This window comes from Aegilops tauschii, chromosome 7 (assembly GCF_002575655.3).
Source record: "Aegilops tauschii subsp. strangulata cultivar AL8/78 chromosome 7, Aet v6.0, whole genome shotgun sequence".
NCBI classification, from domain to species: Eukaryota; Viridiplantae; Streptophyta; class Magnoliopsida; order Poales; family Poaceae; genus Aegilops; species Aegilops tauschii.
Genome location: NC_053041.3, coordinates 498,536,271 through 498,601,392, shown reverse-complemented (window position 1 = coordinate 498,601,392; position 65,122 = coordinate 498,536,271). Strand labels below are relative to the sequence as shown.

At 46.6% G+C, this 65,122-nt stretch overlaps 2 protein-coding genes and 1 pseudogene across 6 annotated transcripts; 2 read left to right on the top strand and 1 right to left on the bottom strand.

Moving 5' to 3' along the window:
* Positions 1-6,620: 6,620 nt before the first annotated feature.
* Positions 6,621-61,233, bottom strand: LOC120967988 (sucrose transport protein SUT5). 5 transcript variants are annotated; one of them, XM_045230743.2, is made up of 9 exons: positions 60,514-61,232; positions 54,732-54,757; positions 53,942-53,988; positions 52,972-53,136; positions 34,933-37,052; positions 34,708-34,773; positions 7,434-7,532; positions 7,292-7,356; positions 6,621-6,866 (listed from the first exon to the last, which is right to left on the bottom strand). In XM_045230743.2, exons 5-9 carry the CDS (start codon positions 35,083-35,085, stop codon positions 6,677-6,679), a joined length of 573 nt encoding a protein of 190 aa, XP_045086678.1. In that variant the 5' UTR covers positions 35,086-37,052; positions 52,972-53,136; positions 53,942-53,988; positions 54,732-54,757; positions 60,514-61,232; the 3' UTR covers positions 6,621-6,676. The 5 variants fall into 5 exon arrangements, with proteins under 5 accessions (XP_045086678.1, XP_040250258.2, XP_045086676.1 ...); XM_040394324.3 differs by having other exon boundaries at positions 52,967-53,136; positions 54,711-54,757; positions 60,514-61,230; XM_045230741.2 differs by having other exon boundaries at positions 54,711-54,757; positions 60,514-61,229.
* LOC109776282 (G-type lectin S-receptor-like serine/threonine-protein kinase At2g19130) lies at positions 37,046-45,474 on the top strand (annotated as a pseudogene).
* On the top strand, positions 48,179-52,412 carry LOC109756189 (G-type lectin S-receptor-like serine/threonine-protein kinase At2g19130). Its single transcript, XM_020315054.4, has one exon. The coding sequence runs from the start codon at positions 49,806-49,808 to the stop codon at positions 52,260-52,262; it is 2,457 nt and encodes an 818-aa protein (XP_020170643.1). The 5' UTR covers positions 48,179-49,805; the 3' UTR covers positions 52,263-52,412.
* Positions 61,234-65,122: the final 3,889 nt, after the last annotated feature.

Sequence of the window (65,122 nt, the reverse complement as noted above, 5' to 3'; positions counted from 1 at the left end):
AAACGGTACGCAACGACGACAAGTGTTATTTTTTCATAATTAAGCACGACTTCAACTATTTCAACGTGTACTTTCATCTTTTACAATTCGACTAGCTTATCCCATGCCATAAGACGCTACGTCTTGGAGAGGATGGGTTTTGAAGACCATGAAAGTATGGAAACAAAGAAAATTCACCTAGGGACCCATCATGATATAGATTTTGAATTAAATATGTATAATTCTGAGAGCGTAACCCATTTTGGTTGCAAAAATTGGGAAGCATTTTGCAAGATGTATGTTTTTGATGAGGGTGTGCTTGTCACCATGGATCTTGGTGATCCTGACATCGAGCAAGACAATATGGACATTTGGGTCCTTGTTGATACGCCCCCAATTCTACCTCTATGTGAGTTTCTCAAACATAGTTATTAGCTAATTTATATTGTTCATTTCAAAATAGTTGACAGCTTATTTTGATTGTTCAAACAATGTGCGGAACATGGTAGACAGAACCTACTACACCGATGGCTCTGAGTTAACTTATAAGGAGAAAACTCATCTGGTCGGATTTTGTACTGATCTTGAGAATTACAATATCTATTGTAAAACTCCTCCACATTATGGTCAATACGTGCCACTAGTGCACGTGTTGAACTACGGTAACTACTATGGAGATAGGTAAGATTTCTTACTATTACGACATCCGTGCATATTTTGCATACTTCTAAAACTAGTACATCATTGCTAACTATGAAGTTATTACTATGTTTTTCAACAGATAATCCCAGAGGATTGTGTGCCTCATTTGATGTATCAGAATGGTAGCCTTGATGTTTTGAACATACAACCAGGTCATCCTATGAATCTCAACTGTCCATACTGAATTTCTAAAAGAAGTGGAGACATGAAAATCAAAGAATGGAAAAAATGTATGGACAGTCGCAAGGAGGTTCTTGGAAGCAAAAGGAAGCGAAGCGCAAAAATTGGAGACAGGATGATCTCCATTCTCCATAATGGAGAGTCGGGGTCTATATTATTTTATGCTATTTTACCTTAAAGAGGGTATTTAGGTCCTACCTAATACTGATGATCATGTGCTAAGAACAATTAAGTAGGGTTGGTTCGATGACTATGAGGATGGTGATCGTATGACTTGTTATTAATAACGAGTAGAAGTTGTATGATGATGATTAGTAGGACTTGTTATTATGATGATGCATGATGCGGGCATGAAGAGTTATTATATATCTGTGTTAGCTAGCTTACACACCCTAAATTACCCCCTAAACCCTCCCCCTTTCAAAAAAAACCCCAGCCACTGAAATGCTGACGCGTGGATGCCTTTTGGTCCCGGTTGGTGTCACCAACCGGGACCAAAGGCCCTCCTGCTTGGGCTGGCCGCAGCGGCCACGTGAAGGCCCATCTGTCCTGGTTCGTGTAAGAACCGGGACTAAAGGGCTAGGGCATTAGTAACGACCCTTTAGTCCCGGTTCAACAACCGGGACAAAAGGCCCTTACCAACTGGGACAGATGACCCTTTTTCTACTAGTGCATGGGTGCCTCTGCACCGAGGAGGCGCCGGAGTTGACACGCGGTGGCACGCCATGGACAGCGGCGCTGTTGAGATATGTATTTAGCACATGTATTCTTGTACTCCAAGTCTCCTCCTTGTGTATAGTTGAGGATATGACTTGCCCTATGTACTATATATACTTGTGCATATGCACCCATCAATACATTGAGAGTTGCATCCTATTCCTCTACATGGTATCAGCCTAACCCTCGGTCCCCAGCCCTAGCCGCGCTGCCGTCACCTCCCCAGGCCGCCGCCGCTCCCGCTGTCCCGCGCCGCCGCCTCCCCTGCCGCCGCGCCGCCTCTCTCCCTCCCCCACAACCCTACCCCGCCGCGCCTCCACCCTCCCTGCCACACCACGCCGCTCCCCCCCGAGCCGCCTCCCTCCCGAAAACCCTAAACCCCTCCCCGATCCCATCCCGCGCCGCCACCCCCTCCTTCTGCCATGTCAGCCCTCGGCACCTCCTACTCCTCCAACGCCCCTCCTAGCAACCCGTTCGACTCCTCCTACGGGTCCGAGCCCGATGAGCCCAAAGCCGCCGACATCCGCAACATCCACCTCTCCGATCATGTCCCCATTATCCTCTCCCACGCCTCCGCAAACTACTATGCTTGGAAAACCTACTTCAATCTCCTTTTCCGTGAGTACAACCTTCGTGATCATGTGGACGGTCTCGCCAATTTCTTTGCCGGCGCCCACGACGCCAACTGGCTCGCCATTGACGCTACCCTCATCCGGTGGTTCTTCCTCACCGTCTCTCCGGACATCTTCCACACCGTCGTTTGCGATGGGGACGATGCCTACACGGTGTGGACCAAGATCAATGGCCTCTTCACCGACAACAAGCTCCAACGGATTGTTTTCTTGCAGCAGGAATTTTTTGGGTGCCACCAGAACGACTCCACCATCGACGCTTTCTGTCTCCGGCTCAAGACCCTCTCCGACGAGCTCAACGATGTCGGGTTCAAGGTGGGCGACGAGCTTCTCCTCTCGACGCTCACCGCCGGCCTCAACGAGGACTTCGGCAACGCCGCCTCCAACCTCACCCTCATGGCCAACCCTACTTACGAGCGGGCGGTGGCCTATCTTCGCCTTGAGGAGCGGCGGATGAAGCACCTCCGCACCCGCGCCGTCCACACCGCGCTCGCCGCCGGCTTCTCCACCGGCGCCTCTACACCACCCTCGGCGCCCCGTCCTCCGGCTGTCCCGCACCCTACGCCGGTGCCGCAGCTGCCCCAACCTCCGCGCACCGGTGGGAACGGCGGCAACCGTCGCCGCGGTCGCGGCGGCCAACGCCAAGGCGGCGGCAGTGGCGGTCAGGCTCCCCAGCAGCAGCCCCCGCCACCCTGGGCCGGTGGCTATAACCCCTGGACGGGGGTCGTGCACGCATATAGCATGCCCGTGCCGCGGCCCCCCGCCCCGGGCATCCTCGGCCCCCGCCCTAGCGCTCACCAGGCGCTCCTGGCTGCGCCTGCCGGCGCATATGGCGCGTACGGCGCCCCTCCTGTCGCGCCCCCCTTCGGCGCTCCCGACGCGTATGGCGCCCCCTACTACGACCCGGCCCTTCTAGCGGCACTGCAGCAGCCGCCGCCATACTCAGGTGGTGGCGGCGATTGGATTATGGACTCCGGCGCCACCTCCCATATGTCCGCTCATCCGGGTAACCTCTCCTCCGTCCATCCCACTTCCACTCCATCTCGCATCATCATCGGTAACGGTGTTGGTCTTCCCATCTCTCATGTCGGTTCTGCACCCTTTCCCTCTAACTCTCGACCTCTCTCTCTTAATAATGTCATTGTTTCTCCTCATCTTATTCAGAACTTAGTTTCCGTTCGTAATCTTTCTCGTGACAATTTTGTAACTGTGGAATTTGACGAAGTTGGCTTTTCTGTTAAGGACGCTCGCACCAGGATGATTCTTCACCGCTGTGAGAGTCCCGGCGACCTCTACCCAGTTCAGTCGCCGTCATCTCCGGGTGGTCCTCGCGCTTTTTCCGCAGGCGTCGATCTTTGGCATGCTCGTCTCGGGCATCCTAGCACTTCTTCACTTCGTCAAATAATGAGAGGATTTTCTTTTTCCTGTAATAAAACGGCCGCTCACTCCTGTGAAGCCTGCCGGTTAGGCAAACATGTTCGCCTTCCTTTTAGTTCCTCTTCCACAGTTGCATCTTTTCCGTTTGAGTTGATTCACAGCGATGTATGGACCTCTCCAGTACTTAGTAATTCTGGTTATCTTTATTATCTCGTTTTACTGGATGATTACTCTCACTTTGTGTGGACATTTCCTCTTCGTAGGAAATCCGATGTTGCCGCCACCCTCATTGCATTCTATGCTTATGTCTCCACACAGTTTGGGCGACCCATACTCGCACTTCAGACCGACAACGGGAAAGAATTCGACAATCTCACCATCCGCCACCTTCTTTCCTCCCACGGCACCGTGTTTCGTCTCACGTGTCCATACACCTCCCAGCAGAATGGTCGTGCCGAGCGCATCCTACGCACCCTCAATGAGTGTGTGCGTACCCTTCTCTTCCATGCCTACATGCCCTCTCGGTTTTGGCCAGATGCCCTCGCCACCGCCACCCTCCTCCTTAACCTCCGGCCATGCCGTCCGCGCTGGAACTATGCACCTCACCATCTCCTATATGGCGCTCCTCCCTCCTACGATGGTCTCCGAATTTTCGGCTGCCGTTGCTACCCCAACACCACCGCCACCACACCTCATAAACTCGCTCCTCGTTCCGTTCCATGTGTCTTTCTTGGTTACCCGGCCAACACTAAGGGTTATCGCTGCTATGACCCCGTGTCATCACCTCCCGGCACGTGTACTTTGATGAGCTTGTGTTTCCCTTTGCACAGGAACAGGTGGTGCCGCCTTCCTCTCCCGCGGCAGGTTCTCCTCCGCGCCGCCGCCCGCTGCTGGCCTTGGGTGCTCCGGCCACCCCGCCCGCCGCGCTCTCCTCCGGATCGGGGCCATCCGTGGCTCCCTCCTCCGGTTCGGCGCCTTCGTCGCCTGCAGCCGCGTCGACGTCGCCTACGTCGCCCCGCTCCTCTGCCATGCATGCTGGGCCGCATGCTGGGCCAACGGCTGGGCCGGCCCCCACTGGCGCGGCCTCTCCTGGCGCCGCGTCGACCCCGCCTCGGTCGCCCGCCCCGACCCCGCCTCGGTCGCCCGCTGGCGCGATCGCGGCCCCGGTGTCGCCTGGCTCTCCCGACGCCGTGGCCTCGTCCTCCGCCCGGCCCGCTTCTCCTGACGACACCGTGGAGGCCACGACCTCTCCCGTGGACACCGTGGTTGCCACGGCCTCGCCGCCACCCGCAGCTGCCCCGACGGCCGGCCCCGTCACACGCTCGCGCACCGGTGTCTTTCGCCCGAGCTCCCGCTATGCGGATGACTACGTCTGCACTGCCTCGACGTCCGCTCCTTCCCCGTTGCCGTCCTCGGTCCGGGCCGCTCTCCGCGACCCTTTGTGGATGGCCGCCATGCAGGAGGAGTTTGACGCTTTGCAGCGGAACCGGACCTGGCAGCTTGTTCCTCGTCCCCGGCACGCTAATGTGATCACCGGGAAGTGGGTCTTCAAACACAAGCTTCGTCCCGACGGCACTCTTGATCGCTACAAGGCGCGTTGGGTTGTTCGCGGATTTCGGCAACGCGCCGGTGTGGACTTCACTGACACCTTCGCTCTGGTTGTTAAGCCCGGGACGATCCGCACTGTATTACAGTTGGCGGTCTCTCATGCCTGGCCGGTTCATCAGATGGACGTCTCCAACGCGTTCCTCCACGGTCATCTTGAGGAGCAGGTTTTCTGTCAACAGCCCACGGGGTTTGTTGATCCGGCATGTCCTGATCATGTGTGTCTGCTTTCACGCTCATTATATGGGCTCAAGCAGGCTCCTCGAGCTTGGTACCAGCGCATCGCAGCGTTTCTTCATCAACTCGGCTTCCGCTCTACACGCTCCGATGCTTCGATGTTTGTTTATCACCAGGGCACCGACACGGCATATTTGCTGCTCTATGTTGACGACATCATCCTGACAGCATGCACTTCTGAGCTCCTTCGCCGGTTTACTGATCGTCTCCGTGCTGAGTTTGCCATCAAGGACTTGGGTCCGTTGCACTACTTCCTTGGTGTTGAGGTGGTGCGTCGTCCTGATGGTTTCTTCCTTCATCAACGGACGTACGCTCATGAGCTCCTCGACCGTGCTAGTATGCTTAACTGCAAACCGGCCGCCACTCCTGTCGACACGAAGGCCAAGCTCTCTGCTACTGATGGTACTCCTGCTCCAGATGCTGGCTTCTACCGGTCCATTGTTGGTGCTCTCCAGTACCTCACTCTCACTCGACCGAAGCTTCAGTACGCGGTTCAGCAGGTCTGCCTGCATATGCATGCTCCTCGAGATGTTCACTGGACTGCCGTTAAGCGGATTCTCCGCTACATCCGCGGTGCTATGGATCTTGGTCTTACTCTGCGCGCCTCCACTGCCACTGATCTGGTCGCCTACTCCGACGCTGACTGGGCTGGTTGCCCGGACACCCGTCGCTCTACTTCGGGTTACTGCATCTTCCTTGGACCATCCCTGATGTCGTGGTCGTCCAAGCGGCAGCCCACCGTCTCGCGGTCTAGCGCCGAGGCTGAGTACCGCGTTGTGGCTAACGTTGTTGCTGAGTGCTCCTGGCTTCGTCAGCTTCTTCACGAGCTCTCGTGTCCTGTTGAGAAGGCCACGGTCATCTACTGCGACAACGTCTCCGCCGTCTACCTCTCCGCCAACCCGGTTCATCATCGTCGCACCAAGCACATTGAGCTTGATATCCATTTTGTTCGGGATCAGGTGGCTCTTGGCCATGTCCGTGTTCTGCACGTTCCCACCTCCCAACAATTTGCCGACATCATGACCAAAGGCTTGCCCACGATGTCTTTCGAGGAATTCTGGTCCAGTCTCTGCGTCAGCAACGGTGTCGCTTCGACTGTGGGGGGTGTTGAGATATGTATTTAGCACATGTATTCTTGTACTCCAAGTCTCCTCCTTGTGTATAGTTGAGGATATGACCTGCCCTATGTACTATATATACTTGTGCATATGCACCCATCAATACATTGAGAGTTGCATCCTATTCCTCTACAGGCACGGCATGGCGGCTAGGTACTGGGGGAGGGGAAGAGGATAGGAGGAGTAGGATATGCGCTTACATGATAGATCTATCATCATAGCCCGCAGGGTGCCTTGCGCCATGTGCACAACACAATCCAGCATGAGGAAGCCAACGACGAAAACCGCAACCGCTGCCCATTGAGTGCTGGTATATGTGCTGCAGGCAGAAAAAAAAGGCACATGTATAGATATCAATAGTTTAATACTAAGAAGGCCAAGGTTCGTTGGGCTCCTATAAGATCTTTCAACCAAAAAAAACCAAAATTTCAATTTCTTAATGAGTGACCCTCTCGGTGGGCCTTTATCCATGGCTTAGCTTGGCCCTCTCCAAGAAAAAATGCACGAGAGGGCTTCTTTCATATACTAGGTTTTTGCTTGGAAAAGATGCATATTATCAGTGGCGGAGCTTGACAGGAATCTCAGGGGGGGCCAAAGCGAAAATATGAACAATTAGGAGGACAAATGATTGATATCTTCCAAATCTAAGCCATGCATAGTAATTTTTCTTCATTGTTTTGCCTTGGGCTAGGGGGGCCATAGCCCCCTCAGCCTTGTACTAAGCTCCGCCACTGCATATTATACCTGCACTTCTGCTTCGTGTGGCCCAGGTGGATTCCAAGGTCCGCGGCATAGCCCATCAACATAAGCTGTTAACAACGATTAACAACCGCAGATTTGTAGTTTCAGAAAACAAGTAATTGAGATTAGCTTTGATAAGGCTTACCGAGAGGCAGATCACACAACATTCGCCTATGAGGAAAGGCCTGCGGCGACCGAGCTTGACAGTGCAGCGGTCGCTGTAGTAGCCAACCACGAGCTGAACCTGCATAGGCAAAGCAAACAGAAGGAAAGGAATTTACAAGATAAAACTGTAAACACAAATCATTAAACATGCGAAAATAGATTCTCACCAACAAGAGGCTTGCTCCGGTGCACCCCCCTAACTCAATTTCCTAGGGGTATTCTTGATCCCCGCCATCTATTTTTTCTCCGGCCCGCCGCTGCCCATATCCAAGCCCCGTAGCCCATATCCAAGCCCTGTATAACCCGTATGACCCATACGTATGTATACGGTGACATCCCAAAAAAAAAGGATGACACGACCCCACGACCAGGTAAGACCTGCCGACGGCCGATCCATCAATCACGCAGCTCAATCAATCACGCAGATCCATCATTCACGCAGCTCCTCCATCATTCTGGTGAGGTTCTCTAGGAATATCGGCGGCAGCGATCTTATCGCCGGCGATCTCGTCCGAGAGCGCGCGCGGCACCGTCGTCAACCTCCAGTGCTCGCAGGTACCGCATCCCGTTTCCCCATGTTTGTCTCGCTCGCGGCAGCATCAAACGAACTGCCGTTGTTTTCCTCGTAGTGGTTAACCTAGCGGGGCGGGCAACCTAGCTTTCTGGCGGTCCAGGCCATCGCAGATCTTGTTCTGGTAGTGCTGCTCGTCGTGATATACACAGTGATCACGCGGGCTAAAGTGGGTTTCTTCTTTCTAGGGTTAACCTAGCGACGGTTGCCGTCGGTTGTGTGCACGACGACTCCGTTATTTGATGCGGCGGCTTACCTAGGTATCCGGTGATCCAAAGTAATCACGACTGGTGCCGTGGGCTAGGAATCTAGCGGCGCATGTTATCACGGGTAACGCTGCTTCTCGCGATCCAAAGTGATCACGTACTGGATTCGTGGGACGTACCTTAACGCCGCTCGGTGTGGAGAGGGGGGAGGATCCATGGGCGATCAGAGGTCGTTGGCGTCGGTTGTGTGCACGATCTGAACGCCTTCGGTTGGGGCGCTCTCCGGTTGGTGTAGTTTATTTAACATCCGTGATCGTGCGCTAGGTGTTGTATATGTCAGCATTGATAATGTTTGCACATGTGACGATACATATTAATTGTTGTAGGAAATGGCGGACGATGAGTTAACTGATATGATGTATGACATGGAGTTTGGAGAACTGATGAAAGACTGGATAGAAGATTGGTCAGATGATGAAAATTCAGATCGTGGAGATAGTTCAGAGAATGGGAACGTATTGGAAGATCTTAATGTGAGTGGCATTATCATGTTGTAATTTTTTGGTGGCATCCGACAATATTATATTTTGAAAATTTATAGATGGATGAACATGATGATGGTCAGGAAAACAATGAGCATGATGATGGTGAGGAAAACAACTCAGAGATCTCGAATGAAGATTACATTAGTCAGGTATGGAAGTGGAATTTTTTGTTGGCATGCATGCAAATTGAATTAATCCTGGAATATTATATGATAAGTACTTATGTATTTGTGTTATATATTTCAGCTCATTTCCGAATGTCATAATGCGTACGACTATTGCGGTGAATCCGACGCGGAGACAGGCCTTGATGTCGAATCATTAGCTGCATCTGATTCTGGGGAGTCGCAATCGTCGGTCATCATGAGTGAGGTATGTATGTAATCAATGTTGTATGGAAGTAATGTTATACCATAGAAAACTGTTTTCATGGCTATGTTATGATTGTGTAGGTGACAGAAGTTGAGGGTAAAAAGAATGTCCAAGATACTGCTAGTGCAGATGATAAGAGGGATATGTTCATGCAGATAATACAAATGACTTTTACGTCTCACGAGGCTGCGTATGATTTCTACAACAGCTATGCTAGAGATAATGGTTTCAGCATTAGAAAGAATAGGGTCAGGTATAGCAAAACCGAGTCACGTCATATGCGTTATAGGCGGTTTGTTTGTTCCAGACAAGGAAAACGTGACAGCAGGTTGCTAACCGAGGAAGGACACAGCCGTAGGCTCAGACCCGAGACACGCTGCCACTGCGAAGCGCACCTGACCGTGAAGCTTGACCAAAAGCGTGGGGTTTGGTATGTTGATAGTTTTGAGGATAAGCATAGCCATATCTTGGCAGGACCGGACGAGGTGCCTTTTCTTTGGTCCCACAGAAAAATCAAAGAGTACCAGAAGCATGAGATAATGTCCATGGGAGCTGCAGGGATTAGAATTCACGACATGATGGATTGCTTCATCAGCAAACATGTATGGTACGGCGGTGTTGGTTTTACCAGGCGTGAAATATACAACCTTTGCGCCAGGGAGAAGAGGAAGCTGCTTTCAAAAGGTGATGCTGCCACAGTCATAGGCATCATGGTCAGTAGGAAACAAAGGGATCCTAGCTTCTTTTTCGAGTACAAGCTAGACAAGGAAGGACATATGAATAGGATGTTCTTGTGTGACTCCCAGTCTCGTCATGACTATGAGGACTTCGGCGACGTGCTTGTATTTGACAGCACGTACAAGATGAATCGGTATGGTATGCCATTCATACCCTTTGTTGGTCTTAACAATCACCGGAAGACCACTGTTTTTGCTTGTGCCATAGTTTCGGACGAGACCGAAGAGACATATGTGTGGCTGCTGGAGACTTTTTTGAGGTCCATGTGTCAAAAGATGCCTACGAGTGTTATCACGGATGCCGACGCTGCGATGATCAAGGCAATTCGCCAAGTCTTCCGAGACGTGTGGCACCGTATATGTACGTGGCATATAGAAAAAAAATATGAAGATTCACCTCAGTCACAAGTCCTTGAAGGAGTTCCGAACTCTTCTGTACTACAGCACGTCCACGGCCACGTTTGAGGAGAGATGGCACGCGTTTTCCAAAAGATGGCAGTCGGAAAAAACAGTAACATGGTTGAGACGGATGTATAAGAAGAGGAGACTGTGGGCCGCGGCTTATCTGACAGAGGGTTTTTGGCTTGGCATGAAAAGCAACCAGAGGAGTGAAAGTCTAAACTCATGCCTTCACCTCCACCTAGACGGTGAAATGACCCTGGTGGATATGATTTTGCACTATGAGAACGCCGTTGTACGTATCCGTGAGAATGAGGCACGAGATGATTGCACGGCCTCACAGAGTTTACCGGTGCCAGTTACTAGCTCGAGGGAACTTGAGATAGCTGCTTCTCACGTCTTCACTCCAGCAAACTTCTATATGTTGCAAGCTGATCTTAGGAAAATTGGTGGCATGGAGATTGTAGAAATAAAGCTCGGAGATGGATCACAGCAGTACATCGTGGCCTGGAAGAATAACCGGAAGAGCCGTTTTTGGGTGGAGTACACTCCAGTAAATTCCGCAGAAACTATAAGGTGCAGCTGCAGAAGAATGATTCGAAAGGGTCTACCTTGCAAGCACATATTCCATGTACTGAAGTACTTGAATATATCTGAAATACCAAAGTGTTTAGTTCTTGTGCGGTTCACGAAAGACGCAAGGTTGGGACTGCCCGCCAGGCGCACAAGCGATCTGTTGGGATTTGGATGGACTGGAGCAGCTGAAAGAATGAAATATAGCCAGGTCAGTGTGTTGGCTTCAGAAGCTATGCATGCAGCATGCAAACACCCAACTTTGTGGGATCAGTTACAGGAGAGTTTGAAGGCCGTGATAGCTAAGAGCCATGAGTATGATCAGCTAAAGGAAAATTTGAGTAAGAAAACGGCTGATCTTAGTACTTGTGCAATTGAATATGTAGATGATGGTGAAGGCAACATAGTTGAAGTTCATGATCCTATTAAAGTATCAACGAAAGGTGCAACTAAGGTAGATGAGAACCACCCTATGTCGAAAAATGGTAGGCCACTTCCATATGACGAGATCAGAATCAGGTGCGGCGCATGCAAATTGCTAGGGCACACTAAACGCAGCAAGAAATGCAAACTAAATAAGAAGTAAGTTTTTGTATGCATTGTAGGTTATAATTGTTTTTAACTTGTCATTCATTAACTTTTCCTGTTATCGTGTGCAGAAGCGTGGTGGGCGAAGAAGAGTAGAACAGTTGCTAAAGTTATGTTAGGATGAATCCAGTGATCTAATAGTGAGGTGTTTACAATGTATTACTGCATACATGATACATGATATATACTATTGCAAGAGGCCAGTACCTTGAGATAGTGCTTGTAGCATATATGGACTAAACAGGAGGCGGTCACTAGGGACTTTAATCATGGAAAATGGATAGCATTTTAGCCATTATAATGATGGCATCTTTTGTGTTGTCCACTGTAGTTATATTATATTAGAAAACTAGACGATACCCGGCATGTTGTTGCGGGAATGCTCCCTTTGCAATATATTCATAGAGAAATGGTTACGTGTAACATGTATATGTTGTTGCGGGAATATTTTGTTTGCATGTTGTGGTGGACCTTTCTCCGTACATGTTGAATGACGAGGTGGCAAACTTGCATGTTAAGAGAAATAGGTTAGTGGTGGCTAGTTGTTTAGATATAGAAGATGTAATTATGTGTGATAATAATTAAATTTTTTTCACTCCTTTGGTTCACCACCATTTAGATATAGAAGATACCAGCTCACTTTGGTCTATAGTATAGACTTCATACCAAAAACCCACCATTTTCCCCTCATAAAGAAAAGAAAAACCCACCATTTTATGGCTTGTAGTGTAACTCGGGCCGCTTGTCGCGATGACGTGGAGGGGGGGTGACGGATGCCGTAAGACGGCGCGACACACGACCGCTCCCATTGCCGAGCCCATTTAACAATTTTTATTTTGATTACAGCCCGTTTATAATGGGCCGCGCTGGCCACCTGGTCGGGGCGGTTCTTCCCTCGCGATCTCCACGCGCGTTCTATCTATCCACTGCAACCGCCGCCGCCGCTGCCGCCACCGATCCACGTCGTGCCGCCGGTCACGTTACGCCATGGTTTCGTGGAGCGACAGTCGAGCTCTTCTTCGGATGGCGAATCCGTGACTAGCCTGCAGGTACGCTCCTACTATATAATCTCCAAATAGTGCTAGGATTAGGGCTAGAGTTCTTCATTTCCGGTATTTAACGCAGGGCGTTGATTTGTGCATTATCTCTGTTGTTTCGTTTAGCTTCCTACGACTATCCCTTGCTATGAATGGAGTGGGATTGCTCACGATCTGTCTTCTCGTTGTCTGCATCGAGAACCTTGCGTCAGGCTAGTTGCTTTTGATTCCTTGGACACTGGCAGACGTTTTCTTGTCTGTGGTCAGAAGGTATGTTGTTCCGTACTGTAAATATATGTTTAAATTACCTCGTGCTCGATTTACTTCGCGGTAATCCATTGTTCTGCCCAAAATTGCATACATTTCAATTAATTTGTGCATTTACAAAGTCCGTATTTATGTTGTTTTTTTACAATCTAATATTTGTTTTAGCACATAATAGCATATACTTGTAGTTAATTGATCCATATATATATATATATGTATATCATTGCATGCTACATTTTGTGTTTATATGATTGAGACCATATTTTTAGTGCATTGCATGTAATTGTATTGTATTTGTGCATATATGACTGAGACCATATTTTTTATACTGTAGGAAGAAGTGAAATGTAACTATGTGGAATGGGTAGACCCGGAGTGGTCAGTGGCTACGAAGTTCTGCTTGAGAGAATTGTGGAGCATGTATGACGAGAAGCTGAGACAGAATATTAAGAATGCTAAAGAAAAATGCATGTTAATTGGAGAAAACAGGAGGACGGAGGAAGAGCTGAGATTTTTCAAAATGGACTTTGCTAAACTGGTGCCTGATAAGGAGGATCCTCTCACGCAGTTGGGCAATGCAAGATTGTCACTTAGCGATCTCAAAGAGGAGCTGGAGAAGAATAAGATGGCAGATCATGGTTGTGCCAATCTACATCAGGTCCTGAGGGTAAAGGCTGAGAAAGACCGGGACCGGGTGGTGCTAGAGAGAGACCAAGTGATGAGAGAGAGGGACCAGCTGAAGCAAGAGAAGAAAAAACTTGAGTATATTATTGTAGATTTTCTCAAACAGAAACATGGGTACGTTGAGAAGATCAAGAAGCTGAAGGAGATTTGTGATGAATTTTAAGTATGTTTTGTGCTTTATTGTTGAACAGAATGATCAAGTCCTATCTGCATTGTGGCCAGTTCATTTGTGTAAGGTCTAAGTATATTATATTAACCAATAAATTATATCACTTTCGAAATAGTTCTTGGCTAAGCACTGAAATTATTTTGCTTCCACCGGAGCTCTAAATCATACTGATCAAGGGGGCGAAATAGTAGTTGATCATGTGATTGATGGTGCTACTGATCCTGATCTTCATGATGCAGAAAAGGAAAAGGCTAACAAAAATGCAGCAAAAAAACTGTGCAACGAGATTTGAAGCAACACATAACGCCAAGGGAGTCTGGCGCAAGACACGGGGAAGATCCACCTGTGGACGCCGATCCCGAGAGATCCAGCGGCAGTCATGCGCACGGGATCCCAGGCGGATCTGCCTACTCCACCAACCGCAGGATCCACGGGTGGCCCGTCTGCGTCCGACACGCGGGCTGTCTCCACCGAGCGGTCGGGCGGGACCGGACCTGGCGCGTCCCCCCGCGCCAACTGGCGCTCGTCGACTGGGTCGCCCGCGCTGGGACCGGATCTGTCGTTGTCTCGGGCGCGGGATCCCACACCGGATGGCACGACAGCCGAGGTTGATTCTCAGGCAAAAAAAAGGAATTTATCAACTTTTTTTCTTATTGTTGAATAATGCCAAATCAAATAAAAAATATGCAAAAGTAAAAAGGAAATGAATTACTCTTCCATGGAAGAAAAGAATGAACACAGCAGCAAAAAACATTAAGGTAGAACTAATGAAGGGAAGCAAAAATTTATTGGTATGAAACGTATAGTCTGACTGCATTACACATACACAAGTATGTGTGAGCGACCAAAAATCCACACAAAATCCATGGTATCGTGCTTATTACATGAATGATAGAAAATCAAAGTTGTCCATGCCGGGAAACATGCTTCCGGACTTAAAACAAACGACTGAAACTAGAATCTTGAATCATGTATGATGTCTTCACGCCTTGCTTTTCTTTGCGATGTCGCGGATTTTGTTCTTCACACATTCGAGCGTGTTGGTAGGTGAGAGAACCAACTCGGCGATGAGACGCCTTCTCCTTGCATTAACCGTGCCCTGCAATTTTTAGAACAAGGTTTAATGAATAGAAGTTGGTATTATACGACAATTGTACAAGTGTACGAGCAGAGAGGACAAATTACCTGGGTAAAATCGGTGGTCCATCGATCCCCGTCCCAATGCTCCATAACTTCAATCACAAAAAGGCCACAAGAGTTCCTAATATATATGCAAACATTAGTCACCGTGCACATGAACATGTCTTTCGTAAGTAGAAAATGATGAACCATAACTCACCCGTCCTCTTGTGGTGGCATGTCGATCTGAGGTATGATAGGCCACTTAGTGACGTCTGGATATTTGCCAGGTGTAATACGGTTTGCCTCTTCCATATCAATTGCTATTGCTAGTCGCTATTTGAAAGAAAGTAGTAGTGAGAAACCATATGACATTTCATATGAAGAATGCTCAATGTCGGGGAGAGTACCAGTGCTTTCACAGTGTCGAGAGAGAACTCGAGAGGATAGAGCGAATCAAAAACTCGGAATTCTTTCTTGCGGTTGTGCATCACCACGGTGACCCAGTGTGTATTGCCGACGTTCAACGGGATAAATGACTGAAATGTGGAACACATTTGTAATCAGATGCAATTATGCTTGTTGAAATGAGTGTTAATGAACTAGTAAGAACATATCATACCTTATCACGGACGGTATACTCGTCCAGAACCCTACGTACTGCTCCAGCTCTGCTCAGTGCACTATCCATGTTGTATTTCGACGGTTTAGGGTTGTCTCGTGCCTTAGCACGATCAACAAGGTATTTGGACCTCCAGGCTGGACAGAGGTGCCGATCATGACCAACGCGCAGAGCCAAATGTGTCTGATAAGCATCGATAACCTGCGTAAAATAATAGAACATTTTATTTTCATAGGTGACACCTAGATTATGCACTTAAATAGCAGGACATGGTAATAGATCTTACGTCATCCGCCAGCCATGTATGCTCAAGTACCGGTCGTATTCTCTCCACAGTCACAGAGGTGCCACGTTCATTGTAGTAAACTCTTTTTGTCATATTCTTCTCAGACCGAGCAGCTGCCTCCACAAACGCAACAGCAGCATCGATGAGTTCCGGTGTCAAATCGTCCTTAACAGAGCCTTCCATGTCATTGTCACTAAACAGAGCTGCATGATAAATTACGAACGTCACGAACGGTGAGTACATGAAATGGTAGTAAATTAAGCACTAAGATAGCTACTAACGGTACCTCTAGTTGCGGTAGTGTTGCCGGATGGCTTAGTACCGCGAGCGCTTCACTTGCCGGGCTTGTCAAGTTTAAAGGGGGATTCAAATTTCTTGGGAACAGTCCGTCGGCGCTTCCCGGATATAAAATCGTCTTCTTTTGCGGTTGCTGCAGTCTTTTTCCCCTTGCTCTTACCCACCATCCTGTCGATAGAACATGCAGAAATGTCAATGTCGGACGATTCTGCTCGAGGAGAATTACCTACAATCCAAGGGTTCTCCGGTGTTGCGCCGCACTCATCAGTAGGCTTCGTTGTCTTGTCAACATTTAACTTGGCAGGTGTTTTCTAGTTAACAAAAAAATAATGTGATAGGTTCAGTTAACGAAAATGAAGATGCATAATTGAGATAAATGAAGACAAATAAATGAAAACATACTTCCTCATCATCGTTGTTCTGGTTTACAACAGGCTCGTCAGGCTGTGTCAAATCAATCACCGGCTCTAGACCGTCAGAGTCATCCTTGTACACGAATTCTTTTTTTCTGGCGGACCATTCTCAAAGGAATCCACTTCTAGGTCGGCATCGTTGTTGCCGGAAGCCGCAGCAGCCGCTGGCTTGTACATCACACCATTTTGGTTCAACTTCTCTAACAATCTCTGCATTACATAAAAAATATTAATTAATGTCGGCACGGTTTTGCAACTTCAAAAATGTTGTAAACATAGAATTAAGGGTGTGTCACCTCGGCTACTTGTTCTGGTATTTCCTTCATTTCGCTGCGTATGTAATCCATACACCGCTTCATGATGAGGTTCATCATCTCATCCGCGTTTGAGGCTAACTTGGACTTCTTTGCCGCACCAACGGCGGGCTTCATTTTTGGCTTTTCTGGTTCGGGTACTTTGCGCTCTTGCGCCCTATACTCCTTGGTTATGTTGTCTTCAATCTGCATATGAAATACAAGTATATGTGATCAATAAAAATATGAATACAACTAATTATGTTATATAAAAGTTAAGAAGTACCCAACGTAATGAATTACCTTGATGTTACCACGGCCACGGCCTTGGTCATAATCAAACTTGTCTCTCCTTGAGGCTGCAGCTTCAGTCCAATTCCTCATTAGAGGTTCCATGGACAAGCTAGGATTGAATGCGCATTCACCTTCCAGAGGCTGAACCTTCTCCCAGTACAGGTACTGCATGAATATGAAAAAGTACAATTAGTACTATACAGCAGGTAAATTAGCAATCATATTTTTTTTTGCAATGGTACAAGTCTGAAAGGTGTACCTGCAGGAGAGCTAAGTTCCCTCTCGGCCATTGGCGGAGGTGTTTGCCTTTCCTCACGTTGCGAAGGCAGTCCAGCAGAACCCGGAGGGTGAATGCATTCCAATTAATCTTGGATATACGCTTCACATCGTCCACCAATGCGTAATATTGCTTTGGTACAGTCTTGCTCGACATGGGAGCAAGAACTGTTCCAAGCAACACGAGGACAACTCTCCGAAGGAAATCGTCGTCGGCAGATTTATTTTTTGTGATGTCCACAATCAGATCATCGATGACTATTTTACCTATGGTCTTGCTCAGGAATTGAGGCGGCACTCGATCTTTAAGATCCTCACCTTCCTCACCGAGAATACCTTCTGCCGACAGTCCGTGGTTCTCCAAGGCCAAGATGCACTCAACATCCACGGCACCGAAAGACACTTCGCCAACCAAGTCTTGTACAATGAATCTGCCCTTGCTAGGATCAAATATCTCAACCATGTACCGGATCAACAGTGTATGCATCTTCAGCGAAGGTATCTGAAGCATGCTACGGAGTGGTGTTTCGGCAAGTGCGGCCCGTTGACCGGAAGATAGACCGGCAATAAGTTTGCACCATTTTTCTACGGCGCAAACAATTTCTCCGTTGAGTTCATCCATCCTGTTAAAAAATATACTTGGTTATAGTACCATAAATTATGTAATCAACTTTTTTCCTAACATATTGTTGCATAAAACATAATAATGGAATACACTATCCCACAGTAGATAGAAAACTATACAACATAATTTATTCATACAGAAACATTCAGCAGAGACACGTGCAGCACATAAAATGACAGTTTAACAAGTACTTATTTAACCAATTAGTTTCATAATAAAAAGCAACATAATTTATCTAATCATTTATTTTCATATGGTACTGTACAAATAGATATAAGAATCAGTGACAGTGCCTAATTAACAGTAAATTGAAAAGAAAAAAATGAAATTATGCATACTGGAACATGCATCAAACAAGCGTGCATCACATACAATATTAGTCGGCGTCTCATAGTTGCAACATGCATGTCTTAGGGCATTGCTATAACTAACACTGATAAAAAATTGTTGTTTATTCATCAATCCAACCTACAAGTGAAAGACAACAAACAACATGCAGAAACTAATTTGCAATCGTAGGGCTATCTAATCAAATACATGCACAAACAAATCTAGTGTCATAGGCCTATCTAATCAAATACACGCACAAACAAAAAACATCTACTCCAACAGATGTAATGCGAAGATTATGCGTAATCTTAGTCCTATCGAATCTAACAGACGCACAAAGAAAAGCATCATGGATGCGGTACGGTTGCCAACATACTGGATCGCTCGATGAAGATGGAAGTTGTCGGCGTTGTAACGTGGACGCAGTTCGTCCACGACGGCCAGCACGCGCTGACGACCTGGATGTTCTCGACGATCTTGCTGGGGTTGGGCCGATGCTAGGGACGCAGCTGTCGTCGACTCGGCGGTAGGAGCCGTCGTAGACGACATGAAAGACGATGCCGAGACTAAATAGGAGGAGGAGGATCTCCTAGGTCGTCGTAACCACCAGGGATAGAACGCCCGTGATCTTTGCCTTCCTTAGTTGAAACGAGGAGAGGCAGTACGTGCTCCTAAATTAAAGGGATGGGCTTCCCACGCTCGAGTTTTTTTGTAGATTCCGATCCGGGAATTGTGTAACAAATCGCAGCTGCTCCTCTCTTTGAGCGATGAGGGGCTCGTTTCATGTATTTTTTTCTTTTCTTTTTCATATTAGAAAATTTTGATATCAAATAATTATTTTAACTCAACCAAATGGCCCCAAAAAAATTTCACACAATGGGATGACCATGGACATCATGCATGCCAATTCTCATCGATTTCCAACACTCGATGCATTTACTAGGATTTTGCCGGCGAAAAGAACCCGAAACGTTGCCCGGACGTGACGCAAGGTTCGTTCGGTGTCAGGAATGGCTCACATGTTGCATGGGGGCCTACATTGGGCATCCTCACATGGTGCCAAAGTTTGGTGTCATTTCATGCAGGCCAGCACATAGCACATGTGCAATCACCATCATTCGGGTCTGCCGTAGGGGGAGCCCGAAGGACGTTGTTTTTCTGGACTCAACCAAATGGCCCCAAAAAAATTTCACGCAATGCGATGACCATGGACATCATGCATGCCAATTCTCATCGATTTCCGACACTCGATGCATTTACTAGGATTTTGCCGGCGAAAAGAACCCGAAACGCTGCCCGGACGTGACGCAATGTTCGTTCGGTGTCAGGAATGGCTCAGATGTTGCATGGGGGCCTACATTGGGCATCCTCACATGGTGCTAAAGTTTGGTGTCATTTCATGCAGGCCAGCACATAGCACATGTGCAATCACCATCATTTGGGTCTGCCGTAGGGGGAGCCCGAAGGACGTTGTTTTTCTGGACTCAACCAAATGGCCCCAAAAAAATTTCACACAATGGGACGACCATGGACATCATGCATGCCAATTATGATCGATTTCCGACACTCGATGCATTTACTAGGATTTTGCCGGCGAAAAGAACCCGAAACGCTGCCCGGACGTGACGCAAGGTTCGTTCGGTGTCAGGAATGGCTCACATGTTCATGGGGGCCAACATTGGGCATCCTCACATGGTGCCAAAGTTTGGTGTCATTTCATGCAGGCCAGCACATAGCACATGTGCAATCACCATCATTCGGGTCTGCCGTAGGGGGAGCCCGAAGGACGTTGTTTTTCTGGACTCAACCAAATGGCCCCAAATTTTTTTCACGCAATGCGATGACCATGGACATCATGCATGCCAATTCTCATCGATTTCCGACACTCGATGCATTTACTAGGATTTTGCCGGCGAAAAGAACCCGAAACGCTGCCCGGACGTGACGCAATGTTCGTTCGGTGTCAGGAATGGCTCAGATGTTGCATGGGGGCCTACATTGGGCATCCTCACATGGTGCCAAAGTTTGGTGTCATTTCATGCATGCCAGCACATAGCACATGTGCAATCACCATCATTCGGGTCTGCCGTAGGGGGAGCCCGAAGGACGTTGTTTTTCTGGACTCAACCAAATGGCCCCAATTTTTTTTCACACAACGGGATGACCATGGACATCATCCATGCCAATTATCATCGATTTCCGACACTCGATGCATTTACTAGGATTTTGCCGGCGAAAAGAACCCGAAACGCTGCCCGGACGTGACGCAATGTTCGTTCGGTGTCAGGAATGGCTCAGATGTTGCATGGGGGCCTACATTGGGCATCCTCACATGGTGCCAAAGTTTGGTGTCATTTCATGCAGGCCAGCACATAGCACATGTGCAATCACCATCATTCGGGTCTGCCGTAGGGGGAGCCCAAAGGACGTTGTTTTTCTGGACTCAACTAAATGGCCCCAATTTTTTTCACACAACGGGATGACCATGGACATCATGCATGCCAATTCTCATCAATTTCCGACACTCGATGAATTTACTAGGATTTTAAAAAACAATTCAAATGTAAAAAAGATAAGATCTATTAGAATGAAGAAGTGAAATAAAAGATAACATATTATCTTACATTCTGAAAATATTTCAAATATAAAGAAGAGAGCAAATATTAGAATCAAGAAGTGAAATAAAACAGAACATTTTATTTTACAAACATTTCAAATATAATAAAGATAAGAAATATTAGAATGAAGAATTGAAATAAAACACACCATTTTAGTTTATATTTCGTAAATATTATCAATATAAAAACGAGAACGAACAAATGAAATAAAACACAACAAAATTTGGCATATTTTTTTAATTTTAGTAAACACTGTTAGAAATAATATAGAAAAAAGAGATTTGATTTTAAATATTAGAAATATAAACAAGAAAATAAATTTTGGAGTTAAGAAGTGAAAAACAAAGAGAATATAAAACAGATCAATGCGCGGGTAAGGCTGCCCTGGGCCAGCCCGCCCGAATTGGGCCCAAGGCAGAGCCGCGCAAGGCACAGCGCAGCGCACAGCCGTGGGGTGGTGGGAGTTTAGTCCCACCTCGCCAAGCGAGAGAGCGCCGCACCGGTTTATATACCCGGCTGCGACTCCCCTCCCAAGCTCCTATCATATGCAGGCAGTACATTGCCTAACTCTCGGCCCCTCTGCCCCGTGGGGCCTACTAGCAGCAGAGATATTCTGCACCACGAGCCTGCATCCTGGCCCATGAACGGCTGGGTTCCTAGTCGTATGCAGGCCGTGGTGTATGAATTCTCCTGCTCTGGTAGGTGGGCACTTTTTTTTGGCATATTGTTCAGGGTACATGCCACATTGTTCACATTGTCCAATTAACACTTTGTATATATTTTTTGGGTAAAAAATGAACGAAATAATGCAACTAATCTGAACGTAACGTTTGGCATGTATCAAACCAAGTAGCCACTATTCTTAAAAAAACCAGTTAGCCACTAATTGCGCCAAACATATCACGTAATTACCAACGAAAATGGGTTGACAATTATTTCTGGAAATTTTTGGAAGGAATTTATTGCTCTTCCTTTTTTAGAGAACAATAAGTTTCTGGCTCGGGCTTCTGTGATATGTGGTTGGACCCGCGGTCAGTGCACATGTTTTGGAAGCCCCCAAAAGATCGTGCTCGTTAAAAAAAACTTGCATCGAAGCGCATTACTTCGAAATAACTAATTAACCCTACAATCACGGATATATATACCTTCCCATTCTACCGCATATCAACCCTATCCTAACCACCCCATCTACCTTGTTTCTCCTCACATAGCCATCGCCGGGATCGCGCCATCGCTTCTCAAGCGACCATGCCGACGCCGGATTAAAAAGGTCTCCTCCATGGCTCCTCCCATCTTCGATTGCAGTGCTGATTATTTTTTCCATTGATTCGACCAAGAAGTCATTTCCGAAGAGATTAGAAAATACAGCCTTTGCCATAGTTGAGTAGTTCTGGTGTAATTGGAGTACATGATGTCATGCAAGAGCTTTTTGATTGATAGTTTGTAGTAGTTGTTCATACGAACTGGTTATGAATATATTTTCTCGGTGGTATTGTTAGGAATTAGTTGGATGAGGTTGTGGATACAGTTTTCATACTATGGGTATATGTGTTGTTGTAGGGACCATGGTCTCAGAGGCACATAACAAGGTGAGAAGGTTTGAGATGGCACAATCCCCAGTCACTCCACATGAAGGATACATTCCACAAAAGCAGGTAACAACACCGCAATTTTGCTATGCACATAAAAAATTATGTTTGCCCCTTTACTCATTTAATGTATTAACTCTGATGTGAGATACTAGGTGCTGGTCATGGAATTTTTTGTTAGTAGGGATGATGAGATGTCACATGTCCCGAGAGCATACTTTGATGAACACCTGGCAGAAGTCAGAATTTTTGAACCCAACAAAGTGACCTACGATCTCATTATGAGTGAAATGAGAGATACTTTTGGTTGCAAACTGGGAGCAGAACTGTACTACTTCTTACCCGGGTCTGCGTGGAAGCTGCCAGAAGGAATGTTCTTGATTGCAGGACCAGATGATGTAGAAAAAATGCTTTCTGATCTGAATGGCAGCAAGACATGTCACCTGTACATTGTGTACAATAGAACTACGGGTCGTCATCCCGAGCATGACTTTGATCCAGAGGTTCAAATTTTACATGTTACATGCATCTAGTTTATGGCTACGTCATTTTTAAGTTCTTCCTAATACAATTCCTATGGTTTTCTACAGGAAGTGAGAATCCAAGAAATGGAGGGTCTTGCTAGAGAGTTGGCGGAGAAAGAACAACTTCAGTTGTATGGTTACGTTGATGTTAAAGAGAAAAAGATTGAAGCACATGGGTCGTCGCCAAGCCCGACGCAATCTCCAACGTCGCAACGCAAGAGGTCACTGGATTTTGGCAGTGCAGAAGACCATACGGAGTAGGCTCAAATGTTTTTCAACCAGTTTAAGCTTCAAACCAGGATTATTTTGTTGCAAACAAACAATTTTTTTTTCTGTTTCACACTATGTTTGCAATTATGGTACAATTTATTCATGAGACAGTTCTTTGAACAACAATGCATGTGTTTTATGATCAATCATACAGTTGTTTCTGAGTTGTTTGTGAGATGGCATTGCATCTAAAGAAGTTTCCATCTATAAAACTTGTAAAAAATCATTTATGTTGTCTTTGTTGAAACTGTTTTTTCGTGCCTTTCATCTACACGTGTAATCATTATAGCCTACAAAACCACAGAACGTCGCAAAACAATTTCCAGTTGGCATGGATGCTTGTCATGTTGGTACAAGGGTTTCAAAAATTTTTTGGGTCCATTTCAAGCATGCCGAAAAAATCCATCTTCCCAGACGGAACATCCCCTGCTACCCGAACGGCTAAGTTGAATGACACCAATTTTTTCCATCAAGCGCGCAAGCACACCCCCGTGGGCCGCGTGAAATCTGAGCTAACCCCAAAACTTGCTGGTTTTGACGTCAAATAAGATAGAAATATCAAGGGAAGAAGATAGAAATAGCAAGCAAAACACAGATAACCAACAACATATCAAATAGACGGGTAGAAATCATAACATAGTTCGGATAGATAAAGTTCACGGTAGAACCAACAACATGATTTAATAGAAATATTTAAAAGATAAAAAACTTGCCCTAACATGCTAGGGCAAGTCAAGCTGACGAGACCGGGCCTTCACCACCATCTTCACTGTGCCTCCTCTCCAGTGCTCCTCTCCATCCCGTCCTCGCCGATGTAGTAGGGGAGGGTGTGCATACCGTCGCGGGTGGGGAAGACGCAGTCGAAGTTTGTGAAGATGTTGTGGGTTGTGAATGCGATGAATTCGCATCCACACCAAAACACCTTGCCGAGGAGGTAGTACGCATCAAATCTGTTGGTGAAGGTCATGGTGAGCCCTATCGGCGGAGACCAGGAGTTTGGACGCACTTCATCCAGTCGGAACATCACCGGCGAGCCCGCCGGGAGGTGGGCGAAGCCCGCACGGAGGAACCACTGGGCAAAGCCCCTTGCACCCCTCCAGCGTGAGAACGCCCACACGTGAAGCGTGCTCTCCACGACGACGCCGGCCGGATACTGTCTCTCCGGCACGGTCGGTGGGAGCCGGTAGGTGGGGCCGTTGTACTGCATCCTCGCGGCTCACTCAGAGAGTGCTCTGGGTTTGGGGAAGAAGAGAAGGGCGGCGCAAATGGATGTGTGCAGAAGGTGAGGGCTGGTGGTTTAAATAGGGAAAGGGGAAGGGAAGGGAACCTACCGCGCTTACGTTCAAACTAGCCGCGTCGAACGATCCATATGCCACTTTAATTGCCACGTTGAATAGATGCGGGTGGATCAAAAAAGTGTGAAACCAAGGCTTTAATTGCCACGTTGAATACATGCGGGTGGATCAAAAAAGTGTGAAACCAAGGTTTTAATTGCCACGTTGAATCGAAAAGTGTGAAAACAAGGTTTTAATCGCCTCGCTCGCATGCATGCACGTCCGCCACCCGCGCACGCAAACCCACGTCGCCGCCTTTCCCATGCATGCAGGCCTCAGGCGCAGACAACGAGATGGCCCAACGGTCCATCCAGCGACCCAGCGGGTGAGGCTGGCATGGGACGGCCCACCCGAATTAGGCCCAAGCGAGCTTCGCGCCGGGCACAGCCCTCTCCTCCAATGCAAAACCGCCGCCCCTCTCGTCCAATGCAAAGCCGCCGCTGTGCTCCTTCCCCTCTTCCATCACCATTGCAACCACGGCCATCTCCTAGCCTTCTCCTCCTTCTCGCGGCCGCAACTTTGCTCTTCTCATCTTCCACATCCACCCCCCTCTTCCATCCACGCAAGATCCTCGATGGAGCAGCAGATCGAGCACATCGGCGGCGGCGAGAACGCCGACTTCGTGGAGATCGCCGGCGGCGAGAACACCGACTTCATGGAGATCGCCGGCGGCGACCAGGTCAAGATGGCCAGGTTGACGGAGATCCGTTCTTGGTTTCACAACATATTGCAGATGAACTGGACGGCAATGGCCACTTTGAAGCAAATGACGAGGAGGGAGAGGGCAAAGCTTCCCCCCCCCCACCCGCACAACCGATGCACAAGGTCGAGATCCTCCTTTGGGCGATGGAGCAGGCCGATTCGTCCAGCCCGTGGACCAGGCGTAGGTGGTGGGCGTTCAGATCCAGGGTAGAGCATCCACTGGATCAGGAACCCACGGTGCACGAGGTGCCGTTGCAGATTGTGGAGCCTCCAACCGAGTCGGAGATGACTCCGAAGTGCAAGAGGAGGAGGACAGTGGTCGCGACATCGCTTCCCCGCCGTTCTCCACGCTTCCCTCGCCGCTCTCCTCGTCTGAACGGCGGCCGTAGCTATGTTTAGGGTAAGATTGCTGAATTTCATTCATCATTACTTGCCACTTGCTTAATTTGATTCTCTGCAATATGTTCTTGCTACCTGTGTACTTGAATCCGTAGCCTCTGGATGGCAGCTTAGTTTGATCGACGAGGCTGTAATGAGTCTAGGCATATAGCATTGCTATGTTTACTTGCTACGTTTTGATGTGCTGGAGTTGTATCCATGATAGGAAATTTTGTCTGTCACCTCAAGAGTTGTGTTCAAATTACATGATGCAATCTGTGTAAATTGAACTTGCAATATTTTGGCTGCAAGCAGTGCCTCCAGAAAAGTTCAGTACATAGTTTAGAGTGATAGACTCTGGGTTGACACTGAAATATTTCAATACTGCAAGTTTAGTAGATAGTTGTAGGCATTGAAATATTTCAGTACTGACAGGTTCACACTGAAATATTTGAGTAGTGCAATTGCAGTACACACGGGTACACACTGAAAAATTTGAGTAGTGCAATGCAATTTCAGTACACACGGGTAGACACTGGATATTTCAGTACTGCAGTTTCAGTACACGCACGCAACCCCAGAAATATTTCGGTGTAGCAGTTTCAGTACACGCGCGTATCCACTGAAATATTTTGGTGGTGCTGTTTCAGTACAAGCACGTAGCCTCTGAAATATTTCGGTGGTGCACTTTCAGTACATGCACGTACCCACTGAAATATTTCAGTGGTTCACTTTCAGTACACGCACGTACGAAATGAAATATTTCAGTGGTGCTGTTTCAGTACACGCATGTAGCAACTGAAATATTTCAGTGGTGCTGTTTCAGTACACACACACGTAGCCACTGAAATATTTCAGTAATGCACTTTCAGTACAGAGATGTAGACACTGAAATATTTCAGTAGTGCCATGTCGGTGATCTTGCATCCAAATATTTAGGGCTTCCTAATGATTCAGCAAAAAAATAGACATAAGCACTGAAATAATTTTTGTAGGGACGTTGGCTTACTCATGTTTTAGAGTGGTTGGGCTTTTTTAGAACCGTTCGTTGATGTCGATCTAACGGCAGACAAATACGGAGTACTGGGTAGTACTCCGATGCCATATCAATGTTGCTGATATGAATATGCATGTTTTCACCAAGTGTTGTGTCTGAATTAGAACTGAGCATTTTTTCTTGATGGTATCCATGGATCTAGAACTCCTATGAATTTGCTCATGTTGGATGTTTTGTTCTCCATCATTTGTACTAGCATTCCGTGCAATTAGCTGCCATGACAAGACCCCTGGCAAATTTATTTTCTTGCCTCCAACATCCCAGGTGTGTTTTGCAGGAAAAAACCTGGAGTTCACCAGGCTGGCTGCAGTTGTGAGGCTGGGAGGCTGATGGTGCTGCTACTGGTTGATCCTTCTTCTTTTAGCTTTTGTTCGTCCTTTCTCAAGCCGTTGGACCAGGGCTACTTCCCTATGTGCTGTTAATGTATTAAGTAGTTCCTTCGAATTTGTAGTATTAGTTAGTTTGAATGTGGAAGTACCTTAATTTTTAGGAACGAAATGTTGCTTTGTATGACCAAGGGTTTGATACCTTAATCTTTGGATAATTAATTATGTGAACTGTTGGATGTGGCGCACAACTAAACGCCTCTACCATTGATACTAGTTCAACATGTCGGTCCAATTAGAGACCAGCCACTACCATATAGAACAGTTAGCATTTCATACTACAACCTGGCGCAACACTGAAGCGCCACTACCATATAGAACAGTTAGCATGTCTGAAGCAACACTGAAACAACAACTAAACATGAAGGAAGCATTCACCACTAATAAATTTAACTCCAGGAAGTTCACCACAGATCCAGTTCACACACACAATACATTACATTACATTACATTACATTACGTTAATAGAAGTTCACCACAGTTTCCAAAAGTAAAAGATCATCAAATATAGTGATGATGAGTACGGCTTCCAGCTTCTGATGATCAGCATGATGTACGACTAGAGGTTAGGGTTTTCAGGACCTTGTGGAGGGCAGAATGCTGAGCACTGATCTTGTAGTCATGACTGCTGATGGATGTAGCCCGACAATGCTCCATCAGATGCTCCTGCAACCCAGACCTGGGCTTGGGCTTGCTGCAGTAGGGGCACCTGTACTTGTCCTTCCTCCAGTTGTAGTACATGGCAGATCCTTGGGCCCTGATCTTCTGCAACTCCTTCTCTTCAAAGGACTCGACGTTCCCCTCGTCCACATCATCTCCAGATTCATACTGCACACATTAATGACTGACATTAATACATTATGCATTCAAAAAACTATAAACACGTAATACTAACTCAATGCACAAATAACATTTCAACTAGGCCTTACCTCGTACGGCTCATCTTCATCAGAGTCATATGGGTAGAACCCAGTCTTTTCCCACTTCCTCTTGTTGCCCACAAGATCCTCCTCCTGCTGCTATATTGTCAAACAAGCACATCAATTACAATGAATTGAATTGCAGTTAACAGAATGTCATTACAAACAAAATTGTGAATGTGAACCACATTGGTATGTTGCAAGTGACCAAATGCTTTCCTTATAAATAAAGAATCTAAGCAATCAATCAAAAGACAAATGATTTCCTTCATAAATGCTAATGAAAATGCAAGCTGGATTCTTGACATTCCCTGAATTTACCCAACACTTTTCTTTTGAGGGAATTCCCCCCCCCCCACACTACTTAATGGAAACATATAGTATATTTTGTTGTTAGGATCCTGCCTTGGAATGTTTACTTCACACTTTACATATAGTATGTACTAATTACAGAAGCCAACTACAAATTTCAATATGCACAGATTACTGTTTTTGAGATAATGCAGCAAAGCTCCTACACATATTAACATAATGCAGTAGTTAATTAGGTACAACTTCAACTATAAATGCATACATCTCCAACAAACATCTAAAATTTCATTACTTACCAAAACAACAACAAATTATACTATAGATGAATCTTGTATCATCTAAATCAATTCATTGGCACATCAAAATTAATGCATTCCAAATCAAATATGTTTCCATCCAGTATCATTGAACCACAGATCAAATCAAATAATCATAAATGTCAGCAGCATTGAACTACAGATCTAATAATCATATGACATCTATCTGACCTTAAATTCCCCCTTAAATAAGGTATTCAACCTCATACTAATTAAAATCTAACAAGCAAAAATTCAACTACTAATCTAATAAGCATCTGAAAAAACCCCAAGATGCTTTTATCTCTGAAGCAACGGCATTGCAGAGGATGTTCAATGCTGTCAATATCTCTGAAGCAACAACAAAATTCCACAACTAACCCAAACTAAATAAGCATAGACTGCCCCTTCCCCTCGACCACGCTTCCCCTCTCCTTCAGAAGCCCCAATCCAGCACAAAAAAATCCAGCCCTTGAGAAGCTCTTTTTGATTAACATGACAACACCCAGTACATGAGCACATCCTTCACTATATTTACAACCAAACTAATGCACCATCTAATCACCTCAGGTAGACAATTTCCAAATCACAAGGCCATGCACAAATCTAACCAAACAAAGTTCTGGCCACAAACACTACAATCTAAAAACTACCAACTAAAAGTGATAAGCAGATACCTTCTGCTCCGCCTCCTCCTCGCCGGAGCCGGCCTCCACCTTCTCCACCTCGTGCGCCTCGCCACAGCCCGCCCCCACCTTCTGCGCCTCGCCAGAGCCTGGCTCCACCTTCTGCGCCTCGCCGGAGATCGCCAGAGCGGGTGCATCTGGCTGGACCGCGCTGCTGCGGCCCGGCCCCGCCTTCTCCACATCTCCAGCGGAGGGAGCACCGCGCTGGACGCCGGCACGCCCCCTCACAAAGGTTCCCGCAGCGACCTGCCGCGCCAGCTCCACCAGATCTGCGCCCCAATCGGGGCGCTCGCCTCCTGCGTCCGCCATGGCGATGGAGAGGATGCGGTGAGGGAGACGAGGAGGTTGGAGAGGAGAGGGTTTTGGGGAGTGGGGAGTGGAGAGAGAGAGATGATGCGGCAGGGGGAAATGGTGGGCGATGCGGCCAGAGGTGGTTGCCGTCCACATTTATATGATGGGACAGTTTTGGCAGCTACCCGTGACACGTGCTGCCCCACGCGCGGGCGGCTTCACGCGTGCACGAAAGGCCGCCGTATACAAACAAATACGTATACGGCCGGGCATACGATCCTATATGACGACCAACACGCCCGAAACCAAGGAAGTGTGCACCCGCCCTCCCTCGTGCGCCCTTAAGGCCAGCCCATGTGAGGGGCGGGAAGCCCCTTTCGTTTTTCCTTTTTATTTTTTATGTTTTCTATTTTTCCTTTTGAAAGTAATTCAGGATTTCTACAAAGTTGCAAATTGCGAAAAAATGTTCGCATTCCAAAGTTCTTCATTGCCCATATGGTTTCCAAGTTTTTGTATTTTTTTGATTTTTTTTTGAATTTATAATGCCCTCTAGACTGAGTGCTGAAAACATCGGTCTATGCCTCAAGGGGGCATTGTAAAGTATTATTTTCCCAAAATTTCTTTCATAGCCATGTTTGGCACATGTGGGTCACCATGTACAAGAAAATTTGGGTGATTTGGAGGGGGTGGAAAAAATCACGTATGCTCAAAAACTGGCTTAAGTTAGACCAAATGGCCCCTCCGGAATGCGATGATTTTTTCGACCACCTCCAAATCACCTCAGTTTTGGCACACATGATCTCTTGCACAAACAAAGCTAGGTTTCCAAGGTTTTACCTATTTTTGAATTTTTTTTGAATTTATAATGCCCTCTAGACTGACTGGTCAAAACATCGGTCTATACCTCAAGGGGGCATTGTAAAGTATTATTTTTCCAAAATTTCTTTCATAGCCATGTTTGGCACATGTGGGTCACCATGTACAAGAAAATTTGGGTGATTTGGAGGTGGTGGAAAAAATCACGTATGTTCAAAAACTGGCTTAAGTTAGACCAAATGGCCCCTCCGGAATGCGATGATTTTTTCGACCACCTCCAAATCACCTAAATTTGGGCACACATGATCTCTTGCACAAACAAAGCTTGGTTTCCAAGGTTTTATATTTTTTTGAATTTTTTTAATTTTATAATGCCCTCTAGACTGACTGGTCAAAACATCGGTCTATACCTCAAGGGGGCATTGTAAAATATATATTTTCAAATTTTTCTTTCATAGCCATGTTTGGCACATGTGGGTCACCAAGTACAAGAAAATTTGCGTGATTTGGAGGTGGTGGAAAAAATCACCTATGCTCAAAAACTGGCTTAAGTTAGACCAAATGGCCCCTCCGGAATGCGGTGATTTTTTCGACCACCTCCAAATCACCTAAATTTGGGCACACATGATCTCTTGCACAAACAAAGCTTGGTTTTCAAGTTTTTATATTAGTTTTAATTTTTTTTGAATTTATATTGCCCTATAGACTAACTGCAAAAAATCACCATGTAAGTTTGACCAAATGGTCCCTCCAGAAGGCGGTGATTTTATCGACCACCTCCAAAATTTCCACTTTTTAAAATATATTAGAAATGGAAGATTCAATCTTGCTAACTTATGAACATTGACAAAAAAAGATTTTCAAAATTTTCTAATTCCTATAATATATTTCAAATGGAAGTTTCAATCACGCTAACTTATGAACATTGACAAAAAAGATTTTCAACATTTTCTAATTTTAAAAACATATTTGAAATGGAATATTCAATCATGCTCACTTATGAACATTGACAAAAAAGGATTTTCAACATTTTCTCATTTTAAAAATATATTTGAAATGGAATATTCAATCATGCTCACTTATGAACATTGACAAAAAAGGATTTTCAACATTTTCCAATTTTTATAGTATATTTGAAATGGAATATTCAATCATGCTAACTTAAGAACATTGACAAAAAATGATTTTCAACATTTTCTAAATTTAATAATATATTTGTAATGGAAGATTCGATCATGCTAACTTATGAAAACCTCAAGTCAATGTTTTTTACTGTCTATCCTATGTAGATAAGGCTTGTTCTTTGCACACACCATTACCAAGCACATGCCCACTGTATGCAGCATGTCTCATCAGTCAAGCAACATTGAAGCACCTACTGTGATCATTGCAGCATCAGAATATAAACACTGCAACAAAGCATAGCTGACCTGCATCTAGACAGTTGATATACTTCAGAGACATACTAGATTAATTAAGTCTCTGCCATACTTAAGAGTCTGCCATACTACTTAAGAGTCTGCCATACTACTTAACAGTTCACAAACACTTCCACCTTCCAGATTCACAGTTCACAACCATACTAGCGCAAAAGTTAAACATCATCAACTATATTGATGATGAGTACCACTACCAGCTTCACAGAGGGTGACTAGATGGGACCCATAGCCTTTAGGAGGGCTGCATGCTCTGCCCTGATCTTCACGTCGTTCCCACTCGTCGTTACACCGCATGCATGGGACATAAGGTGCTCATACAGCCCATCCTTGGGAATTGGCTTAGTGGTGCAGTATGGGCACCTGAACTTGCCCCACTTGTAGTACGCCGCCTTCCCCTTCTCCCTGATCTTGTTGGCTTCATGCTCAATGAAGGACTTGTGGTTCCACTCTTCCACCTCATCTCCAGAGTTGTACTGCACATACAAATGATTTGCATAAATACATACTTACCATTTAGAGTAATGTAATTAACAAACATCAAATAATTGCCATTTACTTGCCCGTTAATGAACAAACAAACATAATAGCCCATTTACAGCTAATTAATGCACAAACAACAGAATAGTTCCATTTAGAAGAATTTAATGGACAAACAACAGAATAGTTCCATTTATATGCATTCATATATGGTTTCATGAAAAAACATCACACATATCCCATTTACAGCTAATTAATGCACAAACAACACAACTTTGAGAGGAATTAGTTGAAACCACAACAAAACTTTCCATTTTAGAATAATTCAATGGACAAACAACACAATATTTCCATTTATGTGCATTCAGATATGGTTTCATGATCAAAGACCACAGATATGCCATTTAGAGCTAATTAATGACCAAACAACACAACTTTATGATATGAATGAATAAACTATATAACATTCCAATTTAGAGGCATTCATATAGGGCATCATCAACAAACAACATCTCAGACAGATTAATAAACAGACCAAAAACAACTTGGGGTTACCTCCTCGTCGTCGTCAGAATCAGACGGGTCGTCGAACCCAGTGATGTCCAGCTTCCTCTTGTTGCCAGCAGCTTCCTCATTCTGCAATAGAAGTAATTAATTCAATTATACTACTAACTACATATAACATAGTATGCAAAGGTCAAGCAATCTGCAATGTGCTTCTAATAACCTAAAATGTTACTTTGACCTCAAATTATCCAAAGGTCAAGCATTCTACAATGATAGCTTGGTCAAACTAAAATTTTAGATCATGCTGACTGTGGTCCTTCAAACTATAATGCCAGACTGGGCACCAACAATAATATTGTGAGTGCTCAGGTCTGCCAATTAATGGAAGTAGTACATTGGTTGACAACAAGTAATTGCATTTACTTCATCTGGCTCATGTAATGTACATAGTGGTGCATCAGCTGCCCTATAATCTGAACCTTATATTGGATAGTATATTGTAATGCCATGAGCTTCAGGAAAGGAAATCTTAGTGCAATTTTTGGTGCTAGGTGTGAAACTATTTCATATGACATTCATTCATGGAGTTATGCAACATAAATTTAATATGACCTGGTCATCTGGCATAGTTGCATGTCTAGCAAATCTACTTATGGTTTACTTTATAAGTACAGCAATCCTACAGATCAAAAATAAAACCTACCTATAATTTTAGTTTATGGATAATGAAGTGAAGCTCCTAACTATTTTGAAATTGCGCACTAATTAAACATACTGTGTTCATTTCAACAATTAACTGACACACTTCTGTCACACAAAGTAGGATTTAAACCTCATTTCTACAATATCAACTTTAATAGACACACTGGGTGGCTGCTCAGCCCCTGCCGTGGCCCACTGAGGGAATATGCACAACAAATCTAACAAAATATACAGCACAGAACAGAATCTGAGCACATGCGGCAATCCAGATTCTAATATAAATAACCTAACTCTCATTATGATGTCTCTAGCATTCAAGCACGAATCAACTAGAAAAAACCCTAACTCTGAAATGGGGTTCGCCATTCAATCAAATAACCCTAACAAGCAGAAGGGGGTGCCGCAATCAATCACAAATCTACTATAAAAAACCCCATCTACTAAATCTTCTGCTAATCTACTACAAGTATGAAAGAAGGGGAACGAGAAGCATTACCACATCCACCACCTGCTTGTCGCTCGCCTCCGCACCTACATCCAGTGCGCCGCCAGACGCCGTCACCACCAGGTCTGCCACGACAGAGTCCGAGCCCACCACCCCCTGCGCCACCAGATCCGCCGCCGCAGGGACCGATCCAGCGACTGCGGATGCAGCATCTCCCGCACCGCCGACGGCGGCCACTTCTTGGACGGCATCTGCCGCGATCTCCGCGCCCTCGACCACATCTCCGTGCGCAGCGACGGCAACGCCACGACCTTGCTCCATCGAAGCCTGAGAGAACCCGCTGGAGAGAGGGAGGCGGTGGGGTTGAGCGATTAGGTGAGGTGGCGGGGCGATGGAGACGAGGGGGAGACGATGCGCCAAGGAGGGAGGAGGGAGTGAGCCGATTTGGGGGGAAATGGTGGGCGGATGCGGCCGGTGGTGGTTCCCCTCCCTTCTTATAGGATGGGACGTTTTTGAAATTTTTCGTGCGTGGCGTGGCGCGTGGCTAGCCCACGACCGCCGCACGTGACAGCGGGCACGTGACAAGGGAAACCGAAATGCCCACGTATAATACGTCTATACCCTCAGCGTACAAAAGTAATCGGGCCGGTGCGGGCTCGTACCGGGCTCTACGCGCGCTCTACACGGACATAAAAAGACGATCGTGCCCCTCTTCACGAATCGTTTTTGACAGATCTCAGCCGTCCTTGTGTTTCTCCCCCTCGCGTTCAGCCCAGGGGGGAGCACCGGAGCAGAAACGCACCAACAAACCAACTACGGGGCCAAACATCCAGATCATTGAATCAAATTTGTGCGGGATCCCCAGACTCTGTGACATGCACAAGGACCAAGTATATAAATCTCAAAACAAGATAATCTCATGATCTGAATCAAGGAGCTAGGCCTAGCTCCTTGTTTCGGATTTACAACCCATAGATCTACAAAAAAGCCACCACTGCGGAAAGAAAGAATCGACGGGGCTTCGGACCTGAGAGTAGGGTGCCAAGACGGACGTCTCGATGGCCAAGACGAACTGCACTCCGAATGACGCGGCGCACGTGAAGAACAGCTTCAGGAGCTTGATCCAGTCGCCCCTCTTGCTAGCTTTCTCGGTATCCCCGCGGGGGCCTTCGATCTCCATGGCCAGGGTTCACTGAGGAGGAACTGAAAGGGCTAGAGAGGAAGAACGAGGGTGGCAGTGGCTAGTGACGAAGAACGAGTGTTGCAGAAGACCTCGCTATATATAGGGGGAGGGGACGGTGAGGCACGTGAGCAGTGACTCAGTATCAAATCTGTACAGCGGCTACTCCACTCGTGGACGGTTGTTCGGTTGCACTAGTAATCACTCCGCTAGCACTAGTAATGGCTGAAGTGCTACTACTATAGAGGGACTTTAGCACTAGTAATCACATGTATTGTGATTGGGGTATAAGATCGTAAGATTGATGATGAGATTGGTGTACAGGATATGGAATCACATGCGTTTATGAAGATCTATGGGTTGTAAATTGTTTCGGATTTTTGTAGGATTTTATAATATTAGAAAATCACAATCCCTATATTTTCATAAACCATCAGGTGGTCTCCCTGGAGTTGGTGCACTCCCTTGAGAAAGTCACCTACTCCAAGGAGACCACCCGATGGTTCATGAAAATGTAGGGATTGTCTTTTAAACCTTTCCTTCTTTATTACAGAAAAAGACCGAAGTACCGTTTGCTCCTGTTGGCGTATCACACGCAACAGGGACGCATGGGATCTAGTGGGGTAGTGTTAGGCTTAGGCTGGTCATAGTGGGGAGTAACTTTTTTTTTGTGGGAGATAGTGGGGAGTAACTTATACTAGTGTCATCTATATGATCCTAGTCTAAGTTACTACCTCCACAGTGCAAAGTAACATAGTACTAGTGCCATAGGTGATTTCATTTATTAGCTTGTAGACTCATCCTTTCTCGGGAAGCGCTATGTTACGGTAACATATTATGTTACTCTAAACACCTCTCTCCTCATTAACTACATGCCTCATAAACAAAATTTTCTTAAAATGCGCTATGTTATTACGTAAGTTACTCCCACTATGACTAGCCTTAGAGCTAATTGTTTGATTTCCCGTTCCCTAGTAATATTCTCATGTGTTTGTTGCAGCATTAGCAAACCGGAGCTCAAACGTCGGTCGGGCTCTATTTTCACTATGGATGGCTCTTGGAAGTGTCATCGGCTACCTGGTCTGTCACCTTCGGGTACTGAAAAGAGTACACACCTACTATTTCTATTTTCCTTTCATAAGTGTTTGTACTTATGGACATGCATGATGTGAGCATGTCCCTTATATATAGGTGGCTCCCCTGGCTGAGAACCTCGGGTTGCTGCGACTCGTGCGCCGACGTGAAGGGCGCGCTCTTGGCCGCAATGGTGACAAATATTTTTTGTTTTGTTTTTTCAAATGATGCTTGAACAAATTTCCTTTTATTTTGCCCTCATAATGTCATACTCAGATGAATGAGCGTAACTTACATAACTTGCATGAATGAGCGTACACAGACCTCAGATGTTGAACAATTCCATTTACCTTAGATGTTGGAAAAGCCATGAATTAGAGTACATGCAACTTTTTTTGGCTGCGGGCTAGGTCCAATACATTACCTTAGATGTGGTGCAAGGCAAAAACTGTTTCGAGAAGTGTCTTAGTAGTTGGTGGTCGAAGAACCTTAGATGTGGTGCCTTCCAACCTATGTCTATGCAAGTTTGAAAATTTGTTTTTTAGTGATAAGCTATCCTCCTTTTGATAAATAAATAAAAATTGAAAATGAGAGTCACACTGCATAGAGATGTTTATATAGTTCACATTCTTTCTTGCCTATTAGTGCTGTAATAATTGTGCCACACTGAAGCTTCAATGGTCAAGTGCATGCTTGACCTGTTATAAACTGTTTAATTTTGCCATACTATATGTTCTTACTTGTTACTTCTCTAGACAATGAATAGTGTGCTATCTGTTCAGGTCCTTCTCGGTGTCAGCGTAGTAATTACAGTGCTCCTCGCGAAGGAGCAGCCAATCGATGCCACCTCCATCGCTCCACGTCCCGGCGGCTGTCTTGCTGCCTTCATCGACCTGTACCAGGGTATAAAGAATATGACTAAGCCTATGGTGAAAGTGGTCATTCTAACGGCCGAGAACGAGACGGCACAGGTTGTGGTTCTTCTCCGGCATACGCTAGCTGCTGGAACCCACTGAGTTCAAGTCCGAAAAAGGATTGGACTCTGCGACATCGACCGACGCGACGATTACGTGGGTAAGTAGGTTCAATCAGTTTGGACTTGTTACGTACTTTCTCTGTTCTTAAATATAAGTCTTTTTAGAGATTTCAATAAAAACTACATGTCGATGTACATAGACATATTTTAGAGTGTACATTTACTCATTTTGCTCCGCATGTAGTCTCAATTGAAATATCTAAAAAGATTTATATATTATTTTTTTAGGGAAAAAAGACTTATATTTAGGAACGGAGGGAGGGAGTACATAACAAAACGTACTGATCTTAAACTCACTTGTCTGCTTTTACTTTTGCAGTTGGCTTGGTTTCCGTTTCTTCAATTCAACACAGACTGGGTTGGAAGGGACATCTATAATGGCAACCCGCTTGGGACAGCCCTGACCGTTGCTTTGCACCGCCGTCGTTGCACCGCCGTCGCTGCAGCACGTCGCTTGGGACGGCCACGACGGCCTTCGCCCGCACCAGGGGACTGCCACCAGATCCGGTCTGACCCGCACCTTGAACCACTCTCCGGCACCAACTCCGTCTAGCATCACCGCGCGCTTCACACGGATGCAGCCGAGCGCCCGCTGCCTGCCAGGACCCTTCCTAGCAGGGCCTCGCAGCGCCGCCGCCTCCATGGCTGCGCTCACGCCACCGCCACGGACGGTGCCGGTGCACCACCAACTCCCACCAACCTGCTGCGCCCTATGCCAGGCTCCAGGCGACTGCCGCCAGCACACTCCCCGCTGTGAGCCCCGCGCACCAAAACACCAAGAGGAGCCGGCAACCTCCCAACTCGCGCCAGATCCGAGTCATGGGATCCCGGAATCGCGCACAGAATGCCGAAGCCAACCGCCGCCCGAGCACTGGTGCCACCGTGGAGCCATCAGATCGGGGAGGAAGAAGACGTCGCGCGCCGCCGACCCGCGTGGACCTCGCCGCACACCTGAGCGCCGGCGCCATCAGATCGGGAGGAGGAGGAGCCCGCGCCTCGCCGCCGCCAGCGCCGCAGCGCCACCTAGCAGGGGAGCCACGCCGCCCAGAGCCACCGGCGGCCCGACGCACGCTGCCGCCGAGCCGAGCGCCGCCGCGAGGGCCAGCCGTCCCACGCCGCCCAGGAGCCTCGCGAGAGGGGAGGAGCCCCGCCGCCGACGCATGCGTGGGCTTTGCCCGGCGACGTCCCCTGGCGGCGGCGAGGGAGGAGGAAGGCGAGAAAGGGGTGTCGGCGGCGGCGAACTAGGGTTCCGCCCGGGCGCTTGCGGGAACGGCACGAGGGAATTGGTCAGTTGGCCCTTTCGAAGGGCGGGACGACGCTTCATTGCAAGTCCTGGGACTGGTCAAGCTAGAGTGCAGACGTACGGGATGGTATCTATAGATGCTCTTCTATTGCATGCTACAGCACCGAGTGCATGCATGCACCCGTACAATTTGTCAAGTGGCTAGGACCTAGGCACAGTTCAGTCTCGAATCAATCAGCATTCAGCAACATGATAAGGAATTGGCCCGCATTCAATATAACCAAGGTACTGCTATCACAGTTTAAGACACTCTTTCTAACAACACAGGCCTTAACACAACAGAAGTGATCTATGCGAGATCAATTGTTACACTTATATATCTAGCTGCTTTAACCATCAAGATATACTTAACAAGTAACAACCGTACCAGTCTCAAGCATGAAATGATTATTCTCAGTTAGATAGACTAATGGCTAAATGCATGAAATAAACATGCTCTGCTCTATCTAGTTTATTTTCGAAAAGAAAAAGAAACAAGTATATATGGGCATAACAAATAAGGCATGTATAATGATACTGAGATGATAGGTTGATACTTGATAGTATCTCCATAATTAATCTTCGTGAAGAAATAAGACATTCGCCTGCGGTCAGTGGTTCGGCGGGAGACGCAATGACACCCTAAACTGTTAATGTTTAGAATACCAAAAATATTAATCAGGGATCAATTTTGAGCATTGGATCAATTATATACTACCCGCTATTTCCAGTAGTATGACATACCGTAAAAAGTCTCTACAACAAGTGGTTCAGGTTCTTCCCCCAGTGGTAGCCACATTCTACTTGGGTTTTGATTCTTTGGTTTGCATTTAAGAAAATTATTTGAAATGCATAAATGTACAGAATGCTGAAAAAGGTTACACAAAATTTTGCGTGTACAAAATACGATCATATATGAGCTCTGTAACGAAGAAAATATGTGTTAACGTTGCTTCTAGATTATTTATCCCAGGAAAAAGGTTTTACTAGAATGGTTGGCCAGTGTGAACACCCAGGACCCATGCTTTATTGCATGTCCTGGGTCCTAGGTCTCGCCAAGTCGGCACTATTTGTCAAAGAAAAGGTCTGCACTATTTGTCCTGATCAGCAACTGGACGAACTTGAGCCCGCATGCAAGCAGCGTCGTCGTCGCCTATTGGTTTGCATTGTCTTCCCTCTCGTTGTCTTCAACCTATCTCCTCCTCTATCCTCCTAAGCCTCCTTCGTTAAATAGCAGAGCCGAGGCAGGGCAAGCAGACATGCGTGCCGAGCAGCCATGGCTACCCTCCACATGTCCCTCGGCCTCCTCCTCCTCCTATCCATGCACACTATTCCTCCTAGCATAGCCACAGAAGATGATACTCTCGCGCCAGGCCAGCCATTTGCTGTCAGCGACAAGCTCGTTTCTAGCAACGGCAAGTTCGCGCTTGGCTTCTTCCAGCCCGGCGCCGGCAACATCAGTAGTAATTCATCTACCTCTCCCGGTTGGTACCTTGCCATATGGTTCAACAAGATCCATGTCATCACTCCCATCTGGGTCGGCAACCGGGAGAGGCCAATCGCCGGATCCGATCGGAGAGCAACACAACTTCAAATTTCAGAAGATGGCAACCTTGTCGTCTTCAACAACGCCACACAATCCGCCGTCTGGTCCACCAACATCACCAATACTAGACCAACACCAACATCTCCAATACTAGAACCAACACCAGCAACACGAGGGCCATCCTCTTGGGCAGTGGAAACCACGTCATAGAAAGCCTGTCAAGTGAGGTGCTGTGGGAGAGCTTCGATAACCCAACCGACATCCTGCTCCCAAACGCCAAGATTGGCTGGAACAAGGTCACAGGCCTGAACCGTGTCAGTATCTCGTGGAAGAGCCGGATCGACCCGGGCCTCGGCTCCTTCAGCGTGGGGCTGGTAACCAATGGCACCAGGATGGTGACGGCCAGGCGTCGAGGCTACCCTTCCGAAGTGTACTGGTGGTGGTCGCCTGACGACCACTCGTCGATGCAGATCCCAGCACTCAGGAAGCTGCTGCACATGAGCCCACAGACCAGCATGGTCGTCCCGGAATACGTCAACAACAAGCAGGAGGAGTACTACATGTACACCTCCCCAGATGAGATATCTTCGTTCCTCTTCGTCGACGTGTTTGGTCAGACCAGGCTGAACGTGTGGTCGCAGGACAACCAGGCCTGGCATAGCATCTACGTCGAGCCCGCCGATCCCTGCATCCCATACGCCACATGTGGACCGTTCACCATCTGTACCGGCAACTCACACCCGCCATGCGAGTGCATGGAGAGCTTCTCCAGGACGTCGTCTTGGGATTGGGAGCTCGGTGATCGGACAGGAGGGTGCTCCAGAAACACTCAGCTGGATTGCAATGGCAACAGCAGTTCCACAGACGTGTTCCACCCCATGGTTCGTGTGACATTGCCATATGGTCCCCGGAGTTTACAGCATGCTCCTGCAACTCGGAGCGAATGTGAAGTGGCCTGTCTCAGCAACTGCTCCTGCTCTGCTTACTCCTACCAAGATAGCAAATGCTCTGTTTGGCATGGGGAGTTGTTCAGTGTAAACAAGGATGATGGCATCGAGATCAGCTCTGAATATACTCTGTATATTCGCCTTGCCGCCGGAGATGTTCTGAGTTCAACAAGAGATAAAAGAAAACCAGCAGCTGGAGTTGTTATTGCTACAAGCGTTATCAGTTCTGGGTTGCTGATGCTCATGCTGCTACTAGTGATCTTGCGGAACAGATTCAACTGGTGTGGTGTGCCATCACAGGCCACCAATCAAGGTAGTGTTGGAGTTGTTGCCTTTAGATACGCCGATTTGGGCTGTGCTACAAAGAATTTCTCACTGAAGCTAGGAGCAGGAGGTTTTGGGACTGTATTTAAGGGAGTTCTAAGTGACCTGACTAGTGTAGCAGTCAAAAGGCTTGAAGGTGCCCGTCAGGGTGAGAAGCAATTCAGGGCAGAGGTAAGTGCACTTGGACTGATCCAGCACATCAACCTGGTCAAATTGGTTGGTTTCTGTTGTCATGGTGATAAGAGGCTACTTGTATATGAACACATGTGCAATGGTTCTCTTGATTCCCATCTGTTCCAGAGCAATGGTACAGTCCTCAACTGGAGCACCAGATATCAGATAGCCATCGGAGTTGCTAGAGGACTGTCCTACCTGCATCAGAGTTGCCGCGAATGCATCATACACTGCGATATCAAGCCAGAAAATGTACTTCTCGATGAATCGTTTGTCCCTAAAATTGCAGACTTTGGGTTGGCATCGGTCATAGGAAGGGATTTTAGCCGGGTTCTAACTACATTCAGGGGAACTACAGGGTATCTTGCCCCAGAGTGGCTTAGCGGTGTTGCTATTACATCAAAAGTGGATGTTTACAGCTTTGGCATGGTACTGATGGAAATCATATCGGGAAGAAGGAATGCGTCTGTTGTGAACACTAGCAGCAACAACCATGTCGTTTTTTTCCCTGTGCGAGCCATCAGCAAGCTTCATGAGGGAGATGTGCAGAGCTTGGTAGATCCAGAATTATATGGTGACTTCAGCTTGGATGAGGTTGAAAGGGTTTGCAACGTAGCATGTTGGTGTATCCAGGCTAATGAGTTGGACCGGCCAACAATGGGTGGAGTGGTCAGAGTTCTTGAGGGTCTAATGGAGCTTGATATTCCTCCGATGCCGAGACTGCTTGCGGCTATAACAACATAATGCTCTGATGTCACTTCGATGTAGTAATCTAACTATTTGTATTGCTACTTTTATTTGCTTCAGCAAATTTTATGGTTCTCGTTTGGACGTGTAATAGCTCAAAGATCATATACTATAATATAAAATAATATAGTAAATAATTTCTTTCCTGCATCATATAGTTCATTTGATCTCTATTTTATTTGCTTCAGCAAATTTTATGGTTCTTGTTTGGAGCGTGTAATAGCTCAAGGATCATAAAATCTAGAATAATATGATAACTAATTAATTTCTTGCGTCTTATAGTGCATTTGATATCCTACGGCAATACTAAATCACTTAATGAATAAATTCAGAAAACAAAAAATAAAACTATTAATTAAAAAAAGACACAAGTACACCAATTAAATGATAAATGCCGAAGGCTATCTGAACTCATAAATATCATTACTTATAGACTAGTCATCAATCTGTGCACCTACATGCTAGCTATTTTATTAGAATGCTACTTTTACTTAGGGAGTGTCTATATTACAGTCGACTGGAAACAAATTGGACTTCAGTCAATTTTTTCATCCAGTGACATGACATGTATATGTATATATGTATGTACGACAAAAGAGACAACAGAAAAAACGAATGTATGTGAATTCATGTCACGAGACCAAAAAACGACTGAAAACCAAAATAGTTTCAGTAATAGCCATGACAGTGTAATTGTTAGGAATTATTGGGATTTAGACCATCTGTTATCTCTACTAGAACAATGCCCGTGCGTTGCAACGGGATATAAATATTCTAGTACGTTAGCTTGTGATTTACGTGTCAATAATAATGTGATTGTGTAAGTAAATGTTCATCAAATTCTAACCTTGAATTACCTTATATTTTGATTAGAAGTTTGGTAAATAATTAAAGTGGAATTGGTTCAGAAGGTAAGTAAATTAAGGTGAAATGGGAACCTTACGGGATTGATTATCATATACATGGAAGGTTGGACGAAGGGATGATGGGAAGAAAGGTGAAATGGGAAATCACCTTAATTTACTTACCTTCTGAATCAATTCCATTTTAATTATTTACCAAACTTCAGATAAAATTATAAGGTAATTCATGGTCAGAATTTGATGATAATTTATTTACACAATAGCATTATTATAGACAGGTAAATCATAAGCCGACATAATAGAAGATTTATATCCCATTGCAACGCACGGGCATTATTTTAGTATCCAATAATTTCTAGGAAAATCCCATAGGCTCATGTGGCACGTTCATGCATGACAAGAAAGAAGCTGAAAGTTTTGCGCTGGTGGAAAATGAAACCAAATGGTTGTGAATACTGCCATTCATCTCTCAATTGATGGCATTAATGTTTTGGTTTCGGTTTCTCCGTTAGTACATTGGTTTCTCCGTTCCATGCGCGCTAGCATATTTTGTCATGCAAGAAGTTGAAACGATTGGCCTACTAATGGAAGACGAAACTGACCACTTAATAGAATTTTTAGTGCGGCTGTTTCTCCTCTTTTTAATGGGAATTAGTGCGTCTATTTTATTGACTCAAAATGAAGTATCAAGTGGATAAAAACACAATGAGCACACACCCGACCTCTGCATAATTAGGATGCACACAGCCAACACCAACGCACGCACACAAATAATCACAGCGGAAAATAGCAAAGTCATATAAAACCAAAGTATGCCTGAGTGAGAAAAAAAAAGTCCTCCAAACCGATCAACACAACGATCGACAAACTACAACAACCATATCCGCATCAATCATCTCTTGACACCACAAGGACAACGAGTTTCTATAACAGCAACGCCTTCAAGAAGAAATGACATTCAAGGCCATCGTTACCGGATTCAACAGCAAGTGCCAGAATCTAGGGTTTCACCCTGAAGAATGAGTCCAAAGCACATCCGAGCAATCCCTTCAACAAGGGAACGATGCAAATAATATCATCATTGCCAGGTATAACCGCCAAGTGCCAGAATCTAGGGTTTCGCCCTGAAGAACGAGTCCAAAACACATCCGAGCAATCCCTTCAACAAGGGAACGATGCAAATAACATCATCATTGCCAGGTATAACCTCAATTCAGACCTAGGGTTTCCACCTCAGTACAAAATATAATCATATATGAGCTCTGTAACGAAGAAAATATGTGTTACCATTGCTTCTAGATTATATGTATCCCAGGAAAAAGGTTGCTTCTCCGCCTCCATCTCAAGCATCTTGGCTTGCTTCTCCGCATCGAGCTCAGGCCTCCTACTTTGGATCTCCATGAAGGCGTTCATTTGCTCTTCCTTGTCTTACCAACGCTTCTCCTCCAAATTTCCTACGCACACGCAAGATCATGGTGATGCATAGCAATGAGAGGGGAGAGTGTTGTCCACGTACCCTCGTAGACCGAAAGCGGAAGCGTTAGCACAACGCGGTTGATGTAGTCGTACATCTTCACGATCCGACCGATCAAGTACCGAACGCACGGCACCTCCGAGTTCAACACACGTTCAGCCCGATGACGTCCCTCGAACTCCGATCCAGCCGAGTGTTGAGGGAGAGTTTCGTCAGCACGACGGCGTGGTGACGATGATGATGTTCTACCGACGCAGGGCTTCGCCTAAGCACCGCTACAGTATTATCGAGGTGGACTATGGTGGAGGGGGGCACCGCACACGGCTAAAAGATCAAATCAATTATTGTGTCTATGGGGTGCCCCCTTGCCCCCGTATATAAAGGAGCAAGAGGAGGAGGCGGCCGGCCAGGGAGAGGCACGCCAAGGGGGAGTCCTACTCCTACCGGGAGTAGAATTCCCCCCCTTCCAAGTAGTAGGAGTAGGAGTCAAGGAAAGGGGAGAGAGAAGAGAAGGAAGAGGGGGCGCAGCCCCTCCCCCTAGTCCAATTCGGAATAGGCCTTGGGGGGCGCCCAGCCTCTCCTCTCTCTTTCCCCTAAAGCCCAATAAGGCCCATATACTCCCCGGCGAATTCCCGTAACTCTCCAGTACTCCGAAAAATACCCGAATCACTCGGAACCTTTCCGATGTCCGAATATAGTCGTCCAATATATCGATCTTTACGTCTCGACCATTTCGAGACTCCTCGTCATGTCCCTGATCTCATCCGGGACTCCGAACTACCTTCGGTACATCAAAACACATAAACTCATAATATAACCGTCATCGAACTTTAAGCGTGCGGACCCTACGGGTTCGAGAACAATGTAGACATGACCGAGACACATCTCCGGTCAATAACCAATAGCGGAACCTGGATGCTCATATTGGCTCCCACATATTCTATGAAGATCTTTATCGGTCAAACCGCATAACAACATACGTTGTTCCCTTTGTCATCGGTATGTTACTTGCCCGAGATTCGATCGTCGGTATCTCGATACCTAGTTCAATCTCGTTAGTTCCGTAATACATCATCCCGCAACTAACTCATTAGTTACAATGCTTGCAAGGCTTATAGTGATGTGCATTACTGAGTGGGCCCAGAGATACCTCTCCGACAATCGGAGTGACAAATCCTAATCTCGAAATACGCCAACCCAACAAGTACCTTCGGAGACACCTGTAGAGCACCTTTATAATCACCCAGTTACGTTGTGACGTTTGGTAGCACACAAAGTGTTCCTCCGGTAAACGGGAGTTGCATAATCTCATAGTCATAGGAACATGTATAAGTCATGAAGAAAGCAATAGCAACATACTAAACGATCGAGTGCTAAGCTAACGAAATGGGTCAAGTCAATCACATCATTCTCCTAACGATGTGATCCCATTAATCAAATGACAACTCTTTGTCTATGGCTAGGAAACATAACCATCTTTGATCAACGAGCTAGTCAAGTAGAGGCATACTAGTGACACTCTGTTTGTCTATGTATTCATACATGTATCATGTTTCCGATTAATACAATTCTAGCATGAATAATAAACATTTATCATGAAATAAGGAAATAAATAATAACTTTATTATTGCCTCTAGGGCATATTTCCTTCACCAACAATGGGAGAGGTTGAAGGACTTGCCCTCATGTTGGGCCTTGAATGCCCCCAAAGCTTGAAATGCCTACAAATGAATAGCATGCAAGCATATGGGCAAATGGACATGCAAGCATAACGGAAACAGATACGAAGAGGGCGCATGTATACTATATCTTTCATGCCCATGCCGCTCACGGGCGTGCCTTGATGGTCTCAAGGGTGGCGCAAAATTTGTTGCACTCTTGTTGTATCACCCTCCAACGCTCCGAGAGGGACACCTAGCCACGCTTGCTTTGCATTTGATATGGCGCAAACTTCTTGCGTTCATGGTACTCATGATGAACACGAAGCCAAAAGGTTGATGCCTTTTGTTCGGCGCCGACCTTGGGGTCTTGCCCAATGTCCCTCCAACACACAGAAAGGAGTTTGTCCTCGGATGGCATGTATGCCTTCGTCCGCTTGCTTTTGCGCTTCGGCTTCGCGCCGGCTTGGTTGGCGAGCTCGTCCTCGAACAAAGGCTCCCCGACGATGTCCATTTCATCCTCTTCCTCGAGGCCGTAGTCCTCTAGGAACTCATGGTCAAGCGGGAAGGTGCTGCCCATGCCGGCCTGATCTTGCATGAAGGTGTCGTCCATGCCAGCTTGATCATACGTCGCCGGCATGAATGGCGCTCGGCCGTCTTGGCTTTGGGTCTCCCCGGGATCATATGCAGCCGCGGTGGCACCGCTAGTGAAGGCAGCGGCCGCCACACTGCCTTCAAAGATGATGTTCTCGATGATGAAATGGTTGGCCGTTTCATCGTCACCGGCCGCTGGCATTTTGTCGAACTGGTTGCTGGAGCCGGGGAGCATGTCGCCTGGTATCTCCCGCGGGCGTTTCCTCGCCCCTCCGGAGGATGATGCACCGGCCGTCGGCATGGCGTTGAGGTCGATGGCCACGGGCGCGGGCGTGGACCGCGCCACCACGTTCACCTCCGGCGAGCATTCCCTGGAGAAGCGGGAGGCTTGCGGATAGACGTGGAAGCCGGGAATCGGCTGCCTGGCAGATGCGTGCCGCGACTCTAGCAGCACCATCCGAGGAAATGCCGACGAGCCCGTGCTGGCCGCGGCCATGGCGCCGCTGACGAGCCCGTGCTGGCCAGGGTTTAACCCTAGGTAGATCAGGGCCTCCCTCGTTGCTGCGGCGACTCGGGCATTGGTTTCCTCCTGCTTTGCGGCGGCGGAGAGGGCAGCGACGGCCGCTGCTTCGTCCCTTGTGTCTTGCGGGTGCCTCCGGCCCTTCCTCTAGGCCGACTTCACGACCCGCTCCTCGGGCGTCAGCTTCTTCTTGGGCGGCGCCGCAGTCTTGCGGGGTGCACGGGGCTTGCCTTTGGCGGAGGCGACGGGGGTGAGGCTGGACGAGGGGAGGGACGTGAGGCCGACGACGACATCGAGGGTCAGCGCGTCCATGGCGAGCGGCCGGGAGCGCGAGTGGGCGGGAGGGTTTTGGGAAAGTGGAGGGAAATGGTGGTTGCTGTGCCACCGACTGGCGAGCCAGGGGGAGGAGTAGGCGCGTGTCGCGCGCGTCCGTTTCATGTCCGCACTCAGGCTCAAATTTGGGCCAGGAATGAGTCGGCGGTCGGACGAAAAGCGGACGCGCGTCCATTTGGATCGACGCGTTGGGCTGACTTTTATGTTAACGGCGACCCAAACGGACACACGTAGGCGAAATGAGTCGGAGTGTTGGGGTTGCTCTAAGTGTGTGAGATGGCCGTCTGAAAACCTTAAAGCACTGAAATATATGACCCATCATGTGCAGAACCAGTCGATGTTTTGCTTACTTGCTACTCCCTCCGTTCCTAAATATAAGTCTTTGTAGAGATTCCACTAAATGGACTACATACAGAGCAAGATGAATGAATCTAAACTTAAAATGCAACTATATACATCCGTATGTGGTTCATAGTGAAATCTCTACAAAGACTTACATTTAGGAACGGAGGGAGTACATTATTTTTAAGTGCGTGGGCATGCAGAGCACTTGATGCTACAGGACACGGGCACATGGCCCAAGCAAGCATTGTTTGGAGACTCTTGCTAGCGGTCATGTTACATAGATTCGTTGCCTATGGGCCTGCTAAGCAGCTGGCGTACTCTGTAGTCTACTGACACAGTTTTTTGTCGGTCGACATGTGGTCAGCAAAATCAAAATTCATATAGAATGGTTCGTCAGTGTGAACACCCAGGACCCATTCTTCATTGCATGTCCTGGGTCCTTGGTTTCGCTAAGTCTGCACTATTTATCGTGATCAACAACTGGACGAACTTGAGCCCGCATGCAAGCAGCGTCGTCGTCGTCTATTCGTCTGCATTGTCTTCCCTCTCGTTGTCTTGAACCTATCTCCTGAGAAGTGCATCGCTAGACGCATTGGCATCAGGATTCGCATCAGGATGGCGTGCTAGTTAGAGTATAGTGGGGTGTTGGCTTTCAGTTTGCGGGGAAATATCAGGTGATACGAAAGCTTATATGCTACCATGATATATCAACTTAAAAGATTCAAATTCAAACTTGTCAAAAAATTTTGAAAAAAAATCATGGATGTTCATGGCATATATGTCGACAACCCCTAACAAATTCCGCTCAAAATTCAACATACACATACAGAAACAAAAAAGACAAATTCAGATGTGAATAGTGTCATTTTTGCTTTTGTCTTCTTTTGACACTATTCATGATGGATTTGTCTTTTTTTTCTCTATGCGTATGTTGGATTCTGATCAGAATTTTTTAGGGGTTGTCGACACATGTCATGTACATTCATGATTTTTTTCAGAATTTTTCACAAGTTTAAATTTGAAATTTTTCAAGTTAATATCATGATAGCATATAAGGGCTGGTATCACCTAAGAGTAGTACCACTAGTACTATAGCCCCCTGCTTCATGGTCAGAGGTTTGGAGCCTAGTAATTTTATTTTTACAATAATGCATGTGCGCAGAAGTAGTACCACTGCTACTAGCCTAGAGCTTGGAGCCTAGTAGTTTTACCATCCACTCTAGCTAAGTTGACTTCAGAAGTTCAACACAGTATGGTGAAACCCAATACTCTATATCAGATCGCACTTGTGGCATGTGTGGCAAACGCTATGGGTGGCTCTTTGGTGGTAGGATCTTAACGGTAGGGTATTTTTCACGTCAAACGGACGTCACGGCTCAGTCGAATCCTACCGCCAAGGTCTACCGCGGTAGGCAGTTATACCCTACCGCCATCAACCTCGGCGGTAGGAAAAGGGTCGGATCCAAAAAAAATTTAGACCAGGGTTAAATTTGGCTTAAGTTTCGCAAAAAGGTCAAAACACCAAAATTGGCCTTTGAATGCAGCAAGGCACACCCCCACCGCGCTGTAGATGAAACAAGGTCCTTGTGTCAGCCATGTGGCCACGGTATTTATCTATATATAATGATGTGTCTTTGTCATTCCCAGCACTTTTTAATGCACGGATCACCTCGATCAGGCCAACCATTGTCGTCCAGATGCCGCTGCGTCCATCCACTCTCCCTATCTCCTCTACTCTCCTAAGCCTCCTTCGTTAAATGGCAGAACCGAGGGAGGGCAAGCAGACATACAAGCAGAGCAGCCATGGCTACCCTCCACATGTTCCTCGGCCTCCTCCTCCTCTCCATGCACACCATTCCTCCTAGCATAGCCACAAAAGACGATACTCTCGCGCCAGGCCAGCCATTTGCCGTCGGCGACAAGCTCGTCTCCAGCAACGGCAAGTTCGCGCTTGGCTTCTTCCAGCCCAGTGCCGGCAACACCAGCAAGTCATCCACCTCTCCACATTGGTACCTTGCCATATGGTTCAACAAGATCCATGTCATCACTCCCGTTTGGGTCGCCAACCGGGAGACGCCAATCGCCGGACCCGATCTGAGAGCAACGCAGCTTCAAGTCTCAGAAGATGGCAACCTTGTCGTTTTAAACAACGCCACCCAATCCGTTGTCTGGTCCACCAACATCACCAATACAAGAACCAACACCAACATCTCCAATGCTAGAACCAACACCAGCAACACGAGGGCCATCCTCTTGGGCAGTGGGAACCTCGTCATAGAAAGCCTGTCAAGCGAGGTGCTGTGGCAGAGCTTCGACGACCCAACCGACGTCCTGCTCCCAGGCGCCAAGATCGGCTGGAACAAGGTCACCGGCCTGAACCGTCTCGGCATCTCGTGGAAGAGCCGGATTGATCCGGGCCTCGGCTCCTTCAGCGTGGGGCTGGTAACCAATGGCACCAGGATGGTGACGGCCAGGCGTCGAGGCTACCCTTCCGAAGTGTACTGGTGGTGGTCGCCTGACGACCACTCGTCGATGCAGATCCCAGCAATCACGAAGCTGCTGCAAATGAGCCCACAGACCAGCATGGTCGTCCCAGAATACGTCAACAACAGGGAGGAGGAGTACTACATGTACACCTCACCAGATGAGATCTCTTCGTTCCTCTTCATGGACGTGTTTGGTCAGGCCAGGCTGAACGTGTGGTCGCAAGACAACCAGGCATGGCATAGCATCTACGTCAACCCAGCCGATCCCTGCACCCCATACGCCGCCTGCGGACCGTTCACCGTCTGCACCGGCAGCTCGCACCCGCCATGCGAGTGCATGGAGAGCTTCTCCAGAACGTCGCCTCAGGATTGGGAGCTCGGTGACCGGACAGGAGGGTGCTCCAGAAACACTCCGCTGGATTGCAATGGCAACAGGAGTTCCACAGACGTGTTCCACCCCATAGCTCGTGTGGCATTGCCCTATGGTCCCCAGAGTTTACAGCATGCTCCTGCAAATCGGAGCGAATGCGAATGGGCCTGCCTCACCAACTGCTCCTGCACTGCTTACTCCTACCATGACAGCAAATGCTCTGTTTGGCAAGGGGAGTTGTTCAGTGTAAACAAGGATGATGGCATCGAGATCAGCTCTGAATATACTCTGTATATTCGCCTTGCTGCCGGAGATGTTCCGAGTTCAACAAGAGATGGTAAAAGAAAACCAGCAGCTGGAGCTGTTATTGCTGCAAGCGTTATCAGTTTTGGGTTGCTGATGCTCATGCTGCTACTGGTGATCTTAAGGAACAGATTCAACTGGTGTGGTATGTCATCACAGGACACCAATCAAGGTAGTGTTGGAGTTGTTGCCTTTAGATACGCCGATTTGGGCCGTGCTACAAAGAATTTCTCAGTGAAGCTAGGAGCAGGAGGTTTTGGGACTGTATTTAAGGGAGTTCTAAGTGACCTGACTAGTGTAGCAGTGAAAAGGCTTGAAGGTGCGCGTCAGGGAGAGAAGCAATTCAGGGCAGAGGTAAGTGCACTTGGACTGATCCAGCACATCAACCTGGTCAAATTGGTTGGTTTCTGTTGTCATGGTGATAAGAGGCTACTTGTATATGAACACATGTGCAATGGTTCTCTTGATTCCCATCTGTTCCAAAGCAATGGTATAGTCCTCAACTGGAGCACCAGATATCAGATAGCCATCGGAGTTGCTAGAGGATTGTCCTACCTGCATCAGAGTTGCCGCGAATGCATCATACACTGCGATATCAAGCCAGAAAATGTACTTCTCGATGAATCGTTTGTCCCTAAAATTGCAGACTTTGGGTTGGCATCGGTCATAGGAAGGGATTTTAGCCGGGTTCTAACTACATTCAGGGGAACTACAGGGTATCTTGCCCCAGAGTGGCTTAGCGGGGTTGCTATTACATCAAAAGTCGATGTTTACAGCTTTGGCATGGTACTGATAGAAATCATATCGGGAAGAAGGAATGCGTCTGTTGTGCACACTAACAGCAACGACCATGTCACTTTTTTCCCTGTGCAAGCCATCAACAAGCTTCATGAGGGAGATGTGCAGAGCTTGGTAGATCCAGAATTACATGGTGACTTTAACTTGGATGAGGTTGAAAGAGTTTGCAATGTAGCATGTTGGTGTATCCAGGATAATGAGCTGGAGCGGCCAACAATGGGTGAAGTGGTCAGAGTTCTTGAGGGTCTAATGGAGCTTGATATGCCTCCGATGCCAAGACTGCTTGCGGCTATAACAACATAATGCTCTGATGTCACTTCGATGTAATAATTCTAACTATTTGTATTGTGTATGCTACCTTTATTTGCTTCAGAAAATTTTATGGTTCTCGTTTGGACGTGTAATAGCTCAAAGGTCATATAAGATTATAAATAATTTTTTTCCTGCATCTTATAGTTCATTTGATCTCTATTTTATTTGCTTCAGCAAATTTTATGGTTCTCGTTTGGAGCGTGTAATAGCTCAAGGATCATAAAATCTAGAATGATATGATAATTAATTAATTTCTTGCATCTTATAGTGCATTTGATATCGTACGGCAATACTAACTCACTTAGTGAATAAATTGAGAAAACAAAAAAATACAACTATTAATAAAAAAATAAACAAGTACACCAATTAAATGATAAATGTTGAAGGCTATCTGAACTCACAAATATCATCACTTATAAACTAGTCATCAACCTGTGCGCCTACATGCTAGCTATTTTATTAGAATACTACTTTTATTTAGGGAGTGTCTATATTACAGTCGACTCGAAACAAATTGGACTTCAATCAATTTTTTCATCTAGTGACAACGTGACACGTGTATGTATATATGTATGTACGACAAAAGAAACAACAGAAAAAATGAATGTATGTGAATTTATATCACGAGACAAAAAAGGACTGAAAACCAAAATAGTTTCAGTAAAAAACGTAACAGTGTAATAAATGCACTAAACCTGACCGTTGCATCTGAGGCCCCTTTGCACCTGAACATGGGGCAAATCTGGTAGTTGCTCACAGAATCACTTCATCCCATTCACATCTGATCGATCCCTTGTTATTCTCTTCACACCTGGAACACTTCTACCCCCAAGAACAACACAACTGCTCCATCATAAAGAAAGATCTGACATAGGAAAACAGGAATTCAGAGATTTAGGGACTGTAAAAATTCAGTGACTACTGCACACCACAGCAAACTAGATATATAGTGACTTCCAAGTAGAAATTGAACAGATTACAAAAACAACACACTGTAACTCCACTCTTTTGCTACTGTAAATTCATCATTTGTTGGCATTTACATAGAAAAAGTAGAGAGCAGTAAATAACTCATGAAGTAGTTAACATGTCAGAAGCAGCAAACTGTAATATCAGTGAACAACAGGAAAATAACAAAAATAGGCATCAGAAGCTCAGGTTTTAACTGTAAAAAACACATGATTTGCAGGAATATAACAATTGTAACTCACCTACATACCAACTGTAAGAGCACATCTACAATCCAAGTATCCAACCTTAGAAGTAGGCTGGTAAAAATGTTTTTTCCCTATATACATACATGCATCATACAAACTTACAATCGCATGTATACAGTAAATTGCCTTAAATCTCACTGTAAAAAGCAAAAGAAATACTAAGCTAAGAACCAGCCTAAAAATTTGGTATTACCCAACACATGTATGCATGCAAAGCCCAACATCTACAATCCCAAGTAAGAAGTAGGTTGGAAAAATGGTCTTCCCTAACATACATACATGCATAAAAAACTAAGGTTTCAACTATAAAACACATCTACAATCCAACCTGAGAAGTAGGCTGGACAAATCATTTTTCCGAACATACATACATCCATCATACTACCAACAGTTGCGTATACACAGTAAATTGCCTTTAAGATCACTGTAAAAAGGAAAAGCAACAATACTAACCTAGGAACCGGCCTTTAAATTCGGTAATACCAATCATACAAACACACCTGCACAGTACAAAAAGCCTATAAGCTCACTCTAGAAAAGGAATAACAACCTAAGGAACAAACTAGAAAAACAGTATTGCCCGACATACATTCATGCATCAAGGTATTTACAGTGACACATCAAGCTATTTACAGTGACACATACACAGTATAAACCCTTCAAGGTCAGTGTATAAAAGGAAAACCGCCCAAGGAGCAGGCTAGTACTACCTAACATACATAGTCTATGGAAAAATAGTATGGGGATGTACAGACAAATACATGAATACTACAGATCAAAAACAAATAAAACTGAGTTGAAACATATGAATCTTCAAAAAAACTGCACTGCACGCTCTCCATCATTTTTTGCCAATGCAGGAAAATGTTTTTATATTGAGCAGGGACAACAGTCAGGACCTACATATGCAATCCTTCACATACTCTTTGGGGAAAAATGACATTTCATTTCTTAATGTAAGTGCAGAGCAGACAATTTCCATATATTCTGAAGCAAAAGAATATTTAATGTTTAGTCGATATACATCTAAAACTTGCTATAAACTGCAGGGGATGTATACATTCACTCAGTTACTATTGTCAGACAGCTGGTTTGCCGTAAGACGAAAACCTAGAATTGATAAACCCACAATGTTCTGTTACTACTTACTAGAAATGCAGATATCATGTTTAGCTGCTTATTTGACTTTTACACAGGAACAACTAGCATAAGAAAGACTTACAAATCCAGCGGAAGCACTTACACCGGATCATGCTTACAACTTGGGACCTGAAAAAAAAATAGTGCAAACAGACAAGAAACTGTAAGATACCTACTGCTTGACTCGACAGAAACATGAACCCAATTACTAACTAACACAGTAAACTGGTTATCTATTTTACAGGGGGCAGAACAAGGACAAGCAGATCCAGATTTGCGTAATGCAAAAAAATGAAAATCCATTGGAAATCTGCCTCTTTGACAATTATCAGTTTTGCCATCGGTTGTATAACACTACTCAGTTTTGCCACTAAAAATTTTCACTACTCAAAAATGCCATTGTTCCGTTCGACACAACCTCAAAAAATACCATTTTTCAACGTTACCGTCAGGTCAAGGGACGTTGACCGAAGGTAGATGACGGGAATACCCCTGATCTCAATTTGCACTCTCTCTCTCCATAGTATGGCCCCACTTGTCAGGATAAAGAATTTTGAAGAAAAAAGAGACCCGTCGACACCTCGCTGTCGATGGGGCACATGCCTACCATTCCAACCAACCCAAGCATCCATTCAAATATAGAATTCTATTCTGATAGTGTAATCTACCTTGTCCTAACTAAAGAACCTAATCCTTTGCACGACCTGCTCATGCCAGTTTTCCCAGTCGGAACCACAATCCCTAGCCGCCGCCGCCGCCTGCCTAACCCCTCACCTGGCACCGCCGGTCGCCGGGCTGGCCGCCCAGCTCCGGTGCCCCTCCACTCGCCGCAGCTGCGGCGCCTCCGGCCGAGCGCCGCTGTGCTGCTCAACGAGTGCCGCCACCCGCCGCAACTCAGCTCTGCCTCCGGCCCAGCAGGCAGCTCCGGCGCTTCTCCCGGTTGACTCTGCGGCTCCTCCTGGGTCTTGAAGTGCAATTGTTTCACGGCAATGGCGACGAACAGCAGGCCCAAATCGGAGGATTCCATCGGCCACCGGACGCCCCAACATGGCATAGGCTCTGAAATTCCTCCATGTGAGTATACTAATTCTCAGTGTGCGTGTGTGGTTCAATATAGTTTGTAGAGGTCAAAATTCTTGTGTAGAATTTGTAGTAGCTGACGTTGCCTTATTGATAACCGCGTGCTAGCTAGCAACAAGAAAAGACACGACACGCTGCTGTGTTGGAATACTATTCCATCTACACGATATAAGGGATGTATCTCCTTTCACATCAAAAGATTTCTGTAGCTCAGCTGGTTAGCTATCGCGGCGTGCAGGCCGTGGTCTTGGGTTCGAAGCCCCGCACTGCCAATTTTCATTTTCTCTTTTCATGCGCCCCTCACAGATGGGCCCACAAGTCAAAAGAGAGAAAGGGGAGTTGATGTCGGGACCCCGATTCCAAGTCACACCGATCTAGCCTGTAACACCTCATATCACTTTGCGGCCTCACGCACGGTACCCCCACGGGTGTCGCCTTACCATGGCCCGGGACCGTTTGCGCCTTTTGGCTCACGTATATGACAATGTCGCTAGCATCCATATGACAGAGAACCCGGGCCGACATGGCTAGTCGTGAACCCAAAGCGGCACTAACGTATGGGGACAGGCATACATGAATCAACATCGAACGTGTCGGTCAGCAGCGTGCGAATCCGGGCTGTAGCACTGGGCTAACAGGACTCCGGGAACCCAGGCTGTAGCAGGCTAAGCAGGACTCCGGATGTCACCGCGTGACATTTCCCCGAAGGGACAGACACAGGAACGATATGAAACACATGCCGGCCAGTCAAGTGTTCCGGAGCAGTAGTGCTGGGCTAGCAGGACTCCGGTGAACCGGGCTGTAGCGGACTACTATGGCTCATGGGAGCACAAGACTACATTTCCCCATAGGAGAGGCTACCAAGGATAAACAACTAGGTTATCGGATCCCACACATACCAAGCATTTCAATCATACACACAATATGCTCGATATGTGCAAATACAACATGGCATCACAACAAGACTCTACGACTCAGAGTATTTATTCATTAGGCTCCGAAGAGCCAGATATTACAAACATGGGTCTCATGACCCAACATTCAGAGCATACAAGTCAAACACATGCGGAAGCTTAACATGTCTGAGTACAGACATCTACAAATGAAAAAGGCTGAGAAGCCTAACTATCTACCAGATCCTGCCGAGGGCACAAGATCGTAGCTGAGGTATCAAGCTAAACGTCGAAGTCCACACGGAACTACTAGCGAGACTGACGTCTCTCTGCAAAACATAAAATAGGCAAACGTGAGTACAAATGTACCCAGCAAGACTTACATCAGAACTAGCTACATATGCATCGGTATCAACAAAGGGGGGTGGTGGAGTTTGACTGCAGCAAGCCAGCTTTGACTCGGTGGCTATCCTAAACTATGACTGCAAGTAACTCTTTGAGGTGGCGCACACGGGTCCACATATTCACCAAATCAATACTCCACTATGGACCCGCTCCCGTCTACCTACGAGAACGCCATCCATAGCACTCACGCTTATCTTGCGCATTTTAGAGTATCCACTTTCACTTGTCTATGAACTGTTATAGGCAACCCAGAAGTCCATTTCCGCGGACACGGCTATTCGAATAGATGATGTTAACCCTGCAGGGGTGTACTTCGTCACACACGCTCTCGCCACTTACCACCATGTACACGTCGTGTACCTCGGCAACCTTCAAGCGGAAGCCTGGCGAGGGAGTCGGCCACAGCCTACCTAAACACTCAAGTCTCTAGTCCAGGTTTATCGCCTATTCAGGTTTCATCCGCAGGGAGTCCGGCCGAGGTTTCCACATACGGCCCCGAACGATGTGTGCAGGGTTCCCGAGACACCAAATGGGTGCCCGGTACACCGTGCCACGTGCCTACCGCATCACAGCCCACCCCTCGGTCAGCGCTGTCCACGGCCTCCAGCATACTACTAACACCAGAAACTACTTGCAACTCCTGGACAGAGGACAAGGGTGATTAAGAAGCCGAGAGGGTCCATTGGTTTCGGGCCCAATGCGTGGTAGTAACTGTATCATGGATCACAAACACAGAACTCAGTTCCTGAGGACGGCTGCAATGAGACAACCCACCATGTACTCCTACATGGCCTCTCACCGCTACCTTTACCAAATCGTGTTCACACACTTAGCTCACACACAGTAGGACATGTTCATCACCATTCCAATTCATCCCCGACGAATCAGACCCGACTCAACTCTAAGCAGTAGCAGGCATGACAAACAAGCATGAATGAGTAGGCACATCAGGGCTCAAACAACTCCTACTCATGCTAGTGGGTTTCATCTATTTACTGTGGCAATGACAGGTCATGCAGAGGAAAAGGGGTTCAACTACCGCAGCATGTAACAGTTGAATCGATTGTCCTAATGCAGTAGAAGAGAGCAGGAGCGAGAGAATGGGATTGTATCGGAATGAACAAGGGGGTTTTGCTTGCCTGACACTTCCGAATATAGTATAGCTCTTCATCGGTGTCATCGATCTCATCGTCGGAATCACGGCTATCGAGAGGGGACAATCACCGGCAAACAAGGAAGAACACAATCAATGCAATGCAACAATTATGATGCATGATTATGACATGGCAATATGACATGATTTGGCCTAATGCAACTAGCAACAGAAAGGTTTGGGTTGATTTGAACTCAAGGTTCAAATTCAAATTCAAACTATGAATTCAAATAGTGCATTATCATGTTTTCACCTATACAGCAGGTATAACTTAGTTTGACATGCATGAAAATGATACAGATGGATAGATTGCATTTTTCTGATAATTTTTCATATATAAATTATTTCATTCTGAGCTACGGTTGATTTTATATGATTTTTAGAAGTTTATACTATTTTCTGGAATTTCCCGATTAAAAATAAATCCAGAAAATGTAATACTGCGTCAGCCTGACGTCATCACTGCGTCAGCGAGTCAACGGGCTGGCCAGGGTCAAACCTGACCCGTGGGACCCGCACGTCAGTGTGACAGGGCAGGAACAGAGGCTGACCAGTGGGGCCAGGTCAACGGCCACGTCAGCGTAGTCAAACTGACACGTGGGGCCACTGAACTTAGATTAACTTAATCTATTTTTATTAGCTGGTTAATTAGACAGTGGGGCCCGGCTGTCATTGACTCAGGTGGTAGTTAGTGGGGTGATTAGCTCCTAACAGCCGGGTTGGGTCGGCGGTTAGTCGCCGACGACGTCCAGAGACGGCGGCGTCGCTCGGGTTTTGCCCTCCGGCGACCAAATCGGCGGCGGAGGGGCTCTACGTGCAACTGCGACTCGTCCGCGTCCAACGGTGCCATTAGCTCGAGCCGGGGTGAACCAGAACAACGGCGGGGAGCACATCCGCGGCGGCGCCCGCACGGGGTTGGCCGAGGCAGCGTTGTGGTGTGCGGGAAGAAGAGTTGGTGGGGGTTATCAGCTCCTGGGAGCGTGGTGAGCATGACGACGGCCTCGGACGCGAGCTACAGCAGCTGTGGCCGCGACGGCACCATGGCCGGCGGCGAGGAGCGCTCGGCATGGTGGGGCGGCAGCTGGAGGACAGGCACGAAGGGGGCGAGCAAGGGGAAAGAATCAGGAGCTCACAGGGATGCGACAGGGCAGGTCAGCGGCCTCGGGGACGCTCTGGTCGAGGCGAATCGACACCGGCGATCTCCGGCCAGAGGCGGCGGGGACGAGCTCGATGGCGACGCTTCCGGGCGTCGGGGCTTGCTTCCTTCGTCGAGGGGACGTAGGAGACGATGGCGGTGCTGCTGGATATCCTAGCTAGGCGAGGGGGGCTCGGTGGCCACGGCAACGGCGACGGTGGCGACGGCTCCGTTCGGTGGTGCTGCGGGGAGAGAGACAGAGGGGAGGGGAGAGAGCGCAGCGAGTGAGGGAGAGGAGACAGGGGCTTCGGGGCGTCGTCGTGGCGTCGCCAGGAGGGGCCGTGGAAGCAGGAGGTGGCGCGGGCGCGTGCTCGGCGGCGGTGCGCTGTCCCCCTCCTCTGCCTACTAGCAAAGGTAGGTGGTGACTGGCATGGGCCAGGTGGGCTGGCCTAGCCACTTGGGCTGCAGGTAAGGCCCAGGTAAGGTTCTCTCTCTCTTCTGACTTTTATTTCTCTTTTCTATTTTTTCTGCTATTTGTTTTGACTTGATTTAAAACATCAAATCATTTTCTAAACTTTCTGTAAATTGTTATGTGAGCTCAGAAACTAGTCCAAGGTCACAGGCAACTCACAAAAATATATGGACTTTATTTCTTATGTAACAGAAATAAATCCAACCCAAATATGTCATTGATTTAATTCAAAAGGCCCAAAATAAATATTTCTGTGATTCCAAAAATATTGGTTTGAATTTTATTCTTGCCAATATTTTTTTCAAGGTCTAACAGGAACATTTTCTTGGGCTTCTTTGAGAAGATTTTGATGTTGATCATTTTTAAAATGATTTCTGAGGCTCTCCAATTCCCCAATTCAAATTTGAAGGAAATTTAGTCATGATGCATGGATGCAAGAAAAATCAAGCAAGGGCTGATCTGGGGCTGTGACAGTTGACAAATGGGATAAGGGTATTTTCGTCATCTACCTTCGATCAACGTCCATTGACCTGACGGTAACGGTGAAAAATGGTCTTTTTGAGGTTGTGTCCAACGGAACAATGGCATTTTTGAGTAGTGAAAATTTTTAGTGGCAAAACTGAGTAGTGTTATACAACCGATGGCAAAACTGATAAAAACCCTGATATTGAATAAGATACAGAACTGAAGTAAAAAAGAAAATAAATTAGAAAAAGAAAAGGAAAATACCACAAACACAAACATTACCTTGCAGGTAGCTGATGATGAGATATCTCTCAGTAACTGCTAGCTGCCTAGGTCTCAAAGAATCAACTGAAGCAAAAAAACTTCCCAGAATATCTTGTGAAGGTTAATGACACTGGAAAATCATTAGACCTCTTTTGTTTCTACAGAAATCAAAAACAAAAATTAGAACTGAAGGAAAATGATGCAACTATAACTCACTTCAGTAATATATAAATGTAAATAATGTATAATTTGGAAAACCACTTAAGTATTATATAGAAATCATTCATATATACAAATGCTAAAATGAAAAGGGAAAATAGTATCCTTCAGCTATACAGCTCATGCAAAATTAGATAGAAAACAAAACTATAAATCTATACCAACCTAACAGTAAATATATGCAAACCGATACAACTTCATTCAGTCCAAGTGTAAATTACAGAAAAATGCAACTGTAACATCTATAAAAAAGACCAAAAAACAATTACAACCCGCTTTGTTCATATTTTAGTCTTGATTCGAAAACTACTGATAAAAATTATAAAAACAAATACAGCTGGAAATCTATACAAGCGAAAAGGTAAATTACAAAACCACTTAATGCATATTAACTCTTCATTCATGAAGTGAACTATTCTGGAAGTACTGAAGCAAATTTACAGAAAGAATACAATTGTAAAATCTGTAGAAGCATGACTGTAAATTACAATCTGCTAAAGCGCGTATTTAATCTGTTCCCATAAATTGAACTTAAGTTTATTTATGATGCTTAATGGTTAGAACTACATTAATGATTTTCCAGTTGTTTTTCTATTTGGGGAACTTCAGGTTTCTTTAGCACCATTATAGTAAGGATGTTTTTTATTTGAGGTAAGCTCCAATATTTAATAGAGAAGAAGCAAATGGGAACATAAATAGTCTTGAATAAAATGGTGCGACGTACTCTGAAATGTTAGAGCATCTATAGTTGGCCGTCCCAAACCAGCCTCAAACGTCCAGGCGGCATGCTCGGTCACTGACCGGTCACGAAATTTTGACCTATACGGGCGCCTCAAACGGGCCTCAAACGTCTGGGTCGACCGTCACCCCTCATATCTAGCCCAAATATGGGGCGGATATGGGGGCGCCCGAGCGCGCCCGTCACATAGGACTGACGGCGGGGTCTCACGCGGAAACGCCCGGAAACCCGGCAGTTCCTCCGTCGACGCGGTGTGAACTCTCGTGGCATCGCTCCGGCTCGCTGCCCGAGGCCAAATCCGGTTATTTAAGCCAGCCGGCGTCCCCCAACCCTAGCCCATCCACCTCATCCCTCTCTGCGCCACCACCCGAGCCCGTTCGCCTCATCTCCCCCGCTCTCCGACATTGCCATGGTCCCGCGCAAGATCACGACGTACGCTATACTGAAGCTGGATCACTGGAGGCAGATCGCGGAGGAGCAAGATTAAATGGTATAGTTTTTGATAGATAGATCGAACAAAAATACAAAATAAAATAAATAAATAGAATTACAGCAAGGTATTTTTGGTTTTAATATATGATAAAAGATAGACCCGGGGGCCATAGTTTTCACTAGAGGCTTCTTTCTTGAAAATAGCATATGGTGGGTCACACTATAATTTGTACTATCCAATAATTTAGCAACTTTGTTTTATAAAAACAAAGATCAATATGTAGAAGGGAACTATTTGAAAAAATGCTCCAAATTACATAGAAGATATAGACAAACAAATAAGAAGCATGCATGCACCATTGATATTTTCTTAGTTGCGCTGGTAACACGGGTGGCGACGACCACCACCAGCCAAAGCCCTACCCCCTACCTCCGCCACTTCCGATTGACGCCCAGTGCATCATGAGTGCAGTGGGACAGCTTTCTCTCCCTCATGCGCCATCTCCGTGGTGCATGTGGGTGACCTATGCTCGTCGGCGCCACCGTTGGTGAGTGCCCTCCTCCTTCAACAAGTGGATTATGAGTACTATCTCCGTGACTCATGTCACTCAGATTGATGATGCACAAGTAAGTTTGGTGTCGGATCCCATTGGTGGTGATAATTGGACATGGAAAAGTGTTGTAGTCAAAAATAACCTCATACCCCCGTATGCAGATGTAATACTCATCATTCCAATCGGAACTAGAGAGGGCGAGGATCTGTTGACATCTTGGCATGGGCATTTGAAAAGACCAGGATTTATGTTGTAAGAGTCAACATATCAATCTCTAATGACTCAAAATAAGCAACGAGCTCTAGGAGAAGGGATGATCTTAGAAACTTCAAAAACAGATAAACAACTGTGGTCTTGGCTATGGAAGCTCAAAGTTGTGCCCAAGGTGAGAGTCTTTTGGTGGCACATGATGCGGGGGATTCTTCCCATCGGAAGTTTGTTGAACCATCATCATGTCTTGAGCGAAAGCAAGTGCAAAATATGCCTTCATGAAGATGAGGATATGATGCATGCACTTCTAAATTGTTCCCATGCGAGGATGTTCTCGAGGGAAGCTCCGGAAGGGCTTAAGATCAAATGTCCATAACTCCATCCTCTCACATGGTCAAAGGATATCTTATGTGATTATATATTTTTAGAAGCCGATAGGGCAAAGCTGATTTCAATCATGTGTGCTATTTGGACTTCCCCAAATAATAGTACACATGATAAAGCTTAATCAAGTTCAGTCGATGAAGCTGACATGTGAGTCGTTGGCCCTGCTTGATCTTTCAAGAGAGCATGCTCGCGTATTACCTGGTCATGGTTGACATCCGTGCGGGGGAGGGATGGATCAAAATTTTATGGACGCTCGCCAAGGAGGAGCTGGAGGGGTGGGAGAACCTACTATGCCCTTATGGTTCCCAGTGTAAGCCCTATTTAGTGATTACAGACCCTCCCATATCTGAAGCATATGCACTCCAGGACAGTCTCATCTTTGCAAAGCTTCGAGGCTTCGAGAAGGTTGCCATGGAGACCGACTGTCTGGAGATCATCAATCTCTGGAATACACGCCGCAACCCTAGGGCGTCGATGGTGCCTGTCCTTTCTGAAATTGCGGAGTATGCCTCTTCGTTTAGTTCTTTTGTTATTCAACATGTAATGAGGTCAACAAACACTTGTGCCCACTTTTTGCGAAGCAGGTAAGCACACTGGAGGACACAGAATGTTGATTAGTCTCTACGCCTAGTGCCGTGGTTATTTCACTCACAATACATATAGGGGTGCGTATGGAGGAGCGTCGTGCCTACAGAAAGGTATAGATGGCAGTACGCACAAAGAATTATACATGTTACCGAAAAAGGCTTTCACCCCGCTTTATATTATAAAGCAAACCGCCCAAGCCAAACATCCAACAAGGTTCACACAAACACACACACACACACACAAGTCTCACAAACATAGAAGTATCAAGGGTTAGTGCTGAGGGCACAGCTCAACAAGCCCTGAAAATAGAAAAAACTCGCACACACGGCAGCCCAAACAGAGGGACTAGTCGGGCTTCGGGGGAGGAGGCGGCAGCGGGGGCGCCATGCGAAAGGCCATCGATCGAAGGTCGGCGAGGATAATGTTGATGGCGTCCCGGTCCTGAGGGCGGCTAAGCGGCCGCCAGAGCTGCAAGTAACCACACATTTTGAAGATTGCGTCAGTCGAACGACGAAGAGGAACTTTCTGAATGACAAGCTTATTGCGAATGGTCCAAAGCGTCCAGGCAAGAACCCCAACACATAGCCATCTAATATGGCGGTAGTGGGGTGGGGAGGCATGGATTTCAACAAGCAGGTCGGGAAAGTTGGTGTTGCACCACTGACCACCGACCGTCTCGTGGAAACAGGACCAGAGAAACTGGGTTGTGGAGCAAGAGAAGAAGATGTGGTTAGCATCCTCCACCGTGCCGCACAGGGGGCAGATCCCATCTCCAGGTCCATTACGCTTAAGGACTTCAACCCCAGAAGGGAGGCGTCCCCGGATCCACTGCCATAAGAAGATCCTGATTTTCAGGGGCAAGCGGACATCCCAAATCAAGCTAAAGGGCTCGGGGGCCGACGAGGGGGCGATGGCCGCGTAGAGGGACTTAGTGGAAAAGCAGCCGGAGGGCTCCAGTCGCCATGAGATGGAGTCAGGGGAGTCCTCAATGTCCATCGGGAGAAGGGCGATGTCCTGGAGGAGAGCATCCCATGCGGCCACTTCAAGCGGGCCAAAGGGGCGACGGAAGGCGAGGCGCCCTAAGTCAATAAGGGTCGTCTCGACAGAGACCCAAGGGTCCACCGCAATGGCAAAGAGCTCCGGAAATCGCGCGGCCAGGGGGAGGTCGCCGATCCACCGGTCAAACCAAAACAGGGTCGAGGACCCGGTGCCAACCGAGATGGACGTGCCGATGCGGAGCACAGGAAGCAACTGGATCACGGTCTGCCAAAACTGGGAGCCACCAGATCGCTGACAGAATGCGAGTGGCTGGCCCCGAAGGTACTTGTTCCGGATGATGGTGAGCCAAAGACCGCCATCTCCATTGACGATGCGCCAGAGCCATCGGGTCAGGAGAGCAATGTTCATGCGTCGGGAGGACAAAATCCCAAGGCCTCCCTGGTCCTTGGGTTTGCAAATGTCGGGCCAGCTCACCATATGGTACTTCTGCTTATCACCC

What these genes read in the sequence shown, in the direction of transcription:
- LOC120967988 (XM_045230744.2), bottom strand. Translation starts at nt 35,085, where the DNA reads ATGGAGATCGAAGGCCCCCGCGGGGATACCGAGAAAGCTAGCAAGAGG. An exon ending in TCTTGGCACCCTACTCTCAG is followed by an intron (nt 34,774 to 34,932) that starts GTCCGAAGCCCC and finishes TGCATGTCACAG; the next exon opens with AGTCTGGGGATCCCGCACAA. An exon ending in GTTGTGTGATCTGCCTCTCG is followed by an intron (nt 7,357 to 7,433) that starts GTAAGCCTTATC and finishes CGTTGTTAACAG; the next exon opens with CTTATGTTGATGGGCTATGC.
- LOC109756189 (XM_020315054.4), top strand. Translation starts at nt 49,806, where the DNA reads ATGGCTACCCTCCACATGTTCCTCGGCCTCCTCCTCCTCTCCATGCAC.